We start from the raw sequence: 68,965 nt of genomic DNA, 5'->3' as shown, positions 1-68,965 counted from the left end.
CTTGATTTGTGTCACACAAGACTAGGATGATATCCGTCTTAAAAAAGCAACACAAATTTAGGGAGATAAAAACAAAGCAAAAATCTACAACGATCGCCGTTTCAAGTCAGCAGCACAGAATGGCGTCTTGCGGTTACCGCAGGTAGGTCTCAATTGATAAATACTCACATACCAACCAGAAGCTTGGGAGGCATGCCAGTAATTTTTATTTTTAACTTTTCCGTGTTTTCATGTTGTGAAAAGGCTAACAGGACTTTCCCTGTGACCTTAAGCTTTAATTAGCTAAAAAGATAGGCACTTTTTTTTTGTTTTTGAATGTACAACGCACCAGGTAGGCTTGGTGTAAAAACAAAACTCAGTGATAATCCTGAAAATGAAGCTTTCGGCAAGACAATAATCCATCATCACATGCAGCCAAACCAACGCCAGACAACACTTCACCTTCGTCCAAAGCCGCCTTGGTCCTGTAGGAGCTAAATCTTTAGAAAAGCTGCAACGTGAGCTGAATATATATTGACAGTTTGTCAATGACAGGTAATTTTGTAAATTATTATTACTATTCATGGCATATTCCCCCTTTCCACTGACTACATGTACAAAATTTGTATTTCTTTGTCTGAAATTACGCTATGATCGCAAAAGTGAAATTTATTTTCCAAGGTTTTTTTATTTGTGTATTTATTTAAAAAGAAAAAAAAACAATAAAACATTATCTACACCACCAGTATCAGTAAGTTTTAAATCTTCTGTAACCCTTTTAAAATTGTAATAATAATGCCATTATGTTGTTGAAGTGCAAAAATATTAATGTTATTTATTTTGATTAGTTCAACCAAATGAGTTTTTGCTATTCAGATATTACATAGAAAATATGTAAACAAAACCAAGGATAAATGAAACGGTAAAAGGCGGAATGCTTTGCTTTATCAGCTGCACCCTGCAGAAAATAAGTCATAAATAAAATATATGTTCAAACTTTAATTGTGCACATGGATTTAGAGAGGCAATATTCTTTTGCCTATGTTTTTCGCTCATAAAAACTTTAATTTCTCCAAATGCAGCTCTATTTACATTAGATGATATTATCTATTTAAAGGCATTTTTGCATGAAGAGCTGGTTACCAAAAAAAATGTTATCAATGAGGAAGAGACTCACATGACTCATCAGAAGACACACTGGGGTAACCGTCACACTCCGAGTCAGGTGATGTGATCCACACCTGCAGCTCCAACAGGTCCGTGGGACCTGCTCTCGCGTTTCGATTCACCTTCTGCTTTTTAGCGCCCCCAAATATGTATTCATAGTACCTGTGGAGAGAGATACAGCAGGTAAGAGTCAAAACAGGTCCGTGAATGCATCATGAACGTAACTAACTGAAAGAAAACTTCCCCCCTCCTCCCCCACACACACACTCCCCGCAATACTCCGGCCAGAAAAAAACCCAAACTTTCCAGACCTCTTGTAGGCCAGTTGAAGGAGGCCGCAGCTGGCCCCGGCTCCAGACTCTTTGGCATCAGTAATACTGAAGCTGGAGGAGCTCAGCTTTAAGGAAACATCCGAAATTTGCACGTTCTGCGGCAGGGGCCACAGAGAGCCGTATTTGGAGGGCTGGAAGACGAGCTCGGGCTCCTCGTCGACGTCGTTGTCCTGAAGCCCCCGGCAGGAACCGAGAGCCAGTAAGATGAACGTAAACCCCAGTAGGTTGTTCATGTTTACTGCAGAGCTGTAAAGTCACAAGACCTGGACGAGACTGACAAGAGATTTGTATGGGGAACGAGAGGGCGGGATTTCCCACACGGAAGTAACAATTTAAAGGGACCGTGTGTAGATGCAGCATCCTTCACTTTTTTTATTTGGCTCTAATAAAAAATAATTTTAATCTTAAATACTTCTACTCTATTCTCATAATTTAATTACTCTTAGTCTGGCCCTAATACTAGGTCGTACCGTCGTACTAGTACTTCGTCGTAGTTAAAAATGATTTCTTAAAGCAATACCACAGTGTAACAGCATTTTTCATTTTATCGGAGTTTTAAGAGTGCTTTTTCACGTTCGAGTTCTCATAACGACTTCAGTCTGGTAATTATGACTTCATTCTCGTATTCCGTCGTAAAATACGGTGCCACTTTAAATGATCTTTTATTATACTTGCACAGTGTTACGGTGACAAAATTTTTATTTTACAAAGGTATATTTCCAATGTTACAGAAAACAGATTTAATAATTCCTTCTGTTTGTTCCTGAGTCGGAAAACGTCACATGTTCACTGATTTGAATTAGTTAAGGAAGTAATAGTTTGTTATTACCTCAGTGGTTGCTATGGAGATGTATTTAACTCCAATGTCTGTTACAATATAAAATATTAGCAACGTATATATAACTATAACTGGCTTAGCACAATTTCTGCTTTAGTTTCCGCTTACAATATGAAAGTACACATGCTGAGATCATTAATGATTGTAAAATGACCAGGTGTGAGTGTGAGCATGCATGGTTCTCTGTCTCCCTCAGTCTATTTTCCGGATGTCATGTGATCTCGTCACTATGGGGTCCGAACAACAGCCCAAGGACAAAGCTATTCTCACTTCTAAAATGCTGAGCCTGCGAAACCTGAAGAATTTTTAATAAAAGAATTAAACGCTTAGTGGTTTTCATAAGAATTTGATGATTCAAACAGAAATTTGTAGCTAAATTTCTCTAAAATAGCAAAACGTTTTTCCCCCTTTTTTGATCTTGTTTAAAGTGTGAACTTTTGTGCATAGTTTTTCTTTTTTTTTCTTTTTTTTTAATCCGGTGTTTATTTATTTAACACAGTGCTTGTGGAATATTAAAAGAAAGTCAGAACTAAGAAGTAAAGTGTGGTGACATATTTCTTAAACACAACCATCTGGTTGTCACTCATGATCAGATGTTTTTCTTTTGTAAACTTTGACATGCAGCTGAGTAAGTAGGTCAGAGCAGATGTAGGTGTTGATTAAAAGTTACACATTAATCTTTGTTGTTGCGTGTATACATGGTTACATTTAGGCTCCATTCATGTACAGAGGTACAGAGCCTGAATGCAGGTTTACAGAATCTGCTGCAGCACCAGTTTCCTGTAGAACAGGGTGGACTGCAGTGAGGCCGTCAGAACAGGCCTGTTTGCTTTGTTGTCACGGTACAGTTCACTTTAAAAAACTTTAATAATTTAATAGTCATTATACTACTTTTCCTGAGGACAGCATGAGGGAAAAAAACAACTATTCTTTGACTGTTTTTACAGTGGAGTTGCAAAGGATTCCAAACCCTTGAAATTCTAAGGTTGGATTTTATGGGATGAACCAGAGGTCAGCAACTTTTACAACCCAAAGAATCATTTTTGCCTTCGCTCTAGCTTGGCAAAGTTGTTTGGAGCCACAAATGCTGTAGGACTCGTTTATAATGTCTATTATAAGATTTTTTTTTTTTTTACATTTTTAAATTTTTTTTGAGGGGGATAATCAGTTTTCCTTAAAAGGGAATGAAACTTGTAGTTCGCAACCAAAGGCAAAACACTGACTTCACAAAAAATATTTGTAAAACTGCTATGCTAGATTAAAAAACTGCTGAGGTATTTGTTTATTACCACTGTGTTTCAAGCGATTTCTTAGTTCTTTATTACTTTTGGCCAACATTATTATTATTATTATTATTATTATTATTATTATTATTATTATTATTATTATTATTATTATTATTATATTTTGTTTTATAAAATTCTGTACAATGCAGTGGACAAATTTGTTCAGTAACCTTATTATTTTGTAGGCCCACTTTCTTATTATTATATGATGGGTAATAAGAAGAATAATCACAAATAAATTCTGATGTTTGGTTATTTAAGAGTTCAAATGTGTACAAATCCAATACTGTTTACTTCTTTTGGCACACGGAGCTAAGAGAAGTGATGGCTGAAGTCAACCAATGGCCACTAGGCGGCTGACAGTAACATTACAGCTGAGAATAATCCGCATGTTGTAAACCAGCAGCTTAAAACATGCAGCTCTTACTGAGAACATTTTGGTTCAGTCTTTCCGAGAATAAAACGCTGTGTGGTTTTCAGCTAAAGTTCAAAACAGGACACATACGGCTTTCCGTATAATAACACAAAGGGCGCCTGACTTCCTCTCAGAACAAAGCCCAGGCAGTGCACTCCTCCTCTTCTGTTTACATCACAGTCTTTAATGGCTGTATCTATAAAGGCAGTTGCCACATTGATTGTCCCACATTTTATCTTTGAAAAAGAATGAAATAAAATAAAAGCAACAGCTGAAACATACATTCGGATATCGTGATGAGTTTATACTGCTTTAATGCACTTCGACACAGTGTGTGAAGAAGCTGCTGGAAATCCTTTCCCGCAGGTCAGATATAAGTTCTGGAGGCCAGCACGCCCTTCAGGCAGGTCTTTCCTCCAGAAATGACAAAGGGACATCGTGGCTCCCGCTTACCGCCGACCTCTGACTACGCCAGATGAGGAATAATCGCTTACTCCTGAGTGATCTGTGGAAACAATGCTGACAGCATAAGTGGTACCAGCTGTCGGGTGGGCTCAGACCGACTGCCCTCTAACAGATCCGATGTGGTGCACGGTCTATACCAGCAGAAATTAAAGCTATTCTGAGAAAGAAAGATGCCAACTAAAGAACTGCGGCGTTCCCATACCTCCTAATCAGGGAAGAAGCCAGTCTCGCTTTACTGCAAACGCTTTCAACACGTCCAACTGGTTTTTACATTTTTATCTTTCAGCATCAAGGTGAGGCAACACCAGCTCCCTTCTGTTTTGAGTCAAGCATCTCGGCCATGACTGCTTACCCACTCTTCACTCATTATTCATCTCTGGCATCTCTCATAAGACAGGTAACAGTGTGTTTGTTTGTCATGGTCACACAAAAGAGCTTAGTCAAATCAGCTTAGTCCAGTTACGAGGGCTAATGTATAAGACTATTGACGGGGGTTTTTTATTACTTCATTCAGATACAAGCTGCGGTTTGACATCCAATAGCGTAAAGCGTATAAGACCCAGGATTCCTGACAAGGTGGCTGTGTTTATTGTGTAGTTATTGTCATGCCCCCCCCCCCTCACAAAAACTCTAAAAATGTCATTTTGTATCATCATAACATATTTTTCTTCTGTTTTGGTTACTTTTTTCACTACTTTCTGCCACTCTATGCAGTACTAAACATCTAATATCTCTTCATAACTGTTGCAATGTGGATTGTTCTGCATGTTGTTCTATGTTCTACCTTTGACTGTCATCATGTCACGACTTTTAAGGGTACAAGACTGCAAGATACCTCCATTCTGATTCCATGGCAAGTAATTCAGACTTTGGCACAAAATGCCCTTTGACATTTGAGTCTGGACTTTGAATAGGCCATTCCAAAACATGAATACACAGCCTCTAATTCATCTTTCTATCATCTCTGCCCTGCTTCCCCCGACCCTTTTGAAGAAAAGTGTCCCCGCAGCGTAGTGAAAAACTTTTTCATTTAATATATTGATTTGGCCAACATATATACCCTCCCTACTTGGGCTATTTCTGTGATTAGGCCCCTTATAGGATCACCAGTAATAACCCGCTGAATTTTACACATTTATTTTGTAACATTTACGCTTTATCATTGACTTTTTTTTTTTGACAAAGCACATCAGTTTAAAGATGATAAACAAATAAAACACCACTAGTTGTTGTTTTCTAAAACACTGTGAGCAGGTTGGACAAAGTAAAAGAGGAGAATTTGGTAGGAAAACCAAACGTTTTTCATTTACCTCCTTCATTTTTATTATTTTTATTATTATTTTTTTACTATTTCGTCCACTAGGTGTCCCTCTTGCTACATGTAAATGCTTAGGGTTTAACGGCACATTATGGTCCTGTTTACAGCACTTTCAACGGTGCTCCTAATGAAGCTGGAGTCGTCATTTAACGTGTTGTTTGCAGTAATGGGGCACCGGTGACGTCACACACGGCTGATGGGAAGGGAAGGCCCTGCGATCACCACATCACAAGCTCAGAGCAGATGAAAGCAAACAAAATAGTGGCATCACTGCCTTAAGGGTCCAACGAAGAGTTTGGTCACAGCCAGCGAAGACCACAGACATGACTCACGTTAAGACGACGCAAGGGATAAAATTGGACCCTGCGTTTCCGGGAGCCCCGGTGAAGAAACCATAATGATTTTATAATCCTATGGGATTGAACTTTGCACTCGGAGTCACCTAGAGATTATAAGTTCTGAAAATATGTCCCTGTAGTTAACGTCGACACTGGATTCTCATGTCTGGGATCTATTCTGAGTGCTGGACCTTACGGGGAACTATTCCGATGTTACAGATACCTGAATCGCAAAGTAGTTTCAAGATGAAACACCTATGTCACCAGTGAGGAGCAGCTTATTGATGCATATGAGTTTTGGTCCCCCCAGGTCTAACTTCACCAATGAATGATTGTTTCCCAAGAGTTCCTCTGTGCTTATAAATTGAAAAAAAGGCCCTAAAGAGGGTAAACCTGACAAAAAACGGGGTTAATCTGTTGACCCAGTGGCAGGGGGTCACTCCATCCCCAAAAGTCCAGGGGTGCCACCAGCGAGCCTTGAATGGTCTGCCCAGAAGGGGGCCATGAATAATTTTGGGGTGTTGCTCCAAATTTAAAAGCCATGACAGACTGTCAGGAATGTGTTAAGTAAAGTGGGACATTTGAAATTTAAGTCTAATTAAAAGAAGAACAAGAAGACGAAGAAAAAATATGAAAGATCCTGATGTTCTTCTAATGTTTACACGCACCTCTGCAACAAAATTCGGGTATATTTGTTGTCTTTCTTCTCTAAATGAAAGGTATTGGATGATGTTATGCATTTTTCATATATGTTCTGGAGCAAACACCGTTTTAAACTGGTATTTTTTACTCGATATTAGGTTACCATGGTGAGCTGCTTTTAGTTTGAAACTCTAATCATTTTCTCCACTAACATTGGATGCATTGGATCTAAAAAGTGAGATATTTAATTTAATTACTTTCTGTTTCTTGTTGCTGTCGCCTTGTGAGACAACCTCTCCGTCCCATCTATATGCATGCGAGCTCCTCTCTCTTTGTCTCTCTCTTCTCTCCGTTTCGTGCGCTGAGACCGACGAGCTGATCCTCCCCTCACCGTCTCTCATGTATGGCAAGCCAATTTTAGATTTACTAGGTGGCGCTGGCAATGGAGCAGTCATCAACAAACCAATTATTTCGGTAAAAGTGAACGTTTCAGATATTCGTAGCACTCTACGTATTCACAATTAACATTTTTGATAACTAAATAAAAACTATTTCTTGAATATCTACAGCTTAATACAGATCTCTGTTGCATTGTGTCATTTTCAAAATGAAATGACGATAACATTGTCGTTGTGGAAAACTTTGATCCATTCTGGTTATAATTTTGAGTAGGAGAATTTTTTTTATTGATCTCTCAAATATGAAAATGTATAATAAGTTGAAATTACTTGAAATTAGAAAAGTATTAAATAAGATATTAATGAATTTCTTTGTTAATATCCATAAATACAGCCATTATTTTAATTATTGATTTCTAAAAGTGCTTTTTAACTTCCAAACTCCATTCTTTAGACAAACAGACAACAAAGTCAGTAAAATATCATATTAACGATTATGTAACGGGTTGTTTTCTCACACACAGTTACAAAAAATCCCAAACAAGATCTAGGTTTGAGTTAATTTTTCGAGGACATTAAAAGCTTTCTGAATTTATAAATTAGTAATATGAGACAACTTATACAAGAAACAAATTGAAAGACATTTCTGTTTTAACATTATACTTGTTGGAGGCCTGAAAGCATATATGTTTATATATTTTGGAGATTCGTGAACATCATCTAGAATAACAACATATTATGACTCGATTTAAAGGCCCAACAAGGATAAATTGAAAGCAGTTCTTGTAGGTCAAAGGTCACATTTGATATGTTGCAGTGCAACACACTAATAGGACTGGGGTTACATTCAAACCTCATATTTTTTAATTTGAAGTAGCGTAGCGCTATAACGTAACAAGGTGTCATCTTTAGTAAGAGTGTTATTCTGAAAAATGGCAATTGTATTACTGCTCTGTATAACCTGGCAAGAAACAGTCGCGGTTCTTCGATTAAATATGGAAACGGCTTGCCATAGCCACCCCGGTCCTCTAGCTGTAAACACACCCATTGATTTCAGTGGAAGCGCAGGCGGAGGAGCGACGAAGAGGAGCGGAGCAGAGCTGGAGCTGGAGGAACGCCTCCAAACAGCTTCTCCTCTTATTATTCACCTCTTCTCCACCGCATACAACCAGACCCAAGGACCAGTCCGCGTATTAGCCAGAGAGCGGCTCTTCTTGCGACCTATTTGCTCGGAGATAACCAAAGGAGTCCCCCCATCCACTCCGCGCGAGCGCATACGGCTTTGCATCGTGGCTCTCTCACGAGTGGCATGCTCGAGCGACCCGTCGGGCACGACTGAAGTCCTTCTTTCACCCAAAGAGGTAAAAACGACAAACAATTTCTCCACATACGCTTTATTTTCCCCCCACTGACTTACGAATTTAAAGTTGCACAGTGAAAGGGGAGCGGTCCGGGTCGAGCGCATCAGGGTCAATGGAAGCGAATTGTTGATATTCTCATTATGTCAATATTGCTTTTATTGTTTGCATTTTGCGTTTCCCCCTTTTTTCCCCCCTCTGGATTTCTTCCTCTTTGCTGGTGGCGTAAGGTGTTTTACGCTCCTTTGTCATTTTTCTTTAATTATTATTATATGTATCGCAGCAGCTTGGACGAGGCTGTATGTATATGCAGCCAATGAATCTGAGTCTGTTTGAGGGTTTTTAGATCGTTCCCTGCTGCCGCTGCACGTCTGCGGTCTTTGTTGTGCGTCTCGCTCGGCAGATGCTCGGAGCTAAGTCCACATAAGCCTGGTGTTTACTTTTGAAGTTGTCTCCCTCCCCATCCCTCTCTCTTCCCGTGTCCATGGTTGACTGTGAGCACCTGGCAATGATTTCCACCAGACTGCAGCCAGACCTTTTTTTTCTCCTCTCTCTCTCTCTCTCTCTCTCTCTCTCTCTCTCTCTCTCTCTCTCTCTCTCTCTTCCCCTTCCCATTCTTGTATTTCTTTCTGCATGTGGCACATAGTCTGGCTGTGCGTCTGTTGGATCTGGTTTCTTTTGAAAAGGATGAGGATAGCATTTTGCCTCACATCCGTCTCATAGCCCAGCGAGCTACTTTCATTGTGTACGAATCCTGGAAATGTGTGTTATGTTAAATTCAAAAGGGAGAAAACAAAACAAAACAATAGAAAACAGGGTAAAAAATGCTCATCAAAACTCCTCAAGTATTGAAAAGACTGCATTCCGGATGCGGACTCTCACATTTTAAAGCATGAACAATAAGAAATGTTGGTGCTTTTTCCCAGGTAGAGGCACACACAAGAGATGATTCACAAACTCAGTCATGCAGTCAAAATGAAAGGACTCATTACATTGCAGAATGAAATAACAATGGAAAAGCATCACTTCCTCATACTTGCAAACGCACACCTAACGTTTTAGAGGAATTTTCCTCCTTCCACAGCGGTCTCGTTATACCTCCCTAAACAACAACAGAGAGACAAGTCAGCGGAGATGCTGCTGCTCAGATTACAGTAGTTGGTTCTTGTTAGAGAAGTCTGTCAGGCTGAGCCTAACTTCTGCGTAGTACGTACAGCATGTTCCTAACAAGGTGAGCTTTGGCCGGTGAAGGTGATGGGATCCTAATAACATGCCATGTAAGCAGAGCAAATCCTGTAAATCTTCATCTGGCAACGACCTCAAATTTCAATGTATTTCAGCAAGATATCATGGTGATGCATCAGGACAGTGTGGCACAGTGGGGTTTTTGCAATATTTTTTTCAATTGTCCATAAAGTTTGCCTTTTATTTGTACGCACCCCCTTTGTGTCTACCCACTGTCAACATTCAGAGTTTTCCCTGTATCCACTGAAGAAAAGCATCCCCACAGCATGACACTGCCACCGCTGCTATGTTTTACGGTGCGGACAGTCTGTGTAGGGCTAAATTTCTACTGTTGCACCTACGAATCACTTTTCAAGTCAGCGCATGGTTCGCAGATCGTTTGATACAAAACATGTCCTCTGGATCTTACACAGAACTGGACGTCATGCATAGAGATTACAGTAGGAATATTAAAACAAGAACATTTTGAAATTCTTTGACTCGAACAAACAAACAAACATTTGGACAGCAGATTAGATTGCTAGCATTTCTGAGAAAAAGGCCATGTCGCATTTTGTCGTTGTGAAGATGTTCTAAAGTTTTAAGCCGCGATGAGGTCAGCTCGTAGAGAAATTTACTGCGCAGTGGAAATTAAAAGCGAGATACTGAAGCTAAAGGTCATTTAGTCAAAATGCCACGATGCTGACATTTAGATTTTACCACTGCGTCTGTTTGGGTTTATTAGTGATGCAGATTCTCAGTTGTTTTTTTTCTCACTTTCAGTGTGATCACTAGCTCTACTTTCATTTGACATGTGATATATTGGGGGCATATAAAGCTAAATATATCTGCTATACTAGAAAAAAGACACATCAAGGATAACATTAAAGAAAATTTAAATATGCTCAAATAGACATAAATATATGCAAAATTAAAGTTTATGTCAAGTCATTTTTATTTGCATAGTACATTTCAGCCACAAGACAATTCAGATTGCTTTAGATGATAAAAACATATCACAATAAATTACCCCAAGATCATCCCATAGAAGCCCTTTGTGGCCTGAATAAGGAAAATTATAAAATATAGCAGAAAATGATCAGAAATGGAAAACATAGCCATAAAGCGTATCAAAAAGATTCAAAATGACAATGAGACAAACCTAGCTTTCATAACTACGGCACCAATTTAAAGCAAATAAAAAAGTTACATGAAGAGTGATCGTAATAGGACAGAAAACCATAAAACACTGGCCTAAAACACAAATCAATGTTTGCACTGGGACCGAAAAGATGAACAAAATAATAAGAAAAGCCCGAACACCAAAGTGACAGCTTTTATGACTAGATAGAGGGAAAAATTATAATCTACTGCAGAATTTCTGGTATAGTTTAAGATGTTCATACTGGAATATTTTACCTTTATCGTCATTAAACATGTTCATCATTGTTCAGTTAATCATATGAGCTGCAGCTGTGTTCCTGCTGAAGTCATTTCTCTGCTTCCGACGGGAACTATAGATGGCTGCATTTATTAAAATGCTAATTAATAGCATAAGCAGAACCTCTCTAATTAAGTCCCGGACTTATTAGGTTCACTTACTCAAATCAAGCTACTTACAACTTCCAATTAGAGAAGCAGAGACGGAGTGTGCACATGTATGCGTGTGTGTGTGAGTGTGTGTGTGTGTGTGTGTGTGTGTGTGCGTGTGTGTGTGTGTGTGTGTAGGAGGTGGCACCTGCACTTGAGAGACCAGGCGAGGATATTCCAATAATCGCTGATTCCAGGAGATGACGTGTGCCCCGGTCATGTCTCTGCTGGAATGCAATAAAGCCTGTTGAGCGAAGTTAGCAGTTGGTTTTATGTTTCATAAACTGCTGACAAATAATGCTGGTGCTCCCTGTACGAGACGCACACAAACACACACCAAAGCGAGTCGGTTTACCAAGCCGTTGGGAAGGCTCCCTAATTTGGTTTCACAAGTCATTTGAGTTCAGCATGAAACCAAAGGTTTGTTAGGTAAATCGACCCGATGAAAATCACGGAGCGAGCGTGTGAGGCCAGCACACGACCGTGATCTGAAAAGTTCAGAAAGTGCTTCACGCGTTAATGAAAAGAGCGACAGGATGAATATAAAGAAACTGATGAGCTGCGGCTAAGGAATAACGCTTGCAGCCAAACGCTAAGAATTACTTCTTTGTGCGTCATGAACATCAAAGCTGGAGTTCAAAGCGATTCCTTCAGAATTCACAGAGACCTAAAGTCAAAGGTAGAAGTGACAGTGCTCTTCAAAAATCCTCGCTGCTCTTGCATTTGCACCTACAGGCTTCACACTTGATTTCCCTCCTCACAAGACTGCATTCTGAGGATTCTTAAGCGCATGATGCAACTTATGGAAATTGGAAACTGTCCCCTCGCCTCTCTGTACTTCAGTTCGGCAGGAATCTCTTTTGACAAACGAGGTCTTTTGAACTCAAATCTTTTTCGAATGTAAAGTCCCTCACCACCGACAGGTTGGTAAAACATCTGCCCTCTAACAGAACTTAAAGGGATAGTTCAGGATTTTTCCAGTCAAGGATCTGTTAAAAAATGCTATAGACAGTAAAATATTAGACATTACAAAGGTTTGCCTGTTAGCATCTTCATTCAGTGTAAATCCAGTTTAACTGGTCCTGGAGGCTAAAGCTAACTGCAAGGTGGAAAGGAGCCAAAATTAAAGCAAATATTTGCCACATTTATTAAGCTCCAATCTCAAAACAGTCATAGTAAGCTATACAAACATGGTTTTATCTTCATGATTGCACTATTTTTCATAAAATAGAATGATTGTTTTCAAGACAAATGAAGGTAGGTTTTGGTTCACCACCAATAGTCTTCTGTGGTGAAACGTGCAAGTATTTTGGTCAGAGTAAAGCCAACTGTTGCATATATGTCCATTCATACCTACCAGCATTACATTCTGTGCCCCTCTAATTAAAGATTTTCTGTTATTTTTTAGTATTTTATCACCTTTTTATCTCAACAATTCATTAAAATTCTTAATTAACATGGAAGGTAAAAAATAATTTAGGTAAAAAATGGAGGAACATGTTGGCAAAAAGTTGAACCTGGAGAACTTCAGTCGGACATCCGTGTCATTATTTTGATGTTTCATTCTCAGTAAGCGTTGCATTTTGGAAGATTTTTGGTGGCACACTACCTCCAACATCCATTTCCTGTGTAAATAATCATTTTCTTTGGTGTAAACAACTGTCATTGCAAGCAACACTACGGTTTAAAGGCTCATAGATATGTATTACCTTCCATAACCTTATTAATATTTGGCATGTTTTGAGATGGTAGAAGGGCTTTCACATGGCTATCCATTAGCTTTTTAGCTTGCAGGATCAACAAATATGGATTTATTCTAAATGAAGATGCCAGGAGAGATAGTAACTTCTTATGAACCTTCAACAAAACCTTGTTTCAAAAATCCTGAATCATTCCTTTAACTCTTTATTTACATATGATGGACTACACCTGTAACTGAACAAGGAAACATATCAAAATCATCATAGCGCTGGTTAATATGTAAATACTGTCATGTTAAAAATAAAGGCTCTATGTTTGTATTAAATATAAAGCATCCTTATTCTTATTGTATGACTTATGCAAAGTGAAAAATTGTAATGTCATCTTAATGCGTTAAAAAAATAACACTACATATTTTGCACAGTAAAACTGAATTTTTAAAAAAGGGTTCAGAGGGCATTCACATTTTCAGTCAAGTAAACAGAAAACTGGAGCGCAGAGGGAGAAATGCATCATGCCTCACAGGTGTTTAGAAAAGGTTTTTATGGATGTTTGCAAGGGCCTTTTGCCTCCAATGTTTGGAATCCTTGGAATTCCCGGTAACTGGAAGGTTGGGAGCCGACCGCACACTGCAGCTGCTTGCTGCCAATAAGGAAACAACAAGCAAGCTGGATCCACTTGAAGCTCGGCAAGGACGACTTTAGAGCTTATGTATTACATGCAATAGTGTGCATAAGATTGTGTGAAATTTATTGAGGAGTGTGGATTTTAGGGCAGACACGGAATGTGGATGTTTTTTTTTTTATGTGGATTTACAAGCTCACACTGGGACTTGGTTGCCATGCAGAGAGACCACAAGGCAGGAGGCAGTTGCCATTGCTAAATAATTGGAGGGAATGAAAGCGTGCTGTGAGTGAGGGTGATCACGATGAAGATGTAAGCTCACATTTTTCTTTGAAAAACAAACTTGCATGCTATAAAGTTTTCTCTTAAGAAATGCTCAGAGATAAAGGTCTAATATTTTCTAGAGAATACAGTTGCTATGTCCTTGGCCAAGGACACACTGTGTACATGATGCTGTCTCTATTCCTGATGGAGTTTTGTTTTCCCTTTTCCAGAACGTGCATGTTTTCTCATCCTTTTATGGACACTAGCAGTGAACGATTCAATACTGAAACATCAACCTTCTAGTGTTTGCATGTGCAGCATTCACTGCTGAGAATTATATTTGTGAGGCAAATTAGGCCTATTTTACTAGCTGATTAATCTGTTTTTTTATGACTAACTTTGAAGAGAATCTTCTCTAGTAATATTTTTCCTAAGTTTATAGCCACAAGAAATATAAATACATGATTTAAAAGATTAAGACTTGCCTAAAATGTATTATAGTAAAGAGAATGTGTTTTATATCTGTTCTTATAGATTTTAAATATGTTGCATTCATGGGAGATTTTCTTTTTTTTCAGGATTCAATGAAAATGTCAGTGTGTGTCCATGAGAACCGGAAATCCCGAGCCAGCACCGGCTCCATGAACATCTACCTTTTCCACAAATCCTCCTATGCCGACAGTGTCCTCATGCACCTCAACTCTCTACGGCAGCAGAGGCTCTTTACAGACGTCCTCCTCCACGCGGGCAGCCGCTCCTTCCCCTGCCACCGCGCTGTGCTGGCCGCATGCAGCCGCTACTTCGAGGCCATGTTCAGTGGCGGTCTGAGGGAGAGCCAGGCCAGCGAGGTCGACTTCCGAGACTCGATCCACCCGGAGGTTTTAGAGCTGCTGCTCGACTACGCATACTCATCACGGGTGGTGATCAACGAGGAGAATGCAGAGTCGCTGCTGGAGGCTGGGGACATGTTGGAGTTTCAGGACATCCGTGATGCCTGCGCCGAATTCCTGGAGAGAAACCTTCATCCGTCCAACTGTCTTGGCATGCTGTTGCTGTCTGACGCCCACCAGTGTACGAAGCTGTCAGAGCTCTCCTGGGGCATGTGTCTAAGCAACTTCCCTGCCATTTGCAAGACAGAGGACTTTCTCCAATTGCCCAAAGATATGGTAGTGCAGCTTTTGTCACACGAGGAGCTGGAGACAGAAGATGAGAGACTGGTGTATGAAGCTGCCCTTAATTGGATTAACTATGACCTAGAAAAGAGGCACTGCTACCTCCCAGAACTTCTGAGAACGGTTCGTCTCGCCTTACTGCCTGCCATCTTTCTAATGGAGAATGTTTCAACAGAAGAGCTGATTAATGATCAGGCCAAAAGCAAAGAACTGGTTGATGAAGCTATTCGTTGCAAGCTGAAGATCCTCCAGAATGATGGCGTGGTCAACAGCCCGTGTGCTCGACCTAGAAAAACCAGCCATGCCCTTTTCCTGCTTGGCGGACAGACATTCATGTGTGACAAATTGTACCTAGTAGACCAGAAAGCCAAAGAGATAATCCCGAAGGCCGACATCCCCAGTCCCAGGAAGGAGTTCAGCGCCTGTGCCATTGGCTGTAAGGTGTACATCACAGGCGGGAGAGGATCAGAGAATGGCGTTTCCAAAGACGTATGGGTCTACGACACTGTGCACGAGGAATGGTCCAAAGCAGCACCTATGCTCATTGCCAGGTTTGGCCATGGCTCCGCGGAGCTGAAACACTGCCTATATGTTGTCGGAGGACACACCGCGGCGACGGGCTGTCTCCCGGCCTCGCCGTCCGTGTCGCTCAAACAAGTGGAACAGTTTGACCCAGTGGCAAACAAGTGGACCATGGTGGCACCTCTCAGAGAGGGTGTGAGCAACGCGGCAGTGGTCAGCGTGAAACTCAAGTTGTTTGCCTTCGGCGGAACCAGCGTCACCCACGACAAACTGCCCAAGGTGCAGTGCTACGATCCGCAGGAAAACCGATGGACTGTCCCGGCATCCTGCCCACAGCCGTGGCGTTACACCGCTGCTGCCGTGCTGGGGAACCAAATATTTGTCATGGGCGGGGACACCGAATTCTCAGCCTGCTCAGCTTACAAGTTCAGCAGCGAGAACTACCAGTGGACTAAAGTGGGGGACGTGACGGCCAAGCGGATGAGCTGCCAGGCTGTGGCATCGGGAAACAAACTGTACGTGGTGGGCGGGTACTTTGGTACACAGCGGTGTAAAACTCTGGACTGCTACGACCCCACACTCGATGCATGGAACAGCATCACAACTGTTCCGTACTCGCTCATCCCTACTGCCTTTGTCAGCACCTGGAAACATCTACCAGCTTGAATCCTGAACCGTTGACCTGTACCTTCTCCATTAGGTAAGAGCCATGTCTTAGACTCTACTAAGCATTTTAACCCCCTGAGATTTAATTTAGGATCCCTAGACAACCAGCAAGTTTAATTAATACTAACAAGAGTTACAATAAGAAAGGGCCTTTCAATCCTCATGTTTCAAAATGTTGAGTTGATGCCAATGCTTTAGGTCGGACCCTTTTCCTTGTGCCTGTTTCAGAATGTGCAAGAGGCTGGGGTTGTGTTAGTAAAACAAGATCAAGAGTAAAGTTGGTAGACCTGTTAAGTGCTTCGGTGCTTCAGTTAAGTGAGGTATGTGACTGTTTGGAAAGGCCGAAGGACAGAAAGGGTAACTGAAAGAGAATTGGATACCTTTATAGCTCCCGTGGGGGAGAAACTCTCAGAAGAAAAAAAGGATCCGCAAATTAGCTGTACCACACATCACCGAGCTTCAAAACCCTGCTGTCGCTAATCCAATCTCAGTTCCCCCACACCCCTCCAGGCCCCGCACCTTTGATAGGGGCGGCGGGGGAAGCTGTGGTCTTTACATTGCAAAAGAGGGAGGTAGCTTGCAGCTCGCATCGGAAGCCGTTTATCATCAGCTACAAGAATAGGTGACTGAGAGAGGTGACAGCAGGGGAAGCGAGGAAGGGGAGCTGGAGAGCTTGCAGGCATAAACCCCATCCTTCACAACTCAATCACACACACACACATCATCCTTGATAGTAGTTATTTTACTCTGAAGATTTACCGTTTTGTCTGCTCTTTAGATGACCTCATTCTAACCCAAGCACTCCGGCTCTGACGATAAGCAGGCCAGACGTATGTGGAGCATGGGTAGTGAGCTCACATTCCTCATCTTTATGTTTGCACAATTCCCAGACCAATGCCCCCACACAGTAAGAAGCTGTGCAAGCAATTTTTCTTCATATTTTTTAATTTTTCCTAATGCCTTGACAGGCCTCGGCTCCTGAGAGTTAAACAAGAAGAAAGTGGAGAGACTCCTCATTCTTGTAACTCTGCGCGCCTTCCCTCTGATAATGTTCGGAGACAGCTCAGAACAGCTCCGCCGCTCCTGCGTTGTAATGTTCCTTCCCTTCTTGGGATGAAACATTTTCTAGAACTCATTATCCCCCCCTTATTTTGAGTGACTCATCTTCGAAAAGGACAGATGAGATGGGAGGTTCAAGCTAACTGTAAGCCAGAGCAACACAGCGTCCAGTGAAGTGAAAGATCCTGCTGCTAATTTCATTGAGAACTTGTTTCTCTGTGAGCCTTCCTGTCATGGCAACTGACAAAGTCCGCTCACTGAACGTGGTGAATAGAAGAAGCAAGGAGGAATGGAAAAAAAGGCTGAGTGCTTAGGAATGAAAGGAAAAAGGAAGTATGTTTGGACCTCACAGAAGGAGATTGTAGCTAGGAGAGAGAAAGAAAGAAATGCTCTGAGTTTTTTCCCAGGAGAACAATAACAAACTGTGTGAGTTTCTCCTTTCTAGATTTGTCTCTTAGAAATCGTGTAGTGGAGACAGATGGAATCATGAAATCCAGGAAAATAATAGTGTTCTACTACCTTATATAACTGAGGACAGGGCAAATAAATAAAATTAATGCTCATTATAAAACAAAACAAAAAACTATGACATGTTAAGTGAAGGTAGGATATAAACTGGCTGCCAATATCAATCTATGGTTATGATTTCTACAGAAAGTACTCTGAAGCTGTAAAAGTCAGAAGTTTCTCCCTAACCTCAACCTATAAATCCAACATGGCTACTGTTGTTATAAATTGTTTTTAGTTCAATTTGCGTCTCTCATTTGTTGGAATTGCATCCCAACATTTTCTTTCTGTTTATCCGAGACGTGCAGGTGAAACTAGTTCTTTACTTTCTTCTGTAGCTATTGTTTATTCAAGTTTTAGGCTAAGGAAATGTTATATATAACATACTCAGTCAATCTTAATTTATATTTTTTAAGTGCCACTATTAGAGAGATTTATACAAATACATTTTAGCCACGATGGCCATCAAGATGAGCTGTCAATATAAGGTGCATAATAAATAAATTCTTTAAAAATGGAAAGAGCAAAATGAAACCAACGGTAAAACACGGTTAGCGTGAAGTGATGTTGGCTCAGAAGGAGATGAGGAGCTGGATGCCAGCCAGATGATTCACAGGAAACAGAGTTGGTGGAAGTTTGGCAGAAAATAATGCTAGACACACTACAATGTATTGTAATGTAACATGCACTAAAATTAATCACTTCCCTTGGGTTTTATCTCCTGTAAAACCACAGTGCACATCAAGGCTGCTGTTTCAACCGCTGTAGATCAGAGGATGTGAATAAAAAGACACTTTCTGTGTCTCGCAGCACAAATTAAGTCAAAGAGATACTCTTTGCCCCACTGCAGTTCTTTGAAAAGACATATTTTCAGGTTATCTGTAAATCTGATCCTTTTACTTTTTGTTGCTTTTACTATACTTTTCCTCCTCCTCGTTTGTTTTATTGGCCTCTTTAATGAGTCTTTCTTCTCTCTCTTCAGATCTCCCCGGTTTCGCGTCATCTGCCGGTCTCCTAACCACGAAGAAGCACACATTCTCTTTCTCCAAAAAGAGACGCCAAGCAGCGATGTACAAATGCCCCGCATTCATCTTGGTGTTGCAAAAAATGTAAAAACAAAAACAAAACAAAAAAACAGAGAAAGAAGCTAAACAAAAAAGACAAACACGCAGGAGCAGAGAACCCAAAGGTTCGTTGAGGAAGGCGGACATCTTGCTCCGAGACACCGCACTGGCCGACGCTTGCTCTGCGAGGCACAGACTCTGACCTGTGTGCACATTGTGCTTTCATGCTGCCATAGGAGTGCTGCAAACATATCATGAAAAGCTGCATTCTTCATATGTAGTCATAACAGGCTTGTGACGATCTGTGAAGTTTTCTCTATGACAAAAAAATTATAGATATATACACACACACACATGCACGCACACACACACACACACACACACACACATATATATATAAATATATATATAAATAGCATGACAAATGCTTTGGTTTGACTGAAAAAGAACAAAATCAATGGATTTTGACTGAATATCTGACTCATACAAGAAAAAATGAAGGAGCAAATCTTCCCCGTTTTTGATTTTTTTGTTTGTTTTCAAACTGTTAACAGCTTCTAATTTATGCTTCAGACCCAGAAAAAAAAAAAGAACATTTGCGCTTTTCTCTTACAAAAACTTTCCTGTCGCTGCCACTCATGAGGCGGATCGGTGGGATTTGCGTGTGCCTGGAGGTCGCGGCCTTACGTGTCCGGCGTTTGTCGCCGACGCGTTAACGCCCGTGTTTGGATTCTGCAGCGACTCTGTAAAACATCGTTTTCTCCCGACGGACCTGCCGGCTCGCCTGCTGATTCGCCGCCGGAGCCCTTTTTTCGAGCATGTTCTCTCACAGTGGTTCAGTGAAAACTGGCATGTACTCCTCAAAAAGTCTTGTCACCTAACACGAAAAGCTGAATTTATTATCCTTTTTCGAAAAAAATCAGTTTCTTCTTGAACTTGCTGCAGTGTAGTCTTAATTTATATGGTACTGGTATACTGTGTCATGTTAATATGTTTAATCCTATTTATTTCTGTTCTGCCTGCATTCAGATGTGAATGTACGTTTGGGTTATGTCGTGCATGGCCAAGTGTTGTGTTTTATTTGGTCTCAGTGAGCTGCCTTTTGCACACTTCAGTCTTTGCCAGGAGAAACTTGCTTTTTTCCAAGACGTAGCTTCGCTGTTCACTTCTTTTCAAGTGGCTTAAAAAGAAAGAGACTTAAATCATAGAAAGAGTTGCTAACCGTAAGATGGAGCATTCACTAGGGAATATGCTGGAAACTGGGATCAACTTCCAACATACGAAGGTTTTGATTAGAAAACCGCAAAAAAACAAAACAAAGAAATCCCAATTTTTTTCTCCCTTTCTTTGTTTTAAAGGCCCTATAATAAAATCCCAGCGTATCGCACCAGCTGCAGCGCACGCTGAAGGTCAGCTTGCTCGAAAAGGCTAATACCCACCTCCACCTACCTGCTAACACAAAGACAAATTTGGCAGTTTTGAATTTTTTTGTCTCGCCTGTCGAAATGTTAAAATTATCATTTGAAAGCTGCGATTGGCGTCTCTGCTAAGCAGCGGGCTGCAGGCTAGCCTCCTGCCCTTCAGTCACAGGGAAAACAGTGACTCTTATGTATTTAACGTACATTTTTCAACGAGTACACAAGAATCTGCATATCAGTAAATTAAAATTATAGACGGCATTCTTATTCTTTAATCGTATTGTTTAGCAGCACTTTCTAACGTTGCTATTCCTTTAAATATCAAAGCAACTAGATAGTCTGATACCTTTTCTGAAATTGTGGGTAGAAGCTCGCACCAGCTCAAATCTAGACCAATACAGGGCTAAATTGAAGAAAGAAAAAAAAAACCCCCAACCTTCATATCTTGCTAATAATGAAAGCCCAAAAGAAAAGATAGGATGGCACGATGACAGATTGACCTCGACATGGTTGAGAATTTGGCAGTGTTTGCAGCTGTCCCAAGGACAGCAGAGGCTGTGTGACACGTGCCAACTTGGCTCCCTGAGAGTGAACCTGTGGTCCCGTTAGCTGTTTGAATTTGGCTCTGAATGCTGTGTAATGTTAAGGGCAGACACCGCAGTGCTTTTCACCATTTAAAAAAAAAAAACCAAAACAAAAAAAAAACACATTCAGCGAAGCAAGTTTCTGCAAACCAAAAAAAACAAAACAAACAAAAACAGCAGCAACAAAAGTCTTAACATATCCGCTAACATCTTCTCAATGTTTTTGTCTGTCTGTCTAGGTGACCTGAACATGTTGCAGTTGCATTGTCAAATTCATTCACATTGTAAAAGGTTCTGTCTTGGTGGAATTGGTGTATTTTGTTTCAGATCTTCTTCCTTTAAGACCCCCACACATCTCACTTTCCATTCACATCCAGTGGAAACCAGCCCCCTGTAAAGTGCCGCTCAGCCCTCCTTCGGCCATTCACAAAATTCCTCCCATTGTGAATTTGAAGACTTGTGTGGGGACCATTGTGGCTCTGTAACGTCCACCACATCCAGCCACTGAATTAAGAGACTCCAACCCAACCAATCAGATAAGGACATTTCTCTCCCTATCCCCACCACACACAAGTCTCCCTGGCAACAGGGAGCAATGAATGCCCCTTCAATTTGCACCTAATTGCTGAGCGGCATTTCCACCAATTTTTTTTTTTTTTTTCCCTCTCGTCGTCTTGAGCTTTCACAAAAAGTCGTAAACGAGACGGGACGATTCTGTCAGAGTGCATCGGATTTCTCTTATTTGATCAAGTAAAAGTTTCATTACTATTTTTTACGGTGTTATTTTGCTACATTTGAATCTTTTTTTCTTTTCTTTTTCACAATGTGAAATTCATGGCTAATAAACATAAAGAGTTTTTTCCTCTTGACTGTAACATTCTGCCTCGGTTTCTTCATTTCGGAGGCGATTTGTCTGTCTGCGCATGTTAATGTCACCGCGCCGATTTAGCGGGCGAAAGCAGCTTCCAACTCGCTCATTACCGCATGTCTCGCATATTTAGGCAGCTTTCAAATGAACTGAAGTGTCCTGAGGTATTTAGGGTACTATATCATGCGTACAGGTTTTGTTCCGCCGAAAAGGGAGGGATTGAACTAGTCTTATCTATGCCTCTGGCTTCTAAGCTTCCCCTGCACAAGGACGGGTTAAAAAACAGCCAGATACTTTCCCTTTCTCTGTCAAGTCACCTTGGCAACGGCAACCTTTATCTGCAAGGAGGTGGGGGGTTGAGGACGACATGAAATCTTAAAAAGCACCTCTCCCTGTTCTCCCTCACCCCCTCCAATGGAAAGCCTTCCCTATCAGTCTAACGCGTTGCAAGGCATGGAGTCTGCGTCTCTAGCAGGTCCACCATCATCCTGTTAGTCGGTGAGCGACTCCACTTGCCACATTCCTCCAGCTGTAGAGGAGCCCGTTCGCTTGTTGACATTCTTCGCCAGGACTCGACTCCTGACCGACAAGACGTGTTCGAGAAGCACCAGTTTTAGTCGTCCGTGACCCTCGAGCAAACGAGATCCACTCTTTTTTTTTTTTTTTTTTTGCTGTCAGGAGTGTCGGCGGATTGGGAAATCTGTTTTCGTTCCTGACGATCACAGTGCCTTTCAAGATGGTGCAATAAGCTGCTGAAATCCAAGCTTGGGCTATTTTAGTCCTGCTTTTCTCAAGCACCGTGAGAGCCGGAGAGAATTTAAAAAAAAGAGGGGGTTGACACTCAAGGTGAAATGTGGACGGCTCTGTGTGTGGGAGGCCCCTCTCTCTGTAGCTCTGTGTGATCCCTCAGTCCCCTCCATTAATCAAGACAGGAAGTTGGACTTCCTGTCAGCCAGGAAGTAGGTCTTAAACCCCCCTCGTTCCCTCTTTCCACTCCCAACATCCAGAACATACTGCGGACGGCCTGACCCTTCAGCACTGTGAATCCTCCGGGCGCTCTTAGCTTATGCGGAGTTTGGCCGAACACACTCAACTCTTAGCGTTTTGTGTGGGCAGCATGTGTGGCCCGGAGTGATGAAAACAAAGTACCTTATAATGTCAATGTTGCTAGGCAACACAAGAAGTGGCCCTGACTCAGTCACACATGAAAACACTGGCAGCTTAAAACCCACCTTTGATGAAAATTTAAAACCTGATACTCTAATTTCTCACAAATGGACGTAGATATGTTTTTAATTTTCACCAAAGTGCTCAAAATGATAGCAGACCAGCATCACTGCTTTGGTAGACATTTTATTTCTTTGTGGCAAGCAATTTGCTAACAGATGCAGCAAACGCAATTCACTCTGACTTTTTCATTGTGTTCTTTGTGAAAAACAGGTCGTTTTTTTAATGACAAAGGCAAAAGGAACATGACGTCATTGAACAGAAAAGAAAAGAATTGATTAGAAATATCCTATATTGTAAAATTTTGGCACACCAGCAGCAAAGTGACAGGCAAAATGGAAGCAGGCAGATTCACATAAAGGTAAAAACATAAAGGAATAGAAAAAAAAAATACAGTAAGAAAATGTAAAGCGTTAGAAAAAAAATACTGTTTAATTATTAAACATTCAGATAAAAAAAGCAAAACAGTTTGTTTTTTTAAACAAAAAACAAAATATGATGTGTTTGAGCATTAAAAATACACAAATGAAAAAAACTGCAAATAATCTAAAAGCTGCTGAGAGTAAAGATCTGCAATAAAGCTACTTTGTGCAGCTGGGATGCAGCGGTCTGTCTCTGAAGGAGCTCAGTGACAGATTAACAAATAACAACAGTGATGTTATTTTCTGCCTGGGTTCTTCTGTCCCCCAACAACTGCGGTGGGACAGGGCTGGTTTTCCTCATGAGCTTAACTAACCACTTCCTCTGAGCTGTCGACAAACTGCTGCTTCACCAGAAAACACCACAGGAAACGGCTGATGCAGCCACAGAGTCAAAGAAGCTGTTCAGGGTTGCTGTCCAGGTGAACGTACAGATGTAAGAGTCCACTCCATATTGGTAACAAGGTTATTATAATAAACAAAAACTAAGAAAATAACAGAAACTGAAATCATTTTTCCTAACTGAAGTAAATAAAAATGGTAACTAATGGAAAAAACTAACTGGAACTATAGTGTGCCTTTATAAAACTAAGACTGAAATTACAGATATAATATCCTTTGTTTTTGTGTTTATGAATCTATTTACCAACCTTTCAAACTGTTGTAAACAAATTACGCTAGTCTGCAAAATGGCGAGAGCAAAACTTGAAAGAAAACGCCTGTTAGTTGTTATTCAACAATAATTGAATACATTTTTTGAAAATGGTATCTTCTGTTGTCTACATAATCACATAATTGACCTTTTTTGAATTCTACAACTAAAATTCACCCAAAGCATGAAAAGTATGAAAACTACTTCTAAGACTAAAAACCATTTAACGAAGAATAAGCAATAAAAACTAACAAACACACTCTACAAACTAACTGAATTAGAAAAACAAAAAGTCACAGTGAAATAAAACTGAACTATGACCAAAAAAACCCCAAACTATAATAATCCTGATTGGTAACAGTGCATTCTTCTTTTTAAATCTGAGTGGAGCGTGTTTTTCCCAATATTCCGATATAAATTGAGAGAGTTTGTCGTTATTTCTTGATCAATTACAGGTTTTTAGTCCCTACGGCCTTACATTGCACTTCCAGATGTGGCGGTAAACAAACAGCCATGACCGAGTGGAAAGAGTCGTCATCTGGATGGCAGCTTCCCTTCGTCCAGATCCTGAAGTGTCCCTGGTCAAGGAAACTGTATGGATGTGTAAGCAATAGCGATAAAAAAAATCCAGCTGTGAAAATGTAGCTAATCTGTGCTCGGATTTAAAAAATAGAAATAAAAAAAAAGCAACTACTTAGTCACTGTTTAGAGAACAAAGATGCGAGTCAAACTTTCTAATTAAGACAATTTTATTTCAACTTAGACATGCTGTAGAACGAAAATAACAAAAAAAGATTAAAAGCTAACCCACAATGGCCGTGCAAGACGCCCGACTCAAAACATAACCCTATTGTTTTTGTATCATCCAACCCACAGCTGCAGTTCACATCCAGAGTGCCAGTTGGCACGCCGCGATAGCCAACATGCGCCACAGGCTCTCCGGGTGTGTGTTCTCCTTTAGTTTATTATTATTTAGTCGTTTTTGTGGCGTCACATATCACCGCTGCCAATGAAAATGTCAAGGGGATCCACAAATGGCCTACTCTATTCATGCTTATTTCCTACTCTAAACATGTAATCATTTAGTTAAAAAAAAAAAAGCTTTTTGAGTGATTACATTTGCAAAATAAAGTCAGCCACAAAGGAGATATTTCACACATTAAGACATCCAGACAACACTTCAGGATCATAATAGCATCCATGCAGTTTGAAGATTAAAGAGCGCCATCTGTGCAGGATGAGAGGTTTTATGGGTAATATTATGGGCTGCCAGCTCCGGTCCTCAAGAATCCCCGGCCCGCATGTTTTAGACGTGTCCCTCGCTTCAAGACAGGTGATTTAAAAAAAACAAAAAAAACCCTAATTACTTTCTCAGCATGTCACCAGGTTCTGAAGTAGCTCGCTAATGAGCCATTTATTTGATTCAGGTGTGTCGGAGCGGGAAACACCTAAAATATGCAGAGACCGGCTCTGGAGGATTGGCTAATATAATTTAAAAAGCCCGTCAAGGACCTTTGAGGTTCTCATAGGGAAGGAAGTTGAAATAAAATTTAATGAGGTAAGTGGTCATAATGTGAGAAAGTATTAAAAAGGGGGTATGAATACTTTTGCGAGGCACTGAAAGTGTCATTAAAAACATTTTTGTATGTCAGCCAGGCTCTAAAGACCATATAATGTTTACACAAATAAATGAACACATTTGTAAATGCTGTCAGTTTTATTTAACGTTATATAAATATACAGATATAAGTATATGTATACTTCATTTATACTTGGTTGCTCCTAAACGTATTACATTCTAATGAAAAGAAAACATAGTTGGCATGTTTTTTGTGGCCCTTGCAAGTTCATCACTGTTGATTCGGGGCCACTGCCAGCAGATTTTACACCAATTTCTTACTAAATTAGAGGTGTTGTAAAGTCCTGCTTCTGTCATTTAAGCCATTCCCTCCCCATGCAGTCAGCTCTTTAAACTGTAATCCAAGCTTTTATTTCACACCACTCGGGTTGCTGTAATGGACACTTAACGTTGGGGTGAGTCAGTCCTGTTTCGAAACACTGCTGCCTGTGTTTTTCACTCCTACTTGTGTTCTTGGCCCCTCTGGTTGGCCGAACAGCTGCTGCTAGCTAGGTCTAGGAGGAAGCTCAGGAAGCTTCTCCCTAGTTGTAGAATAACCCACCCTTGCATGTTTGAGAGGCTTTTTCCCTGCCTATATTTAAGCTTGTTTTTAACCTTTTGCTTTTGACTTCATGAGTTTTAGTTTCACTTGATTCTTGATTGTTCTTGTGCCATACTTTTACATTGTTTTCTTCTGCATGCCGTTATGAGCTGCATTTGGTTTCAGCCGTTTCACTTTCTAAATAAAGTTGATTTTGGCCAGTAAAGCTGATTTCGATTGCTTATATTTGACGCTACAAGTCAAATACAAACGATCTACAGTCCTTCCAAACAACACCTGGACTCAGGTTTGCATTCACACCAGCCCCACTTGGTCCGCTTCAAACTCTAGTTCGTTTGTGTACAAACTCTGTTTTGCTTTAGTAAGGCATGGATTTGCAATCGAACTCTGACGTTGACCAATAAAGCAAACTCTCATCTGCCTACAAACCTACGTTTCAGTTCGATTAAAATGAACTTCGGCACGGTTTGAATGTGTATGTGCACACAAGCAGACTGGAGGCTGCTCGAAGGCAGGAACTGGACTGTACCGTAGTTGGGCTTTTTGAGTGAATGGAACCCCAACTCATCCAAAATAGGAAGAAATGGCTCCTGGTGTTTTACCAAAGTCAAAAGAGAAATCCTACAAACTGATGAAATCCGACACCACTCCATTTCTGTTTACATTTTGTGAAGAAGGAAGTTGCGTCATTTCCTTCAGTAGTTCTTGGTGCAGCGACACCACAGGCGAAGAGGAGAACAGGTTTTTTTAATTAGTTGGGATCGTTTCACTTTGGTCCCTAATCAAACTGAGTCTACCGGTCTATCAAATGTGAAAACGCCACGTTTCACTTGAATTTTATCCATATGACAAATTTCTACTTTTTATTTTTTCTTTAACTGTACGTTTTTGGTATGCTGCTATGAGCTGAACTTTGCTTCCGATGTTTCAAAGTTACGGTACGGTATGACGTGGTGAAACTGAAATCAAATTCATTTCGGTCGAACATGCTTTCCCAACGAAACTGATTCCGATTGTGATGGCGGGAACGCTACAGGCCGAGTGCAGGTGACCTAAAGTCCTTCCAAGCAACGCCTTCGCTCAAAGTTCCGACCTGACCTGACCTGACTTGACCTGACCGTGCCTTTTGGAGGTTGCTGGGAATTTCATCAGCCAAGTGAAAGTGCGAGTTAGCCGGACACAAAGCCGCGGCGAACTCTTGTACTTTGCGGCACCGACAGAAGGTTTCCACGCCGTCCGGAGAGGAGTTGGGTTTGTAACGCTTCCAGACACACGGAGGCAATACAATGGCGTCAGGGATGCTTTCAGAGTGAGAGTTCTGTCTGCTGGGTTGTGCTCACTCCTGACCTCGGGTTACATCAGCAGTCAGGCAGACAGCGGAAGACCAGCCCGCCTCAGGCAAAGCAGTGTGTCAGGGGCCAGAACTTTTCCAATCACAATCCCCGAGACGGACTCTTTCACAACACTTCTTTATTGTAAAGCTCTATTCGTCTAAAGACAGCAGAACCAAAAATATTCCATTTAAAGACACATAAATTCATCTTCGCGAACGCGTTTTATGCCGGCCACACCTTCGAGCAGCGCCATATTCTCCTCATTTATTTAAAGCGACTCTATATTTGTGTTTCAGTCGGGAATCTGATGTGACTTTCATGTTGTTGGGTAAAGATTTCTCCGCTTATCAGCACCAAAAAGGCAGACTTTGGAGATAACATACCGGGGGATAAACAGCCACTGCTGGGCTGCTAAAGAAAAGGACATGTGAGGTTTTCAAAAGCGTCCCTTATCTCTGCTCCCCTCTATCTCACAGGACAACACAGGGAGAGAGAAAGAGATGCCTGCGGAAAGACTTCCTGGATTTTTCAATGTGGATTTTCTTCAGTTTTGTCTCCAGCAGCTCGCATTTCTGTTGTTATCTCCTAATGTTTTTCAAATACGTTTCTTTCAGCTCATTTGGTCCATGACTAGCGCATCTTTGTTAGCCCTCTGTTTACCCTCCGCGGGATGCCCCCTTTTGCCCCGCGTTATCGTGAGACGGCTGAAAGAAAATGGAGGGGAGGTAATTAACTCAGAGGAGGTCTGCTCACATGCACAATGGGTTCTGCACTTCTTTCCCCTTTCCATTTTTCTCCCCCACCTCCTCCCCTGCCTGTGCCTTTTGTCTCCCACTTGAGTCATTACTGTAGCCTTCTCCCTGGAAAATCCACTGACCCCGTCCCCTCACCCCCTCAACCGCCCACCTTGGGATTTATGGAGAGAGACCCCGCTGATTGAGGTGCTCTCCTTGCAAAAGCTAATTTACAGCTTTAACATCGGCCTAAGTGATTTCTAATCAGGTGAGGACATTTTGAAAAGAGCCATAATTAATGGAACACAAGGGAGCAACAAATACGTGACTGACCTTGACGCCGCCGACTTCTACACGGGTTCTGCCAAAACTTAAAAGGAGTTTCGCAAGCGGTAAACATTCAAAAGAAAAAGTTTGATTTATTCAAAAACGATCCTTTTCTTTGACATTTAATTATGAAAAACTGATTACAAAAGCAAACTAATTATTCTGTTTACCTTTTTTTTCTAGTTTGTAACCTTGGCTTTGACAAAAAACATAAACATAATTCTTGAAAACAGGAGATAAGCATAATGAGAGATCTGTAACCACACAACTTTATTCACATATTTACCTCTTCTTCTTTTTTTTTTTTTTTTAAATCGGTACAACCTCAACACAGACTAAACAAAATTTGCACAAAGCAGCAATGGAATGTAAAAGGCATCCAGTTGGATACACTGAGCTCACCCTCCAATTTGAAGCAAAGAAACATGAAAGGCCCTCCTGAGTTTTGTTTGCCCACTCCTGTCTCTGCTTTTGAAAAATATCCGTATCTTTTGAACCTTTGAGTGTGTTTTTTTTCACGTCAAAAGCATAAACTTCGGCGCGTTCGGTGGGGATTTTATGTGATAAATCAACACAAAAGTAGTAAACTGTTGAAGAGGCAGGGAAGTAACGGGTAGTTTTCAGGATATTTCAGAAGCAAGGCTCCGACAGGCTTCATTGTGTCAGACAATAGACCAGATATCGTTCTGCAGGACGAACAAAGCTCGTCAAGATATTGTTTTAAAAACATTTAGTTATTTCTAAATCCCAGTTGAAGCACATAGTTCAAATACATGGAAACAAGAATAAGTCTTATGTTATATACATATTTCCCATGTTGTTCGGACGTCTTTGTGCACATCCCTGGCTTCGGGAGAAGTACGTATTGTATGTTTGTTTGTGGTTCCATGGAGATGAGCATAACCTTTTGATGTATGCAAGATAAGAGCTTGTTGCTGAGAAAGAGCTGCATGGGAGGAAGGCCACCAACTGATTGAGCTAACCCAGTAAGAATGCACAGAAGACATTACTGGGAGCCGGGTATGGTTGACCTGCTGGAAACAACTTCCTTCCTGCCCTGCACCCGTTCCCTCGATAACAGGATGGGTTATTTACAGTTGCCAGTCTACAGAAAGCATCAATATTTAGCAAGTGTTGTTTTGTTTTCGACCGTTTCTGTGGCAACCTCTCTGAGTCAACCTGGACGTACTGCAGCAGTCTGACATCTCACACGCCATCTTCCAGATGACTGCAGCAGTAGATCTGCTATGAACCCCGTCATCAGATTACATTGTGATTTTAAACCCAATGCTGCAATGAAAGGCGGCGAAAGTAGTAATGATGCAATCCAGGTTGCAAGAGGATGAATTGTATCATGTTCGGTATCAGGGGTGTCACGAATGTCGTCAAAGGGCCTGTGGTGGCAGAACGTACTGATTACCATAAACCAGTGGTGCCCAAAGTCGGTCCCTGAGGTTCGGCATCCTGCGTGTTTTAGTTCTCTCCCTGGTGGCAGTAACAACCTTTTCGGCATGTCAATGTTCTATTTAGGCCTTTTAATAAGCCACCATTTTATCCAGGTGCATTAAACCAGGGAGAGAACTAAAACATGCAGGATGCCGGCCCTCGAGGACCCACTTTGGACACCCCTATCCCAAACTATACCCATTAACAAACTGTTAAAATATCAATAAATATCTCTCTGCATTTGAAATTACATGATGTTGAACATCTTTACGCCTTGATTGAATTTGCTTTTATTTGAATGAGAAAACAAAGTTTAAGTCCACAACTGTCATCTTAAAATCTCTATTTATGTGGGGGGTTTTTTTGAGGGTATAGATGGCCACTTAAATACTTGTGATTTCCCACCACAAACCACTTTAGGTTTGACACTTGCAAAGGAGGAAACCGGACATAATCAGGGTCCCTAAATTATTCAAGTCTTTTCCGAGCGGAAGTAAAACACCTTATCTTCTGACAGAACATCGGGAATCAGGAATCCTTCCTGACCCTCCTCTGTCCGATCACGTTACTCCACTTCAAACCCTCGCACCGAGCGTGGGACGAACCCAATTTTAGACAGAAAACAAAAGTAGATTTAAGTAGTGAGGGTGGGCTTGAAAGATGAAGTTGGGCTGCAGTAAGACCTAAGTTACAGCTCACTGAACAACTGTCTCAGCGACCTGAGACAGTTGTTGCAACTGTCCTGCAAACCCCGTTCTCTCTCTGCCTCTCTCTCTCTCTCTCTGTCTCTCTCTCATTTCTTCTGCCTCTAGATTTACGAGCCAGCGACGTCAAACAGCACTTCAGCCCTTGGATGTGCTGGAGCTCCATCAAGGACTTCATGTTGATAAGACATGTTTGGGAGTCATTAGTACATACTTATTAACCGCTCAGGGATGCTTTTAAGGCCACTTAGCCTACCTCAGCTATCTAAGGCTTATCTTACGGGCTGGAAAACCACAGAGAGATGGAATGCACCGCTTCATAAGCTGTAATAACAGTTTTCGGGTGAGTCACGGCAGGCGAGCGTGCTCGTGATATTGTTTAGGCTCTCTTTGAAATGCAGTTGGCGGGGTCTTTTAATCAGCACGGCTCAAAGGCATTTGCCCTGCAATTTCTGTCGTCGTATGGATTTTGGGCCGGGTGTGGTTTGAGGTGCGGGTGAGCGGCGGGGCAGTCGGAGGAGGGGCGCCGTGGTTTTCAGGTGGGCGGACGGGGTAAACTCACTTTGCTTTAATGCAGCGCTGGCTTAGATGGAGCCTGGACACAATAAACATCATTCAGATGTGAACGGGAAGCCAAAACAATCAGTTAACGTCTGCCTTCTAATTAAGGCGAGGAATTCACAGGTGGCGGGTTTAAGTGGTACCCTCTACCGTAACCTGTCAGCCTGACATCATGAGAAACTGGCTCTCAGCGGTGACCTATGGTATGGTATTGTTCCACATGCCATCAAAAATGAAACTACCAAGCAAATACAAACTCCTCTCCCCCTCTGCTCCTTCAGATTACAAGCAGAGGCTTCAGGACACTTACTGTATTAATTTAATACATTAATGTCAAAGTTTGAATCACTGGCGTCCAAACTTTTTGCACTAAAGTTCAGACAAAAAGGCAACAGCCTTATTAAGAGAAAAACAATTTCCACAATTTTTGGGGTGACTTGTTTTCTGCTTTGTGGGCCAAATTTTTTTTTTACCACTTTTGAGTTGTGGTTGTGGGGCCAAATAAAATCATTCCAAGATCCACAAATGGCCCCCGGGCCACACCTTAGACACCCCTAGTCTGAATGACATTACATTTTTGAAAATAAAAATCTGAAAATTGTTTGCAAGAGATTAATCCTGTACTAACACCAAGAAACACAGCAGACGGGTCAGGGAGGGGGTTGAGGAGAAGCTTGAAGTAGCGTCGGGTTAGGTCATGATGAACTGTTCAATCCATCTTCCAGGAATAGAAACAGAATGGCACAGCTGCAGACCTACCGGGACAAAGCTGTCCATCTACACCGACAGGTTTCACAGGGGGAAACAGAAGAGGGAAGTCAGAAAGACCCCCAGCTTCTGAGAAAATCTGTGGATTAGACGACTATTGGTGGAGCACTCCACGAATCCGACTAGTGAGAACAAAAACATGTTGTTGAAAGAAAACTTTAAAGATTAAAACTGTTCTAGCAGTTTTAGACCTGTGTGTAAAGTGCAATGTGTTGAAGAAAAGTAGAGTTTGCAGATATTTTCTATCCAACCCAAGTGAACTCGAGCTGTTCAGCAAGCAGAGTGAAATAGTTTCTCCCCTGACGCTTCAATGGTAGCAAAAGGTGATTCAACACTGCTAGCTTGGGAGGCTCGCAACGTCGTTCAGGTTTTTATTATCATTTAGGTTTTTATGCGCGTGCCCTGCGCTCTTCGTAAAACTAAATGAACCTAAATCAGTTTGTGACACCTCAAGCTGCTCTTTGGAACAGGACGCAACTTACTAAAAACGGCGCTCTGCTGCTTGGTTTCTTCCTCTGTTTGACTGAAAGCAAACATCTGCAAGTGCTATGCAAGCTACAAACTGCAGAGCAGGGACAGGAGTCTTTTTTTAAATTTTTAATCTTCCTGAAAGACAACAACCTACAGCTCGATGTCCCCGGCAAGCCAAAGGAAATCTTTGAAAGCTTCTCGTTTCAGCTCCGTCACAGACAAGAGCAAATAAGAAATCATCCCGCTCTTTCATGTGAAAGTAAGCTCTGGTTTAGGAAGCTCTCTTTGACTCCTCCATTTATGCTGCCTTGCTGTTTCCCACAGGAAGTCCCCATCGTCTCAGTTTGTTCCTGAATCCAGATGGAAGTGAGATGTTTACCCGTTTGCTCACAATATTTGCTCGCTGTGATGGACTGCTGACCTATCCGGGGTGAACCTGTGGATATTACCTTTGCAATTTTTAGTGTTGTTCTTTTATCAAAGTGTATATATATATATATTTCCTACATTAAATAGGTTTTTCACAAAAGTGGCCTCAAAATGAGAGTTTAGTCACTAAGGGTTAATAAGCTACAGCAGGACTATTTCCATATTTGGACTTGTAATGAAATCTATCAAAGTCAACACAGACAAAAGATGCTTTCAGAGTGAAAACAGCTCTGCAACCCATTCATTCATTTTGAATAAATAATGTCAGACTTGCACTTTGCTTGATAGGGCTTGTGCTGAGCTGTGATGTCTAATTGTGCTGCCAATAAACCCAAAATAATAATATAAAATAAAAAGAAACTGCAACCTTAAGCCAAACAGAGCTGGTTATTGTAGAATTAAAGCTGATTCACACTTTTTATGCATCGCCCCTCTGGATAACAGGGTTCGGTCTAAATCATGTCTTTGACCTCTGTTTTACTATCCAGACCGATGCTGCTGTCAGCATATTGTACTCTAGCTTTCCACTTTTTAAAAATAACCATTATTCTACGCAATATGTATCAAATCTGTATTGAGTTTTAGTCCACCAAACCCCACTGTGCACTAAAAATGCTGCTGTAAATAAACTACCCATCTAAAATGTTTAAAAATGAAAACCATTATACCATGTGACTTTATGTGAGACATAGGGAGCAGTTTACAGTTTTTGGGCTTTTAATCCTAAGAGCACACTGATGGAAAACCACAAACCTTTAACGCCAGTCGGTCCATGTTTGTGACGACCTCAGTTAAAGGATGCTTCTTTATTCTTTCTTTTTGTTCATTTTCTTCCTTTCCTCATCTGAGAAAGGGGTGGAGTGAAAACTTTGTGCCTCCGAGTGAAGCGTGCTTTTTTTACGAGGTCAAAGCGGCTCATATAGACGGACACTTAATGGTACGTCAAGCCCTTTACCTCAGTGATTGGGGAAACCCCTTTAGTTTCTACATCAACACCACCCGTAGCCTTCTTTCAGTCAAATGGCTAGTGACTGACAGAAAAAGGTAGAGGATGGGCAGTACTTTATACTTCCTAAAGATTCTCTGCTCACTCTGTTGGTTTCTCTGGGATCAACTTGGAATACCCTGATCCTGGTCACTGGCCCATTCTGCCCTACCAGTACTGGGCCATCACCTTCCCAGGCAATCCCACTCGATTTTAAATTCTCTTCACCGCACCATCTGGGATTTCTCCCACTGAGCAGGATTTCTTTGAAAGATTCCCAACCAGACCAATCAGCAAACAGAAGGAGAAGCTGTGAACGACGACATCAAATTGTAGTCTGGCTGTAGTTTTAGCAACGGCAGCGGAGGAAGTGAACGAAGCCGTTCAGTCCGTTTGAGCCACGCTTCCAAATATTGAATTAGCATCAGCAGCTACCTCGTTCGGCTCTGCACTTCTCTCTTCTCAGTGGAGGATGGTTGTTTACACCAAACCCAATTTATGGTAAACTTCATAGCATCAAACTGGTGCATTATAAACATCATGAGCAAACGTTAGCGATTGGGAAAAATTTCAACAATGCTTTCAGAAAGCAACAGTTTCTCAATAACCAAGGGCTCAGACCCTCTGGTTTTTACCTGGCTAGCCTACTAGTTACAACTGTATATAAATATTTACTTTCAGGTAACAAAAGCCCCAAACGCCTAATTTCCTTCCAACCCCAACATTCCCAAACTCCCTTCATCTCCCAAAACTGTCTCCCAGGTAAAAGTCGGTCTAGGCTCAGACCTTCATCACTACCAAACCCAAACCACCCACAACTGAGAGAAAAGTCCAGACAACAACAAAAATCCCCCCTCCCCCCCTTCATCACTTAGGAAAAGGAATGTTTATGTTTACAGAGGCACGCTACAGGATAATGCTGATAAATGACTGTTTGTGGGTGTGAGGTGGCCCTGCCACAGCGGCTAATGAATGAGTCTGAGGGCTGAGCAGAACGCCAATTTCTCAGGCATTTTCATAAGCACTTGCAGTCAGACTGTGGTCTGAAGTTGCATTTCTCACTCTCATCAATTAGGAGAGTCTCCTTAATTAAACGGCAGACTAACAGATGGGGCAGAGGTGAAGCTGGGAGAGGGGAAGAAGGGGCTCGTGAAGCCCACTGAGTTTGTAATTAGGAGAGTAATGCCAAAACCCCTTCGCAGCTGGTTAGTGTTTTGGCTGTTTTATTTGTTGCTCGCCTTCCCTCTGCCCCAGCGTGGCAGGTTGTTATCTGTACCTCAGAGAGATTTCATTGGCTACGACTAACTCCCCCGCCGATGGGGGGCTCTTCAGTGTCATCAGAGGGTCTGACGGCGGGTGGGGGAACCCCCTAAACCTTCAGCGTTAATCACACAAAAGGTTTCCTCGCCTGACTCGGGCCTGCGGTCCCCCGCTGGGGCCCTCGGCAAGGCGGAGAGAAGATGAAAGCCTGCCTCTCCTTCCTGATCCGAATGTGCTCCGCGCACGCCAGCCCCGCCGATGAGTGTCCACTTTTGTTCTGCACCGGACCACACACGCGTCCATAAACACTGGAAACCGCACATGCGCTCGCACACACTTTGTGAACACCCACAGACGCGCTCAGCCAGCCACAGTCACTCACACACCAGGTCTCTAACGTCCTGTGAAGAGTTTTACAAAACATCCAGAGCTCAAGTGTCAAAGACGACAACCGGATGGTGGGTGGCGGGGGTGGGGGGGCTTCATGACACAGAGTTACCGACAGCTTTTAAGACTTGGCTGAGTTTTTTTGGGGGGGATGTTTCTGTCTCTGTGACATATGGTTTCATTCGGATGAGTAATGAAGGTGGAGTACTGGTGAAAAATGGCTTTAGAGGAGGTTGAGGATTGGGGGGGGGCGAGGAATCAAAGCAGGAATTTAAATCCCTATAAGCGGCGGTAAGACTTACATTTCCTTTATTCATTAGAATTTCCTAATGCAGGAAAGAGAGCAATAAAACATGCTTGTGGATTGTCTGAATGAATCACAGTGACAGAGCAGATGTGTGTTTGAGCAGAGTGGATCCACACATGGAATGCATTAGGGGAAATGAGTGGCTCAGGAACGCTTTGCGCGCAACCTGTGTACAATCTGGTGGGACCACAACGCAAGAATGCAGGAACTGGACCGCAAGGGCCAAAACAATATCACGTTTTCATCAGTTTAAATGAGCTTTGCTGAAAAGCTGAACTACAAAATGTGAGGGGAAGTCTGCAGAGAACGCTTGAGGTTTGTATTTGAAAAAAATGAAATAACAAAACTCCCCAATGAGTTTGTGAATTTTTGGGACGCATTTAGAGCGAGACAACGCTTTGCTTTCTTTCAGATTAATAATTTATCTTTAGGTATATTTTCATGTCTGTGCAAACTCCTGGTAAAGTGTCTGTTTTTAGCAGATGGTAAATAATTCTCGAACCGTTTTTCCCTTCTTTTATATGACGTGAAAATTAGCTTTAAAACAAGCAAATCTGCTCAAGATAAAGAAAAACAACATTACAAAGCTACAACAACACAGTTATAAGTGCACCCTTAAACACCCTTAAACTGCAAACTTTATTGAGTCTCCTCTTGATTCAATCCGTGCATTTAGTTTTCTTCACCAGAGGAACACCCTTTGTTCCTGGGGTGTTCCTTTGAGTACAAATACTCTAAAGTGGCCCAGCGGTGCGCAGTCGGATGAAATGACTACAGAGAACAGAAGGAGACTATCAGTCGACTGAATACACAAAGCGGTGCAAATGTGAACTGTAGAAGTGGTGTTGCAGTAACCATTTGGCATCCGCAGAGGTAAATTAATCTTCAACAGCGTAGACGGAGTGTCTGCGTACCACAGCACGAGCCTAAGTAACATTATTGCTGAAGTGTAACACTCACACCTGCAAATTTCTTTGACATGTCCAGAAAATCCATGACATTCCGACCTAAGTTGATGGAACTTCACCGTTTTGCTGCACCGGTGACGCTCTCAGACGCCCCGTAAGTATTTTTCTTACACGAAGCGTCATCTGCTGCATGTATGTTGCTGAATTCCACAAGTGTTTTACATAAACCTCCTTAATAAAAGAGGAGCTGTGGCATTTAAATGACGATTTGGGGTCAGAGTGGATCCAAACACAACCCTCGGCTGGATTAGCCGTAGTCCATTCTTTTTTACTTAGAGCCTTAATCGTAATTGGCCCGTGCCAGCTACTTCTCCATCCTTAAAACTTGTCATCTTAATCTTTGCTAATCCGTCTTTGTGTTTGCAGAAATTAGTTTGTGAACCGACCTCGATCTAGGTCAATCCTTCGGGTGCTTTGACAGGATCGCGCGTACGGCCCCGGCGGCAGATCCGACGGGGACGACGCACACGAGGGACGGACGGAGCGAGGGACCAGCGATGGGCACAGAGCCGGGTCAACACCTATTATCGGCATTTTAATTGAAGATTAGTGGGAGGATTTAGCCACAGAGACCGCAGGGAGGCAGCTAGCTGCGGGTGCTGGCTGAGGTCTTTGTGGGCACGACTTAGTGTTTCTCTGCAGAAGCTTTCGAATCTCGCTTCCTTACTCAGTGCAGAAGAAATGAAACGTCAAAACAAAACACTGTCAGGGTGATCCTGGGAAGATTTTTCTCATTCTCTCCCTGACTCTTTGTGAAAACAAAAACTTTGAAATGACAAAGTGAGCGATATGACAGACAATTTCAGTTACTGCTCAAGATGAGTTTGCCCTCTGACAAAGTGACAGGTAATATTCTTACAGAGGATTCCCTCAGCAGAGACGGAAATGGGTCACAGAGTACAGAGAGAAAATAACACCGACGGTAGCAGACAGTATGGGGACCTTGGGGCCAATATCCTTTATAGACCGGGGGTGACATGAAAAAAAATCTCCAGACCACAGATCCTACACCCAGACATGAGCTTCCAATGAACTTGTACATGGTGAATGTAGCAAGAGGGTCATTTCACAACATTATCCTAAAAGTATCTACAGGGACTCACAAATCGTTTTTTTTTTTTTTACATTAATGACATTTTAATAAAAGTTGAATGTGTGTTAACTGCATAGTAGTGTGCAGCAATAAGAGGTTGACAGCAGATTTCTGAAGAAAGCATAAAAAATCATATCTATTTAAAACCAGATGAAATCAATAAACATAAACCAGATACATGTTGATGTATGATTATGTGTTGATACATTATTTCTTGGCTTTGGCTGGTATATAAAGGGTGACATCTTATTTTTTGGTAGACAAAATCTAAGCAAATCTTCTATAGTAGGCATTGCAAAATCAAGCCAGTTTGTTGGCAAAATCATTCTCTGAGTTTAGGTGGACTTTAAAGACAACCTCAGACGATGAACATAAGAGACCACCAGCTGCAGTGTGATCATGGTGACGTGTAGTGTTCGTATTCCACCAAGAGTCTGAAGTTTGTGTGGAAAACGCAGGATCTTCCACTGGCAAAGATAACTCTATCCCTATCAAAACAACTTAGGTCTCCTAACATTTGATTAAGTACGGCTAGTTTGGATTATGCATAGCATTTATACTAATCATTTCAGGGTTTTGTAGAAGGACTGGTGCCTGTTTACAGTGGTCAATAAACTAGAGGTGGAGTGGACCCAGGCCAGATAGCAACACAGAGATAAACAGGATAAGCAACGATACATGCTCACATTCACACCCTTGTGCAAAGTATAGAGGCCAGTTGACCTATCATGCATGTCTTTGGACTGTAAGACCAAAGCTGTGCTTGTTATACTTTATAGGAAACAAAGATAGTTTGAAACCACAAACAGCTAGTCTCCAATCAGCACCATCATTCATTGGGACAAAGTGCTGGGTCACATGGCAACAACTGCACAGGAAGGGGCTCCAGGGGAACAATAAAGGCAGTCACCCAACTTTAAACTGTGAAATGGACCTCAACAAACTTCATGCATTATTAACCCAATGTGACCCCGAGGCATCGGGTAAATTACACTGAACTGAATTAAACTAAACTGGGTCGAATTCAACAAAACTGAGTAGAATCAAAAAGTAAGCGAGTTTAAACTGTGTTTCGATTTTGATGAACAAAGGTCAGAGGAACTGTTTCTATTGAAGGGTGAAGCTTTACTTTTACCTCCAGATGCTCATCTTTCTATGATGGAGGGATGTTGACTATTTTTTGTTCCACAATCATAAAGTAAAGCTCACAATCCTGGTTATTGTTCTTTTTAGGAAAAAACATTTAAAGTTAAGTCTTCTGTCATTTTAATACGTTATCAGTGGAGCATATCTGTTGTCAACAACAACAAAGACAGGCAAAAAAAAGAGACAACAATAACTGGATAAATGTATCCAGCTAGTGCTCATCTGTGCTTGGTCTATCATGAGGTTAAATTACTTAAAACCAACTTATGGAGCTAAATTTGAGTCAGAGTTTGCTCTTTTTTTCAAACTAAGAGAAACTTAAAAAAAAATTAAACAGAAAAGTAATTTTGAAACTTTAAAAAAACTGATACAGAAAAAGACTTGGAACTGAAAAAAACAAAACTGGAAAAACAAAAAATACTTCAGACTGAAAAAAGTTCACAATTACTTTTTAGATTAAAATTTTTCAATTTCAGTTTCCGATATTTGTTGTTGTTTCCCCCCCCCTCCCCCCACTTTTTTGAGTTAATTTTTTTTACTTCAAAATCTTTTTTTTTCTTTTCATTTTCATGGTTTTTTGTTTCAAATCTTTCCTTTTGTGCAAACTTCGTGGCCCCAATTTTGCTCCATACAAACTGCAATGAAAACATGCTACAAGGGGCACGGATATTTTAAACCTTATTAGCAGACAGTTCAGCAGAAACTCAGAAAAAAACCTTGCGATATAAGGGGGATAATTTGTTGACCATTAAACCTGACACTTAGTTAAGGCGCTATCTTCGGTTTCAGGCTTACTGCTGGCCTTGGAACTGCGTAGACCTCATGTTATCCAATCCCCGTACAGGAACTGTCAACGGCTTATCATATAAATCATTCAGATTAGGCCACAGGTTTGCAAATTGAGAAACTGCCGGCGCTATTTTTTTTTTTTTCACTACATCTTAAATTCCAGCAAACTGCAGATGAAACCCTGAACAGTCACTGCCCATCTAAAGGCTCCATTAGCTGATATTGTGCAGGCACCAGCTGATAAAGGTGTTTTATTACTGCTATCTCATAACCACAGCACCCTCAGGTGTTTCCGTATGAATCCCGTCCCATGGCCCCGAGTGAGGGAAGTGGACTCGGCTCTGTCGCAGGAGTGGAACCGTGGCCGGGGTGTGTTGGCGTGTGATAACGCCCAGCGCTCCATGCTAATCGGTGGCGGGGGGGGGGGGGTGCTGTGGAGGATTTAGCCTGATGCATTACAGCTTTACAAGGTTAATGTGCTTCAAAGCTTTTATCTCTTCTTTTTTTATTATTATTTAAGAGTTTTCCAAGATTCCTCTTCTCCAGAGCTCTTTCCACCTTCCTCGCTCTCATTTCTCACTGTCCTCCCAACCGCATATGACTCAACTCTGAGATTTTTCTTTTTCAAATCTATGATATATCTAAAGCTGCTGGTACATGTAATGAATGCCGCCTCTGTGCAGCGAATCTCTGCTGAAGGAAGAATTTACTCCGAAGATGGATTATTGATGGCGCTCTCAGATTTGTTGGGCATTTAGGAAGCTTCTGTGAGCCACGGATTATAAATATAAAAAAATAAAAATCCCGTAGCCACTCATGAATTTGTACACTGTTGTTTTGAAGTTCTGAGTTCATAATTTTGGGAGTCACCAATTCAGATTTTCAATCAGGCACATTAACAAGGAGCAACAATTTTGGAGCATTTTTTTTTTTTGCAGCACAGCATGGAAAAGCCAAAAATGGAATAATAACAATAATATTAATATAATATATCATGATTATATTCCCCATTTTGTGTTTCTCCTTTTTCATACCCAAATACAAATTGTAGTCAATTTCATTTTTTATTCATGTTTAAGTATTTTTTTGACAAAATATGGACATAGTCATAAAACCCATCAAATTTCATGTCTGGTTTAAATAATTTGTGTATTGTTTTGTGTGAGTGTGTGTTTTTCACCATTTCTATAGCTCTAATCTCAAACAGGGTCTGTGTAGTCAGCAGATAATTTGCCAATTTTAGCATTAAGGGTTTAAAATTGGGAAACAACACCTGACTTGGACCTGTCAGCACAACCTTAAATCCAGCAACAATGCTCAAATCCCCACTAATTATCATTTTTTGACTCATTTAAAAGCTGCAAAAACAAACAAAACACTAGAAGTGCCGATATTGATTGAAGTAGAAAATAAGTGCCTCCACAATCTGAAATTCATAAACTATTCGACTCTGCTTGACGCGTCTTTCATCACAAGGCCCCTGATCTTCACCTAAAAAGGACTGTCTCCTCCATCCTCGTGTTTTTTTTTTTTCAGGCACAGGGAGAATTAAGGGCATTAAAGTATTTTTGCAGGTGGTTGCTGGATGAAGAAACACTGCAGTTCTCATCCCACCCAAAAGCTTCACACCCAGTAATCCTCACAAACGAGAGCATCCCATAAAAGGGGGCCAGGAGGCAAAGAGGAGTTTGTAAGGCTTATGTGAAGATCTCCTCACTGAAAGTGTTAGTTCATCAGTAAATCTTCCCACCCTCGGTTTATGGTCTGTTCTACCATCTCGGATACGCGCCGGCGAATCAACTCCGTTTTCTCCCTGACGACCGAATGCCTCGACCGTTCTACGCAGTTTCTCCTGCTTCCTGCTTTTGTGCCTGAGGAGACCCTGACCTGCTTTTCAACTTTCAGCTCTCGCCAACTTTAGCGTGAGGAGAAATTCCCCATCTATCAGATGACATGCAGGGAGCAGGCACAAGGCCACCCCTCCTACATGACTAATCATCGGCTGGAGCAGTCATGCCTCCCAGGTCGCAGCCCACCACCCTCTCCCACAAGAAAACCCCTCATTTAATAATCACTAAACCCAGTTTCCCTGTCAGATGATAATAAAACTTCTAATTAGAGCATGTTGAATCCAAGGCCTGATGCATTTTTCTGCGTGGAGTTTGCATGTTCAGCTTCCTTCCAAAAACATGACGTTTATGTTTGATGGTTAATCTAAATTGTCCCAAGGTTTGCTTTGTGTGTCGCAGACAGTGTTGCCCTTCAAGCGCTAAAGTGGAAACTTATACAGTCCGTTGTACAGGCTGAGCTCAAAACGTGATAATCATGACTTACAAATACCAAAGACCCATAGTACAGCCTTTCAGAAAAAATGCTAATAAAATAAAATAAAAACAAAAAAATGCTTTTTAATGCACAAACGTTGGCCGAGTGTTACCTATACCAATGCAGTGTACATAAAAGTTGTAAAAATAATTTAGGAAAATAATAATTCTACATGTCAAACGTCAAAAATATAAGTGACTAAGCTGCTTGTAAGACTTTACTGGTCTGGTAAAGAGTTAGACTTTGAAACTCAAAAGTGTGTGTTTGGACTCATTTCAGAGAATGCCAGTAAACAACGTCCTGGTGTAAAGGAGAGTTATTGAAACTGACCGAGCCAAAGGCAGCTTTTGACATTGGCCATATTGGCAGTTTCCCAGGGTGGCATGAACAAGAGGACTGCATGAACTCCTGATAACAAAATACAACTTATCTGTCCCAAGTTGTATTTATTTTAATTGAGTGACATTGATTCGTTTCTGATTAAATGGGATGTTAAATGTGCAACAGGATACAAAATGTACACTTTCATGTGGGACACACCTCTCTGTTAAATGGGTTGAAGCTTTTTCATGAGTGCCCGCTTACCAGGTATTGATTTTTGTTGTCCTAATTGAGACACTGAAAACATCATCATTTCGTTTGTTAGTCGAAATTTTTGTTCTCCTTGCAAAACGGTTGCTGCGATATCGTGAATATGTGATTTTTTCCCCCTAGCATCTTAAACATTTCTTGTTTTATAAACATGTGCTCTACTAATAAACTTATTATTTCAGCATTTTTTCCTCCCATCCTCACATTCTTAATCAATTAGCCACCTTAAAGCGAAGAGCTCATTTACTGGCTGGATCATCAGTCTGGCTGAGGTCGTGGGCGCCTGTTCCAGTCAGTGTGACTCTGGTCTGGCATCGGTCCATCCTGTCCCATACGTCCCCTCAGAGAACAATTCAATAGTTGGATTTTTTTATGTCCCTCAGGCAGGTGGTGGGAAGCGCTGCTGCGCCCGAGCATAAGGTTTATGACACCTTCTCTTATCGGTGTCATTAAACATCCTGGAGCGAAAAAAAAAAAATTCCTGACAGCTGAAATTATTGTTGGTTTTATCTGCAGGTTGTGAGGCCAGTTTAATACGGGGCGGCTTTGCGCCGCGGGGGTTGGACATCGCTTAAAGAGTCACCGGGGTTTACAGACGCTTTCTGGAAAATTATAGCCGAGTTAAACCTTAACTTTTTGCATCATCAATTCAGTTTTAAGGTCAGTCACAGCGAAATTCCACACAGAAATCCACTCAAAGAATTTTTCTTTTTCATAAAATATTTGTCTTAATTCTTTTGGGAGTTATACATTTTCCAAATTGTTTAACTCATAAAATATTTTTTAGTTAGTCACAGTAGAGTTTGGACATAAATTGGAACAAGCGTCTTGTGATAGACAATAACAGTGTTTTAGTTGCAGGTAAGGACACTTACACTAAGCTAGGAATATTTTCTATTAAACAGAAAAACTGAAAACACAAAACATTTTTGCAGCATTTTGACCATAAGAACTGGAGTGTTTTATTATAACTTTGTTTTATTTTATTTTTTTTTCTGGCTCTTCTTGGTGAGAGCTGCCAGTGTGAAGGCCAAAACAGGGTCATTGATTCTGCAGCTGTGTCGATCAATATTCTGTATAGAAGCTTCTGCTGCAGCCATGAGTGAAGACAATAAATCTGCAAATGTAATCATTTTCATAGTTGTGCTGCAAATTTTATGGAAATATCCAGCAGGAGCACATTTTGAAGGGGATTCTGTCAAAGTAGATCTCTTGCTTTTAAAGCAACAGGAGAGGAAAAACGGCAACGCTCGGCGTTCCAGTCGTTGACGCAGGGCCACTTTATACAATTCATACTTTGAATTATAAACAATCCAAAATCAGACAAAGTTTGTCACATTTACAGACATAAAACAAGCCTTCCTGAAGGAGCCTATCCCACAAAGGTGATAGGTAATGGCAACACCTCGTCTCCTAACGCTAACTCTAATAACAATCCGGGAGGCTTGTGGTTGTGTTTACTTTCGACTCAGAACGCAAAGCGTAAAACATTGAAATATTACTTTAACTGAAAATATCCGGTCCGTCTTTTACCATCGATGGCTGAAATCAAATGTCATTTATTTAAATTCCATCACAGTAAATAGAATTTTTCAGGACAGAACTATAGAAAGAATCGAACAAACAAACAAAAAATGAGCAAGTTTAACAATTCCCCTCTACAAAACTCCTAAATGAGAAAGCCCCTGCCTCCCTAGCAGGCCCTGCTTCTGGAGTCAATCTCTCGGCCGGGGTGGGGCGGATCACGATTCTGGTTGGTTCTGGTTCCTGAAAGCTTTGTCGCCGACTCTGTCCGCCGAATCTCAATTAGACACAGAATCCTTCTCGGATGTAGTTTCGTGCTTCAAGCTGCAGGTTCTCCCTCGGTATCGTCTGGATTTTCTCTTCGCCGACTCTAAATCGGCATTGTTAAACCTATAGCTGCTCATTAGGTGCATCTCTGTTGACCTTTTCTAGTCTACCCAGGATGTTCTTATGCGCTCGAGTAGTTCTTTTTAATTTTTTTTTTTTATGAGCCACTTTGCGTTTTACTTGATCCTGTGGTAGTTTTTTTTTTGTGTGTGCTCTCTATAAAACTGTAACATGAGCTGAGCCGAATGTAAAAGGCTGTTAGGGAAGGAGAACATGCAGTATGCTAACGCAGAAACACGTAAATACAATCCAGTCCACTGAGACGTCCAGGTGTTTTCATGCGTCTCGTGTTTCTGCTGCTGAGAGGGTCGCAGGTTAAACGTTAACCCCACTTGTTAGCACAGGCAGGTAGCCTCACAACGGTTCCCAATCCCTTGTTTTCCTCTCTTTCCCTCGCCGCTTTTCCCACACGCACACACACACAACCCCTAACAAGCCTATTGCGATTCAGGAGAAGGCGTTTAATTTGCCCTGGAGCCAAGATCTTTTTTTTCCCCCCTTTTTTCTTTCCAGCTTGTGTACACCGTAATGAGATTTCCACTGCATTTCCCCAAGCTTTGAAACCATTCTCACCGCATTTGAATACAGAGAAATTGCTGCAATTCCCCCAGAAACGCATCTTTACGGTGAATAACAATAAGCGCTGTTGGTTTTGCATCATTCTGCTGCGCCGGGGACTCGAGGCTTTGAGGAAAGAGACTCGGTATAACACTGAGTCTTGTTTTCTCATTACTGCCAGTCCTCTTCTGGGAAGGAATAATGGGACGAAATGAGTCACACCGCAGCACTGTGGTCGGGCCGGCTTATTGTCGTTTGTTGTTTATTCGGCTTGTTTTGGGGTTGAAATTATTACTAATCCCAGCTGAGGCTGAAAAACAGTGACACTACATAAAAATTCAACAAAACAGCCATAAACTTTTGCGATATATAACAAGCAGAGCTAATTTGGAGGGGCACTGGTGGCAGTAGACGTTAAAACTCCGAATGTTTTTGCACATCATCATCCGGCCGCAGCATCCCATCATTCGTCAAACCGACAGCAAAGGCGCAGCGATGGGGTCGAAGGTCAGCATGACGGTGTAGACAAATAATCAGTGTTTTCCCCCAAACATGGAGTCACGAGTGGGTGTTTGTAAGAGTGTGAACCTATCGGCTGTCACACCGAGCCGAACCAAAACAATCAGTTTAAAAAAAACATTGTTACGGCACCAACCCGACAAGGATAATGTGACGTGCAATTTTTTTTTCTTGTTCTACAAGTAGTCTGAGTGCCAAGTCGGCCATGGACAACTTGTGTTGAAATACGACAAACTTATTGATGAACCAACGAAAAAGTAGACTCGTGATATCTACTTTACATGGAGAGGAAAGCAGAGGTGGGGACTCGAGTCACATGATTTGGACTCATTAAAATCAAGACTTGAGTCTTGACTTGAAAAAAATGCTCAAAGACTCGGACTTGACTTTGACTGTCACACCATTGACTTGAACCCGTTTACTTGAAAAGACTTGATATATTACTCAAAGTCTTAAAATTTAAAACACATTATTTATAAAGTGGCCCCATTAATTCATTGCACTCATTCCGTTTTAACAGGCGCATACCGTCCCTCTGTCTTTCCACACTCAGTACATATGTGTGCGTAAGCTGCAGCACAACCAATCAAATTAACAGGATTTAAAAATAACGGGGCGGGGAAAAATCGAGAGACGAAAAAACGGTCACAGCAGATATTCTCCTGTGAGTAATTTCTTTTGGGTACGTCAATCATAAAATATCCAACTGAAAACGGAGTGAACCATGTAAAACCTGCAAGTCCAGGAACTCAGATGGAGATACAACTTCCAACTGTTCGGCATTTGAAGTTGTACAAAGAGGTAAACGGTACTTTTCTTTTTCTATGAGACAACTGACTAGCTAACGTCGTGTTAGCAACTCTGGGTTACGTTGGTGATACCGCTTATCTTTCACTTGTATGATGTGTTTAGTCATGCTATATAAGTCCGGTGATTCAAACGTATCCACAAATAATGTGCACCGTGTTGTTAGTTCAGGAAGCCGGTGGGTAGTGAGCAGGGTCCGGATCAGAAAGCAGGTTCTGTACCTGAACTCAGGGAAGAGAGTTTCTCTCTGTCCCATCATAATGATGAACTGGGTCCAGTTCCATCACAGGATGGATGGTCATTCACAAGGGAAACTACGGTTTCTTACAGCCCTTTCCCACCCTGCTCCCATATTAATATTTTCCCATAAATATCCACTCCTCCCCCCACGGCTCTTAACGTTAGATTTACCCCCCCCCCTCCTCTGACAGTAGCACCAGACAGAGACATTTCCCATATTCTCAAATCCAAAATTTGACAGGTACGGGTGTATTTGAAGACATCTATGTTGAGAAATTATATTGACAATAAATATTTACTGCAGTCAGTGCATTAACTCTTCTGTTTTTTTCAGTTATAACTCTTCAAATGTGTGATGGTTGTTGAAATACCATCTCCAAGTGCTATAATTTCCAAGTGGTAGAATTTTGCTAGAAAAACAAATCAAAATCCAGTAATTTTGCTATCCTTCAGAAATTTGGTAAAAGCAAAAAAAAAAGGACAATTGTAAGGATCCTGAACATAACGCTATGGGGTAGTTCTGAGAGTTTCTGGATGTTAATGCAGCACATTATTTGGCCTATTTAGTAAGAACGAGAAACTGTAAAAATGGTTTAAGGGGTCCAAATACCTTTTTTTAAGGCACTTTATCTGTACATAAAGTACTAAACATGCTAAACATATCAGAAACTAAAAGTACAAGAAAAAAGGAACTATGTGTAGAATTGTTCCTGGTACCTTAAATGAGTGTGATTTCACATGTTGTTAGCATCTTATTTTTTACTTCCGTTCATTATCTTGAATATTTTGGGGATGCACTCTGGGAAATGTGCAACTTTACAAAGCGAAGTGTAGGAAAAGGAAAATCTTTACAGTATGATAGGCCATATTGATGACATTACAATTGAAGCCATTCAATGTCATCTATACAGCATGTGTGCCAATACCACAGTCTATTTTAAAGTCTCTGTTGAAGCTTAAACCCTCACTTCAACCAGGCATAGCCATTAGTAGCAAATGCTTGCTATTCTGTTTTTCACTGGTTAATGAGACAAATTAAAGATCCGGTTGATAGTATTTTATACTGATGATCTGTTCTTGATGTGGCAATCCACACATTAGATTGGATTTTGTCACAGAGGAGAGCAGATGTAATGCTTCAAAGAGGCCCGGACAGGAAGCCGAGTGCGCCTCAGTGGGTTTCCATGTTTGTTTTCTGCAATCTCAACTCGGCTAGCTCAGTTAGCAGGTAGCATTTCTGCGTGTTTAGTTGACGTGAAATAGAAGTTAAATCAATTAAATGAAAGCAGTTCAAGTTTAAGGCATTGGTTGCCTAGTCTGAGAGTAGCCCAGTCAGATTCTGATGGAGGTTTATTTTTCGTCAAAGGGTGAACTACGCCCACTCAGAATGAGGAAAAAAAATGGCAGATTCTGTTTTTTTAATTGTCATTATATCACTGGCTGACTTTTGATTACACTCAACAATAATTAGGATTGATCTGAATGTGGCTATATGACTGGATTGAAATAAACCAAACTCACTTGAATTTAGATTCTAACTTCCTTGAGGAAAAAAAAAAAAAACATGTTGTAAATTGGTATAGTATTATTATACTGAATTGAATTTAGTTGAAATGGGCTGAGCTAAAACGAGTCTGTAGTTTGAGGCACAAATTCGTTTTGAGGCTATAACATTTGTAGCATTGCCAAATGAGGACACCATACTGCAGCATAATTCAAAAGACATAATTCAGACATAAGGAAAAGACATAATTCAAACTTATAAAATCAATCAACTAGCGCCGCCAGATTTTTTGTTTTTAGTGATGGAGTGAAGGAAGTAGCTTCAGTCTCCAAGTCATTATCTATATTATGCTAATAGTTTATTGGCACAGAACTACACTCCTTTTCCCATCATCAAACTAAAGTCAAGACCGAGGTCAAATGGGTTGTTCGTGATGAGCTCATCCGTTGTGGTTGCTACGTTTTGCCAAGCTAATCAACGAGGATGGAAAAAAGGAACAAGTAGCAATCATGTGTACAAAGTGTTGGCAATCTCTTTTAAAGATTACATTTTCTTGCTGATATATAAATGGGAAGAAATAATTTAAGGGTAATCCACAAGAGAAAAAAATAGTTTGCATACATGTGTAATATGTAAAAAAAAAAAAAAAAAAACTCCACAAAATCTGAAGAATTGTCATAAATCAGCTGATGTATTATGAATACGACAGACAGTCTCAGCTGAATCGGTCACACATCAGTCACTTCTTTCCATTGATCTGAGAGAACTAAATATGTCAGCCTTGTGACTGAATGAGAACCCTCGTACTTTTAAGTGACTGTCTTACTAGGTCAGACAACGCAGTCTTCCTGGGCCAGCACGGGATTGACTGAACTGCCGCAGTCACATTAACAAACACAAATTACACACAAATGACTGTCTTTCAAAGGAAAAACATGTAAATGTTAAATAAAATGCGCACTATTGAAAAAATCTTCACTCTTCCTTTACAATGGCACTGAAACTGTTTTAGTCAGGCTGAGGATGTGTGCAACATGTCCCAATGAAAAATCTTAATGTATTATAAGTATATTGTATGGGCAACTCAATGTTGTGACTGAAGAAAAATGATACAAGTTTTTAATTTTCTTTATGGCTGAAGTTCTGAGTTATCGCTCTTGTATTTGTGTTTGGCCTTCTTGAGTCAAGCCATTGTCAAAAGAGAATGATTCTTGATTCTTTTATAGTATGTTCAGTGAAGACAATCTGTGTATTTACATCTACTTAAACTCTGTGTTTCAGCAACGTTTCAGTTTTCTGGAAGTTCTCTGGAAGTTTCCGATTAGAGGAACCTAAAAACCTGAAAGCTTGGATTTTTGGAAAATGTTGCAAAAACTTAAGGGGTGATACTGTACACTGAACGATTTGGTCTTCCATGAACCCAGTGTCACACATATAGATTGACCACTTCCATTTCTATTGAGTCTAGATCTAAATAAGGCAGTAATGCCAATAACCGATGTCTAAATGACTTTGCTTTAACAGATTTCTTGAAGTCATTAATGTCATGCTTCACATGACTCATGCCTCCAACACCTGATTTCACAGCACTGCATCACCCACCACCCCATTTCCACAGCTCCATCTGGCAAAGTCTGTCACATATGTTTAGGGAAACAGCCTGTGGTCGTCCTGTGGAGTTACGGGAGCCTACTTAACCTCTGCCGATTAATCCCCCAAACAGACAGGCTGCTTGATGCTAAATATACAATCTGCCGTGTCATTTCTGACAGCTCATTCGCTAAGGTTAACAGCAGAGAAAATGCACCTTCACATGTAAACAAGTCGAAGTGTCTGTTTTATTATGTTGGCTAAGCATGTGTAGTTTTCCAAGGTTACAGAAACCTTTGTAAATGAGCATCCAACACAACTGCTGACTTCATTTATGGGTGAAACTTCATTTATCACTTCCCGACACCAGAGGTAAGTTATTCTGATGAGTTTTGTTTTGCTTTTGCTTTCCTGCGCTCAGACTCCACAGTTCTCTCACCTCTTTTTTCTCACCAATGCACCTCCTTCCCCCTCACCTTGGCTCTGCCGTTACTGGTGTCACCTGCTGGGACAGACTGTCATCCGCTTGTTAGCTCCCTGCTGGCCGTCCATTTGGAGGACCGGAGGAGGGACAGGGGTTTGATAAGGACAAGCAAATATTTTCTATATTAACTGACTCCTGAAAACAGGCAAACTGGAGTCACTTCAAGTTCAGGTCTTTTGGATTAATTCTACATTTGAATGCAATTATTTTGATTTGGGCATTATAAAGCTGGATTAACCCAACCACTGTTACACATTTTATTAGTGTGGTCATTTAAAATGAAGATTACTGAAAATTTCTAAATAAAAAAAATAAAAGCCTCAATATCCCCCTCAGTGCACTGCGGTGCACTTCAGGAATTTTCTAGCTGTAGTTTAATTCCTTCAGAACTTGGTTTTGTGACGGTCTCCTGCCTTGATCTTTGGTACTCATATTTCCTATATGTCACTGAATGTGACTTTTTACGTGCGTTCCTCGAACGTGCCTTTTAGCAAGGCAGTGTACTGTTTTCGTTCTGCAGAGTAGCGTTAGTGACAAGCTGAGTTTTTGTATTAAGGTAAATAAAACTTTTTTTTATTCGCAAAGACAACTCCGGATGTCATCTGTGCCTTAGCCAGCAATACAACCTAGATCAACTGCCAACCTAGATGATAATTTATTAAAAAAAATAAAACTATTTTAAACACATGGCTACAAGGAGACCTTTCAATATTTGGAAGAATTTTACTCTCAAAAATGGAAAGTCTTATCAAGACTCATTTATCCGTCTTACTCCTTAGAAATTTCCAATAACATAATTTAAAAAGTTAATCAAAATCATTACACTACATTAGAAAAGATGATATAAAATCACTGGAAGAAGGATCACCTCAGTGGACTTGATTTTGACTGTTAAACAGTTGCTTAAAACTTTGATGGTTACAAAACTTTCTGAAACATTATGGGAGCTTTTGGTTTGGCCTCCCTGCTAAAATCTTTTTAGACTTTGGTGGGGTATACTTCCTTTTAAAATGTGACTTTGAAATTAATAAACTTCCAGTTGAACTTCACCAACAATTCAATCTGGAGAGACTCAGACAGAAAGAAACCGATTAAAGAAAGTTTAATGACAACATTAAAGTCCTTTGGCGTTCAGGCCCCGGCCGGGAATGTCAAGCTGGAACTTTGATAAGCTCGATAAACATTCCTGATGCTGCATAGGAATGTAATCCCCCCAGGGCCTGTATTGGTGGCGGCAGTGGAAGAAGGATGTGGCCTGAGAGTCAGGAGCAGAAGGTGGAGATGGGGCGGAGGTGGGTTGATCGCAGCTGGTAAGCGGAGGACGTCGTGGCCAGGAGGTCCTTTTCAACTGGAGCTTGAACGATGATTGGCTGAAGCGAGGCTTGATCCAATGCTGATAAGTCCAAGGTAAAGAGAGGGAGGCGTTGATTGATGAGGCAGGTGAGGCTAAAGAGTCTTCCAGATTGAATTTGCGCCGAAGCTTCATGTCCTTCAATGTTGGAAATTTATCTTTAAGCATAACCTTTCCCCCATAACACTCCAATTTGGAATAACAGATGTATCTTAAAGAAAAAATCATTTTATTTTGAAGAATGGATGGCAAAAGGCATTTGGTCTGTTCAACATCTCATGGATGACAGAGGGAAAATTTTGAACTTTGAAGAATTCCAGCATAAATATAATTTTACCTGCACTAAAAAATAATTTCGAGCTGTAATTCAAGCTATCCCTCAGGTTTTAATTAACACAATACAAGGTTCATTATTTTATACAGCTTAAGCACCATGGCTTTACCCACTGTTTATCCAAGACTACATTTTTATAGACAAAAACTGCAACAGTAAATTTTAAGATCAGACATCATCCAAAAGACTTTTTGAGTTATCTTGTATTATGTGGTTTATTTTGCAGACAATTTCATTATTTAGGAGTTTGTAAATTAGGTTAATAATTTTATTGTTTCTCTGTTTAGATTTTGTTTGTTTGACCTGTTTCATTGTGGGTTAGTCCAATCAAGCACAGGTGCATTGCCAATTGGCTATAAAAACAGTGAGTTTTTGGAAGCTCGGTGGAGATGTCAGTCTAAAGGAAGAATGAAAGTCATCAGAAGAAGCTGAAAACTGTGGCTGATGCTGATTTTTATGTTCACCTTCTGACCCTTGTGCCTACACTACCTTACAGTATGCAAAAAAATCTGAAGAATCTATTTAAAATTCCCTTTACCCCCCAAAACAAAATAAATTAATTTTAAAATATTAGATCATATTTATCCATGTAAAGAATATTTAAGATAAAATTTAATATTCAGGCAAATGATTGTACCTTTTGATGTAGAAACTTGGCAACATTTATTCTTGTAATGCATCTAAATTTTGGAAGGATCTTCATAATTGCTTGCTGACTAATAATTTAAATATTCCAACTTTAACTTACAACAATAATAAATTTGGCATTTACATTTTGGACACAAAATTGGAATATATAATTAATAACCTGATCATTATGGCCAAGTATTACTACACAAATGTAAATTTAAAAAAATTTACAGTCAAAATGTCGCAAATTGACCCCGATTCGTTAACAAAGTTCCAAATTAGACAAATGACTAAAGATGAATCGGTTATTGTGGTTATAGATTTTTTACAAAGGCTTAGAGAAAAATCTGCGTTACTGATTAAGGAGAACACACTGCAGGAGGATTTGGAAAAGCTCATGAACAAATTGAGCTTTTAAATGAGAAAATCGATTCAGTCACCAAAGAGCTAACCTGGTCTCTCAAGAAAAACAAACACCTGGAATCTCAGCAAATCTCAATGTTAAAACATGAGGTAGAGAACAGGAGTACCCACAGGACTCAGTTGTTGTCTGAGGTAAAAAGCTACAAAAATAAATTCAAAGAGCTTCAAACCTCTGCAGGTTGAGAAGATTGAGGCAGAAAAAAGGCAAATGATGACTGAAATCAAAGCATACCAAGTGAAGGTCGAAAAGCATCAAAGTGAAGTGAAGAAACTTGAGGTTGAGGTGTCCCGAAAGATTGACGAAATCAGCAAGAAGAAAAGTGAGATTTTGAGAGAAAAAGCCAAGTACAGACTTCTTGAGGCCAAGGTAAACGCTCTGGAAAAGCAGTTGGAAGAGGCAGAGAAGGAAAATAAAATTCTTGAGAAGAAACTTCCAAAAACTTCAATGGAGGAAGCCATAGATGGACCTAAGCAAGAGTTTAAAACAATGATCAATTTATCTTCAGGCGTATTAGCTGTGAAAAAACAGTGAAACAGGAGATTAAATGAGCGTCTGATAAAAAAAAAACACAAGGTGAGTAAACTCATGGAGCAGCAGGCCGAGACCTCCAAGCTCTTAGCCTTACAGTAACAGAGAGGCTGCGGTTGTAACAAATAGTTTTGCCAACACAGAATCTGATTGGAAAAACCTGAAGAGAGAAAATAGATACTTAAATAATCAGTTAAAGTTACTACTCGAAAACAGGGACAGGTATCTAATTGACATTAAAGAAGCCACCGACCAAGTGTGTAAGGTGACGGATTTGTACATGAGTGAGAAGAAGGAACAAGCGAATTCGAAAGAATTCATAAAGAGCAAAGAGGCTAAGGTTGAAGATGGCATTGCTTTAAAAGGACCAAAAGATTAAATCAAAGTTGAAACATAAATGAACCCTAAACAAGTCAGACCTCTACCACCGATCCAGGGAAAAAAACTCCAGCTACCCAAAACAAAATCGATATGCAACCAAAGAATTCTGCGTGATGGCAAGATAGAGCCAGCGTTTAAAGAAAACCTCATAACACAAGCAAAGAAACAGCTGAAGCCAACACCCCCAACCAAAAGGAAGCCTGAAATGTGGCCTTTTACATCGGCAGTCAGGAGGGTTTTTCCCACAGAAACGGAACAGAGAAAAATTAGCGGGCAACCTGGCAGGAGTTCCACAGTGGATGAGAACGGCAAAGTTCCCTCATTAGGGGTTAGACGCAGCAAGACATTATGAGGTGTGTTTGTGAGTGTAACAAACAAGAGGCTGGTTATGGATTGGTTACAAAGACTTAGAGAAAGATCTGCGTTACTGATGAACCGTCAGATGTTCCAGCTAAATCCTGAATATACCCAATTTGGGTTGTCTTGGCCTTTTTATTGCAGCCTGTGGGGTTTACCCTGACTGGGAATGAGAATACAACCTGCTGAATGTGGCAGGTAGTCAATCAGAGAGCGTGGTGACGTAAGAACAGAGGGGAATCCCAAACAGCTGACATATCGTGCAACTGTGAGTCCGGTGGATATCGGAGATGGAAATGTTTATCATTATATGTAAAGGTCGTTATTATATATGTTTATGTTTATTCAGTTAAAAATGAAAAAACATAGTCGCTTCCAAATCATAGTGCAGCAAATAGAGCGAATGTTCCCGTCGTCATTTATCCACCGCCTTTTCTTTCTGTTACGTCTTTTATCTCTTAAAACGAGTCCACAAACTATCACTATTGCTTCTACATCGTCATCCGTGTTTGGTCATTCTAAATTCCCGTATGCTATGTTGGGGGTTTTGTGGATTTTCTCCTGGAATCACGAGCATTTTACTTTCGTGAAAATTTTAACTCACGATAATGACTAACGGGAGCCCCGAGCTTGTTTCTCTGCAACGGGACAGTTCCATCTGGGAGTGATGGGAGACAATAACACCCGAAGTGTTGCTTATATCCACAGCCTGCTTGGTCTCTACGTGGCGAAGCAGTTTGAAGCTTCATTGCCTCATTAGCAGCCGGTCGCTGCATGTTACACAGAGCGGCTTGAAATGTTTGACTCACCTACCTATCTACAGCTCTCACTGCAGCGATTCGCAGTCGAGTGCGAAGTGGCCAGGATGAGGATCAGTGCCTCCAATCCCAGGCCATGTTCTTGTTTTTTGAACAACTGGCATTTTGGCTAATTTTAGCTTATACACTAATTTTAAGATGTTGAATGGAGTAAGTCCATGTTATTCAATATGCTTGTGACTCTCCACATGCTATCGAGTACATTGTAGCTTACTTTAGCATTGATGTTAATTTTTAGTATCATAACGCTGGGCTCAGCCAATAGGCACACTTTGGCAGGCTCCGATTAAATTTCTTCAGAAATTTTCTAGTTTTCTTTAATGCTGCTTGTGTGAAGCTACTTGGGAGTTGTGGTGTTGCATATTTGAGCAACCACAAGTTTAAAGAGGCAGTATTGCATAAAAATGACTTTCTTAGCTTTACATTATGTTGTGATGTTATGCAGTCATTAAAAACAGACCTGGAGTGCTGCTTTGATTCTGTCACGCAAGTTTGAGAAATATTTTAATCTCCAGTAGCAACTATTCAGCTGTGCAAAATGCCTGCATGAGTCTAGCCCCGCCTTGGAGGCACAGCTCCTCCTCCTCAGAGCTGCAGTTTCTGAGCTTCTGCATTACAGAGAAACCCTCCTCTAAGGCTCCCTCACTCAGCTCCTTCAGACTAGCCAGCAGCAATTAGCAAACTCCTGATGGAACTGTGTGTGGCTGAGCTCATTATATGAGCTACTTCTCAGTGAAATGCTTGTAAAACAAAAAAACTTTGTCAAAGGGTTAATAGAGGAGCTATTTTGTGATGACTTCCTGAAGGCAGTGTCAAGGAGTTTCTTAAAGAGACAGAGGCCCAATTTCAAGCTGCTGAACCATGTCATGTCTTATTTGATATATACATTATTTTTACAACAACTTAAGCTAATGTATACATAAAAAAACACCATGTGGCTGTAAAATACATAATACTGCCCCTTTAAACTGTCAATCTACTCCAAAAACAAATAGAGGACAGATCAGAAAAATATTCCACACACAAGCTGAACGTCTCACTTCACTATTTAAGACCATTATACGAGATGGATTCTCGAGCGGATGAAAGTATGACTACATCTGCGATTACGCAACCCATCCATCCTCCGCTGAGGGAGTACATCAGTGATTTGAGATATACGGCTGCTGAGGAGTTTCAATAATTCACCGTTTTCAAAGTTGTGTTGCACACGGGGAGAAGTTGTGGGCGTCGATATCTGACGTCCTCTTTTCTGGCGCGGCGCTGATGGATGACCCTCGGTGTCGGTGCGTGTCAGCGTTATTCATCAAACTAATGTGGGAGAGGGAGAGAAAAGAGACGGGAGACTCATTCACACACGGCGTCTCCAGGTCAGAGATGTTTTTTCCTGCCTTTTTCTTTTACTTTCCTGCCAAAGTGATCAATTCTTAACAGACTCCTCCCACAGACAAATCGTGAATTATTTATTGGAAACGTATCCCCGCGCGCAGCGACGGGGTTTCTGTCAGGTCATGCAAATTATGTCTAACGGCAAAACTCAACGCGTGAATACTGAGAGGAAAATAACGGCGCATCCTCTGGATACAGGGTCACTATTCGCACCAAACTGCTTTAACGATGCTTTCACTGCAGCTGAATCCGATCTAAACTTGTAAGCACTCACTCAACTCCCCCGTCCTGTGATCCGTCTCTGAAGTGAGGCGCTGGTATCAGATGATGAGAGTCGTGTTTCGTCCTGATTGGACTGAACTCCTGATGTGCTCTGGGGTGACCCAGCTGCTAACCCAGTTAAGGTTTCCCCCTGCAGTCGATTCAAACAGGAGAGCAGCGTCTCTTCCTTGGGCCTGTGCCGGACAGTAATTACCGCTTCCTGACAGTGACTGAGGCGGGACGAAATCTGACCAGAAGGAGAAACGTCCATGTTGTATTTCTGAAAACCTGTACTGTCTTTGAGCAACATGTGTTCACAAGATATTGATATGTAAATATGAAATGTAAAAACATGTATAAGATCTCAGGAGCATATTTAGAGGCTAAATATTATGATTGAAAAATTATAATAGCAGGCAGCAGTAAGAAAAGAGCTTGAGCTTGTATATGTCTGACATTTTTTAATAAAAAAAAATTCATTCATATGAAGTGTAATGAAGTTACTATAAAGTCATATGCAATAAGTGAGAATATTATTTAAGAGTTAATTTATTTCCATATCTGCAGTTCACCAAGTGAAACACATTATAGAATAATTACACTGATTTTTTCAAGCCATTATTTCTGCTACTTATGATTTTTTTTTTCTACTTTTTTCCCCATTAACGGCTGATGAAAAAAATCACACTTAAAGGAAAAATATTACATCAGACCAATAAAAAAAACTGTTCTAATAAAGAAATGTGGGCTTAAGGAAAAGTTTGCTTAACTCCTGTGCGGTAACCTGAGCCGTTTGGAGACCACAGAGGTGTCTCATTCAGGTGGTGCTCCAACAGACCACAAAAAGCACTTGTTCTTCTAAATTAAAAGTTGTGTACTTTGGCATAACTTGTAGAGACATTTTCTGGTGATTTCCTTTTTCTTTAAATTCTTACATGGACTCTGGGAATTTCCCATGTACTCCTAATTTGCCACTCCAAGCCTTATATGATGTATTTAGACCTACAACCCTTCCCTTAATCATTTCCAAGTAATATTTCTTTCAGAAGGTAGTAAGTTCATCTGATAGCAGACTTTATGTGGCCATTAAAGTCTAAACTTCTGACTACAACCAAGGTTTCTGGGATTCTCTGTCATTTTTGTCTCTTTTATTGACTAATTAGGACCAAAAACAGAGACTTTCTGCACTGAACTGCAAGAAATGCTTGCCCAGCCGCTGGTCACTGATATGATGGAAACATTCGCACAGTCAGTGTAAGGTACTGTGGTCATACAGTTACTCAGTAAGAAATGTTGCAACACTGTAAAATTGAAGCCAAGGGCATCATGTAGATGTTAAATAAAGATGGTGCGAGAATACAGCCTTGAGGAACCCCACATGTAATTAAATATGTTGCAGCAAAAAAAAACAACAAAAAAGAAAACACTCAATTAGCCTCAAATGTAAGTTCATCAATCAGCTCACTAAGGAAGGTAAGCTGAAGACAGATGACTCCTTTGACAAAACCAGATTATTGCACTAAGAAATTTTAAGCGACACTAAATGGACAGAAAAGTAGTTAAATTTCCCTCCGTCGTTTCTCAGCGTACCATCTTCATTCCTCTCTGCAAGCCTGGCAGCAAGTGAAGCAGAGCTTTATCAAACTAATCAGGGCGACTGAGGAATGAGGTCAGATGCTTGTCAAAGCGAGAGAACCGCAGGCAAAAAGTTATGATGAGGACCTGAGATTGTGGTGGGGGGGAAAAACACTTTTCTTGTAACTTTGAAGTTGCTCCGCATCCTTCAGATGCTTCGCCAACTAGAGAGGCGTTATGAGCCGTGTGCGCAATTTGAACTCGAGATGGTTCGGACTTTCAGCTAAATCAGATGGCAGTTTCAAAAGAAGGGAACTATAACGACGCGCCGCGTCTGACTGCACGATTCATCTCGAAGCGAAGGGCCAGGTGTGTCTCTGTGTCCTACTTTCTCCGACCATATAGGGCCGTGTCGATTATTTGGTCTGTAAAAGAGGAAGCAAAAGTCGAAAGAGTAACTAGAAAAAGTTTTCATAGTGAAAATCACTTTTCTTGGGATTTGCCAAAATGCAGCACATAACTGCAATGTGAAGGGATTTTTTTTCTAAGTTTGAAAAGTGTGCCATGCATTTATATTTAGCCTCCTTTCCTTTGACATCTCTAAATAAAATCCAGTGCAACCACCTGTCCTCTTAAATCTCCCAAACAGTAGAGACCTCATATGTCTAATTTAATCTCGGTATAAATGTAGTAAACATGTGAAAAGATTTGAGATATGGAAGAAAGATCTAGAAGTTCTAGAATGGCCCATCCAGATCTAGATGTTATCCATTGAGAACATATGGCAAAACTTATACATTGCTGTTTACATAATGTTTTTTTTTCTAGCCAGACTGATTGAACTGATTGCAAGGAAGAAGGGGCAATATTTTTTTTCATTTCTAAAATAAATGTTGCTGTAAGAGATATAGTTTTTTTTTTTTCTTTTGGGGGCGTGGGGAGCGTTTGCACAAAATATAAACACTGTGTGTAATTCTTACACATTTTCTTGCAGGACTTTTGCTCTGTTATGTCAAACTTGTTTCAAATTTAGCAGATACACAAAGCAAATCGCTCAAACCATATCTTTCCACTGAACCATGCTGGTTTGGATAGCTTTTTCTCTTCACAAATGGAAATCATTTGAATTTGCTTGATGGGGCAAAAAAAAAAAAAAAAAGCAACAACACATTTCTACATTTTCACCGCACCGTAATCTAATCGGCAGGGACAAAATAAAAAGTTGTGGTAAATGTGGGTTGAAATGATCTTCACCACAAGCACTCTGGGAGACGGTGCAATCACAGAGCCGGTGTGTTGAAGGGAAGAAGGAAATGAGGCTGGGAATGAAAAAGAGCGCCAGCTTCAAGGTGAAGGGTGGTCAGATTGATGGCAGCCTGGACAGGTATAATAGACTCAGCCTGTATTATAGCAAGATGAGGTCAAGATCACAGACCCCATGCTCTACCCGGACACACACACACACACACACACTTCTCCCAATCACATCAGTTCAGTCGGCATCAAAAAACGTCTTGCTTTGCAGAATTACGACCGATGTTTGAACCCATGTTGGAAAAGACACGCTGTAGACAACCATTTGTTCACATTTCCAGCATAAATAACAAGTAAATTATCATCAGAGCTAACAAACTCGTTGCCAGAGCTATTAAACTCAGAAAGGGATTTAAAAATGTTTTCGTTTCATTTCCATTTGCTTCAGGTTTGCCGTACCTGCTGGAGGTCGAGGGATCATTTGTCTGAAAAATAACACATAAGCAGCTTGCCGCTGCCTGAGTAAATGCTATCCATCACTGCAAATGAGATCATTACATTTTTCTTCCCTCAATCCCCTTCACCCCGATTCTTTTTTTTTTTTTCCTTTGGTCAAACTCAACAACATAATTCTACAGTCGGTGCAGCTGCAGTTCGTCAGTTCTCCCGCCACCCTGTGTTTAACGTCTCAAAGTGAACTTCGCCGTTCTCGTTGCAACGACAATCAACAGATGGCGCTGGGACTCGCGAGCATGTTCTCATGAAGGCGCTACGAAACGTCCGATTATATTTTCTGAATCGGTTCGTCACGACGTTCCACCTCCCTGGACTTCCTGCGTGATCTCTTTGCTTGTTCAAAGTGTGCGTGTTGGGAATGTTTGTGATTATTTGCACCTGTGGAATTAAGGCCATAGAGAGGAAAAGAAAAGCTTTTCTTCCATGCCTAATAAACCGAGATGAAGGGCAACTCGTGCAACGGTAAATTTTTTTATTGGAAAACAAAAAACCAAAAAATGCAGCACTTATTGGAGTTTAAAAGTTTGAACTTTCTCCTGGGCTGTTTATATCCTGACACTCACCCAACATGCCTGCGCTAATGAGAGCAAAGACGGCCAAAGTAAACGTGCAACAGAAAACATTGCGAGTCCAACGCAAAATGAAAAGCTTAAACTTTCAAAATCTGCTTTTGCACAGTTTTTGCTTTATTGCTTTTTTCCTCCCCCCTGCTTCTGGGCGCCGCAGGAGGTTTATTTACCCGTGTTTACTCTGGTTTTATGCAGCCAGTCTGAGATAACTCGCTGTAATTAAGCTTTGCTAATTCATCATTTAAACCAAAACCCTTCACACAGAGTAAAGATTCATTCTGGAATATCGTGTGCTCTTTTTCGGGTCTCGCTCAGAGAGAGGTGGAAGGAGAGCTGAAGTCAAAGTGAAACATGGGAAGTATTTTTGTGAAACCCTTATCTGCACTGATCCATCCTTTGTGTCCATTTGTTTCAGTGTTAAATACATAGTATCTGCAGTCACAAATGGAGCCATGCAGCAAAGGTGTTAAACCACAGCAAGAGCAATGCGACTAGATGATGCCCAATGTTTGCACAGTCATAGTACAGTAAAAAAAAAAGACATATTTGTGCTTCTATGAGAAACAAATGTATCCTTTGAATGTATCTCCTTGAATTTACAAAAAAAAAAACAATCATGTCAGTGAGTTGCAAACTAAACACTACATATACAATTTGTAATAGTTTATGATTAAGATAACGCCTAATCAATGCCTTGCTGCCTAAACATACTACAGCCTAACTTTAGATCAGTCTTCAATCTTCTGTTTTCCAATTAGCACAGCGATAATAACAGCATCCTTAAAGCATAAACAAAAGGTCAGGACTTGGTTATGAGCAGCAGTAGTCAACTCTCTTTGTGTTTTCATTTAGTATAAATCCAGGTTAGCTAAGTTTGCACTGACAGTAAAGTTGACAAGGAAAATAGAACATGCAGTGTTTCTGGTATGCTATACACACATGAGCTAACTTTGGCCAATGTTAGAAATTAGATTACATTAAGCACACGAAAAATAAGATAAAATATTAGACAAGGTGTCAAAATAGATTTGTTGGCATTTAATAGTATGGTAAATAAAAGCTGAAAATTACTTTTTTGTCTTTTACAGTCAGTGTGGCTGTAAAGTAAAATTGTATTTTCACACTATTACATATACATAAAAAAAAAACTACCAGTAACATAAACTGGAACAGAAATTTATCCATTTATCAGTATGATTTTCAGCAGAATAAAATACAACACACAACATATGCTACTAAAAGATTAGTTGGAAAATACCTGGAAAATAAAACGGCTTGAGAGGAAAGTGATCCTAAACAAGAGAGATTTTCCCGGATCACAACACACACACCTGAGGACAAAAAGCAAAACATGACGTCTTCATTAATGTGGAAAATCTGAACTGAATGTGTGTGTCACATCTTTGAGTCATTAGAGTACAATCAGATTGAGCAAATAAAAATTCAATTTGAGGGCAACCGGCAACATTCAAATTCATAGTCTGTGACCGGGTCGGGGAGAATCATTTTAATTAACTTAAAACAATCCAAAACTCTCAAACTCTCACCGACACGTAAACCAGTCGTAGGGACAGCATGTCCAGGCGATTTTCCCCACATCCAATCATCCTCCATGATTCACACTCGGAGGCTGTGTGAGCTCCGTGTTGCCCGTTGCCAACGGTGACCATGACAGGCAGCTCCACATAATGAGAGCAGCCCTCTCCAAATCCCAATCCTTTCAGCAAACCAGGGTTTCCCCTCCACTGCCCCCACATTCATTACGTTTCCACTGAAGCGAGAAGCTCATCAGATTCGGAGGAAGCACGGTGGCTTGTGTTTTTTGGTGAACCTCTCTGGCCTCTTCTCCTGTATTTGTCTCAATTCTCTTGTTGGAGGACAAGCCAGGCAGCTGATTTAGTGAGCTGCCCTGGCGCTCCAGGCTTTAGGGAATTGATTGCGGGGATTGAGGCCTAATGGTGACACGCTGCACACATCAAAAGTATCCTGATGGAGAATCACAGGGATTCGGAGGATGTCTGACATTTTGTTATCCGGTGTAATGCTCCCCAGAGAATGAACCGACTCCTGGAAAGGGTAATTCTGACAAAAAGATGCTTCTTCGTCACTCAGGTATTGCTGCAGGTGTCAAATGTCTTTTTTTAAATGGATTACCAGCACTGGTGTTTAAAAATAAATGCTATTTTTGTTCCCCCAGACCTGTAAGTAGAGATAAACATGGATAAAGCAGAGGTTAGCAGTGAACACAACAAGAAAACAAGAACAGTGAGTGGCGTGATAACTATGGGGTGGACATTTACTGAATCATTTACTGTTTATCGTGATAAATTCCTGTTGACGTTTTTCAAAAATTGTATTGTCAGGATTGTCATCTTTTGTTATTTTCTCCACTGTTGGGTCAAAATATGATTAAGTGAAGTTACTGTGTGCAGTTTAGTGACACAAATAATTTTCTTAAATGTTTTGTGTTCATTTATTGTGATAAATTTCTTATGATTTGATGCATCATTGTCATGATAAATTCCTGTTGATGTTTTTCTAAAACTGTATTGCCAGGATTGTCATTTTCTCGATTGTCTGTTCAAAATATGATTAAATGAAGTTACTGTGATCAGTTTAGAGAAACAAATCAAAGGTTGTTTTTTGTTTGTTTGTTTTTTTCCCCCCTAACTCCTGTCCTAATGAAGCATACTACAAATGGGAATGTTTTTTTCTTTCCAGAGCTGTATTTGTGTTTGTCTGACAGTGATTTCTGTCTCAGGAATACAGCTGCCTAGAAAAGAAGCAATAAATTGTTCTTATCATCACTTTTATAGTTTTCGCAATAAAACCACCATATGTCACGGTGAGACATTAAGTCCATGTTGCCCATCCTTAGTGACAAACGCTGCTGAGCTTCTTCTTCTCTGTGTCCCGCTGGATCATAAAACTAATAAACTAAAAGACGAACATCTAATCCGCCATTGTTGTTGTTATGTGTGATGTGTTCGGGGTTATAGGTCAGGCTGGAGGTTGGGCTAATGCGTCAGAGTTTTCACTAAAAGAAAGTTTTTGCTGTCCGCATGAACACGCTCTGGCAAAAAACTTTTACTTAACTCGTTTTTGGAGAAAAACATTTCTGTGCGGACGGACACGGACAAACGTGAAGAGGTACGAAACATTTCAAAAGCCTCTATGCGTTTCCCAGACTATGAGCTATCTATATTCTAAATGTGAGAGTCTCCATGTTCCAACTTTCGCAAGACATCATCTGCCAGAACATGTTTATTAAAAGCAGACAAAAGCTCTCGGCTCATTGCAGAAGGTGTTATGTCCCTGTGTTAACACATCGCAAGATGTGAATGGGGGAGAAGAAAAAGGAAGAACACATGATAAAGAAAAATAAATAATAACTCCAAGGAGTACATTACCGCCTCTAGAGAGAGCATTGTCAGGAGACATGATGACAAAGGAAGGACATCGACTCCGAGCTCCGATCAAGGAAGAAAGATTTCATTGTCATTCTACAAGAAAAGGAAGAACGGGAGAAGAAAAAAACGAAAAAAATCCCCTAAAGAAAAAAAATAATCTTGTTCTACAATAGACAATTTACTTTTTATCGCATAGCTGGATGTGACAGCGTAATTCTATATCTTAAACAAGGTGACATGCTGACACAGATGAAAAGGAAATGGGGACGACCAGGGCATCAGGGTGCTGCTGAAATATCATCCCAGAGATCACTAACACATCAGAGGGCAAAATACAGGGAGACTTTCACAAACAAAACAAAACAACAAAAAAAAACATTCAATCGGTTTACAAGAACCGACACCTGGAGGTAAAATACAGAGCACTGGAAAATAATTAATACATCGTATATTTTGTAGCGCGTAACGTATTTCAGATTGAATCCTTCACACAGGATCTGCATGTATGACGACATTAAATGACATGCATATGACCTCTGTTTGATCACGTTTTTAAATTTAGGGTTATCAGAGTAAAGAGGGCATTTTTCAGATTTTTATTTGAAAAACAAAATCTAATTATATGCATAGCTGGAAGTCCAAACCTGGCAGAGCTCAGAGTTACAAATTACAAGTCAGAAAACAAGCAGATCTACCATTTTTATACCAACTACTGTTAGCACAGTAAGTCAATAATAATGTCACTCAGCTGTTTTCAATCACACCCTAAAAGGAAAAATGTTCACATTACGTTACAGCACGGTGTGTTCCACTGGTTTAGTGACATGCAACCCATGAGAACGGCTGTAAAAATGCTTCATATGTGCAGCTTTTTTATGCCCAGAGGCCAAACTGGGAACTGAACTCTGGGGTGCTCTGAGACCAGCTGGAGTTTCTCCTCCAGGGTTCAGGGTTCCTGTTGTTTTCCTGATCTGGCATTCAGAAGTTATGACTCCCAAGTTCAAAGAGATTCTGCAAATACACCAAAGTTTGTGGTTGTAATGTCACAAAATGTGGAAACGGTTAAAGGGGCATTAACGCGTTTGTCATTTGAGTTCCACTGCGATCGTTTTCAAACCCCAGACCCCGAAAGGCGATTCGACCTCCATGTTTGAAATAGGAGCCGTGCATCCCCGGAGGCAAAAATGAATCAGTTTGATGAATTTGGGATAACCAGTTAACCAAACATGCATGTTATAGGGAGGAAGCTGAATTATACAGAAAAACCCACACAGCTAGGGGAAAGCTCAATCCATGAGTCAGAAAAAAACAATTACAGACTTGTGTTTTGTTTTTTTATTTCAGCTTAAGAAATGCACTATATATACATAATGTGCCACGGATGATGTATTTAGTATGTATTAAAGTCCAGTGCAAATATTGGGAGTAAAACATGTAGGGCACTTATGTGTCAAACTCAAGGCCCTGGGGCCAAATCTGGCCCGCCGTAGCTCTTTATGTGGCCCATCTAGACTCCAAATTACATTCTTCCAGTTTTTTACAAATCTGTAAAATCCACACATCAACAAATCTCCACATTTTTTCTAACTTTACTGCAAATTTTCTCAAAATTGGTCAAAAACATGGAGTTACTTGATGTTAAATTATCGTCTGTAATTGATATGACCAAGTCATAAAAAGTCACATTTAATATCAAGTCGTAAAAAAATCCTTACAAATGTTTCTAAATCGGCACCACAAAATCTGTGATTTTAATTATAAAAAAAAACTAAAACAATCACAGAATCCTGGAGGAACCGCTATTCATTGATATTTTAACAGTTTAATTTGTTTTATCGATATATTCTGGCACAACCGGCCCTTTAATATCATTCACATTTTTGATATGGCCCAAAATGAAAATGAGTTTTGACGCCCCTGGTCTGGGGGAACTGAACCTCGGAAATGCAACACTTCCAAACCATCTCCAACCTGAATCAGAAACTTTTTAATCCAAAAGCTCTTAAGAGAGAGAAACCAGTCAGGTTTCCCTTCCTGACATTCAGAAAACTTACTAAAAGTTTCCTCACTAAATTGCGACCGATTGCTACGATCCAGCCCATTTCAGTGACCTTAAGCCAGTGACAAGAGATCGCTGTGTCCTCCGTTTCAAGAGAACATCGGAGATGTGTGGAGCCACTCCGGCAAACACAGTTTGCCTGAAACTTACTAGACGGTGGAAGGAAAGCAAAGACGGCTCAGCATGTTCTGCAATTTGTTGTTTGGTAGTCATGATGAAAAGTAATTGCTGCCCAACAAACATCCCTGTCGCGGTGAGCAGACTGATTACAGTAATCAGCAAAGCTGACGGACTCGCAATACTTCCATGAAGCTCGGTGGGATGAATTTTTCTTAAAACTAGGAAGCAGCTGGTTTTAACATGATGCTGGACATATACACAAACTTATATTTCAACGCCAAACGGCTTTCCTCAGAAATTGCCGTTTCGAAAAAGGGGCAGGAGAAATTGTCCCACAAAATAAATCTAAAGTTTTTCAAAAAATAGTCCAAATATTTTTGGTGTTGATTCGTTTCCTCAAAGGGTAGACGGGGGGGCCGGGTGGGAATTATTCTTCCCATGTCATCTCAGGTTCCTTTCAGAGCGCTATCACAGTGTGACGGGAATGACTGACTGGAGTACACAACCTGAATCAAAGTGGAGTCGGGAAATGGAGAGAGGACAAGGTGATAGACGAGGGATGGAGGAGGTAGAAAAGACAAAAGAGAAAGAGGGAACTGCGGCGTAACACAGAGAGCAAAAATGGAAATGTGAGAGAAAGCGAGTCGGTGAAGTTGCCTCCAACCGTTGGCTGAATTCTTCGAAAAGAGGCATCCGAGAAGGATTACGCTGTAAAAATGATACAGAGTTGGGACTTTGGTCATGGCCGGGGTAATAGACTTTATACATACCCCTGCTTTCATTAGACTGCAGACCACACACACAGCAGCGTCCTCCTCTCATCTACTTCACTTTTATTGCCTCCATTTCTCACACAGAGAATTCATTAGGAATTGACTGTGTGACAAGAGTGCAGGGCTTAAACCACTTAAGAGATGCCGAAGATAATGGACATCGCTCTTTGTGTGAAGGTGTGAAAGACGGTAGGGTGCCTGAGCAAACACTCTTGATTTGAGTTTTTTTTTTTTCCTTTCTTCTAAAACCTCAGTTCAGTTGTTTAAAGTTCACTTTCTGCACACACTGAAGGCGCTCACCTGCCCGCAATGGAAATTTGGAGAGATAAGAACTTTTTTCCTCTCTTGCAGAGCTTATCATGAGACTGCCAGGGCAACCGTGTGTGTGTGTGTGTGTGTGTGTGTGTGTGTGTGTGTGTGTGTGTGTGTGTGCGTGTGGGGGTGTGTGTGCGCGCGTGTTTACCCATCACACCAACACTCGGCGCCCTCCGCATCGCCTTTTGACTGTGGAAAAAGTGATCTTGAGTTGCAGATGGCAAGCTGTGTTTATTTTATAACTGCCGGCTTGAATGGAACGATTGTTGTGCGGAGGAAACTTTGCCCTCCTCCCCGCGCGCTGCTCCGCATTAAAGGGAACACGACTTAAACAGGAAACAAGGCGATGTCGGAAAGGTTACGACCGAATGCGTTTGGGAGGTAAATAAGGGCCCTCTCCAAAAGCTTCTTTTATAACCCTTCAGCAATTGTGAAAAGTCTAGCAGGCAGATGACAATCAGAGATCCGATGGTAGCGCATATGAATTTTCCTGTAAAAAAAAAAAAAAAAAAAAAGAAAGAAAAGGAAAACTCAAGATGAATGTCTTCTCACTTAACCGTCAAGCTTGAGATAAAGTGTGAGAAAGTCTCTTTGTTCCCTATGAACAGCAGGATTGGAGAAAAAAAGAATCCAAGATGTAGGGTGATAACGCAGGAGAATCCAAAATTACTTCCTGTGTAAGGCATTTCTGTCAATGACTTGGATTTGCAGATTGCAGATTCGTAAAAAGTCCTCATGTACGTTCAACACTCGGTTGGGCCTATGTGTAATTTTCCAGCAATAGTTACTAGAGTTTAGATTTATGGCCAGAACCCAGGCCAGGTCAGGCCAAAATTATTTGCTTAATAGTCGGGTCAGGCTCAGGCTTAGGACAAGCAAAGAGAACATCAACGTAAATGTGTGACATACAGTCGTGTTAATCTACTTATTACAGTCTAAATAGATGATTAGGTCGTTTGCTGCATTGAGGAAAGAATGAAAGAGAATGTAAAAGGTAAGACTGTACATCTCCGCTCCTTTGAATCACACATCCCAGACAAATTGCACTTGACTCACCCTGTGATTTACAACAAGCACCAAAATGGAGCCGGACTATGTTAAAAGCTGAAAACTGCAGAAGATATACACTGTTTACTCAAACTATATCATAAAAACAAAATTAGCAGGAGCCTACCTAAAATAATACGTCAGGTTTACTTTGAGCTCAGTCGAGTAGGGGTCGGACACGGCGGCTTTGAACTGTGATTTTAGGCTCCATCTAAACCTTAATAGGGTCTGGATGTGATGTGGGGCTGAAATAGTTCAGGAATACTTCAGTAGAAATTATAGTAAAAGGCTGTAAGCAATATCTTGCCTATAGTAGATAACTCTTCCTTTCACTTAGTA

General features: G+C 40.9%; 2 protein-coding genes across 3 annotated transcripts in view; one reads left to right on the top strand and one right to left on the bottom strand.

Moving 5' to 3' along the window:
- The window catches only part of hexb (hexosaminidase B (beta polypeptide)), a 7,645-nt gene extending 5,886 nt beyond the window's left edge, over positions 1–1,759 (bottom strand). Inside the window, exons 1-2 of one of the 2 annotated variants that reach the window (XM_014974196.2) lie at positions 1,458–1,759; positions 1,157–1,308 (exon numbers count right to left, since the gene is read on the bottom strand). In XM_014974196.2, the coding sequence (XP_014829682.1) occupies positions 1,157–1,308; positions 1,458–1,711 (406 nt within the window). In that variant the 5' untranslated portion in view covers positions 1,712–1,759. The remainder of the gene's footprint in view (positions 1–1,156; positions 1,309–1,457) is intronic. The other variant, XM_014974198.2, reaches the window with a different exon arrangement.
- A 6,474-nt stretch (positions 1,760–8,233) lies between these two features.
- On the top strand, positions 8,234–21,806 carry enc1 (ectodermal-neural cortex 1). The gene is made up of 3 exons (XM_014974192.2): positions 8,234–8,539; positions 14,518–16,333; positions 18,848–21,806. Exon 2 carries the CDS (start codon positions 14,524–14,526, stop codon positions 16,297–16,299), a length of 1,776 nt encoding a protein of 591 aa, XP_014829678.1. The 5' UTR covers positions 8,234–8,539; positions 14,518–14,523; the 3' UTR covers positions 16,300–16,333; positions 18,848–21,806.
- The last annotated feature ends 47,159 nt before the right edge of the window (positions 21,807–68,965 follow it).

Source organism: Poecilia mexicana, unplaced genomic scaffold, assembly GCF_051168715.1.
Source record: "Poecilia mexicana isolate PSO_F unplaced genomic scaffold, ASM5116871v1 scaffold_12, whole genome shotgun sequence".
NCBI classification, from domain to species: domain Eukaryota; kingdom Metazoa; phylum Chordata; class Actinopteri; order Cyprinodontiformes; family Poeciliidae; genus Poecilia; species Poecilia mexicana.
The sequence above is the reverse complement of the archived record's forward strand: the minus strand, read 5'-3'. Positions and strand labels throughout refer to the sequence as shown.

What these genes read in the sequence shown, in the direction of transcription:
- enc1 (XM_014974192.2), top strand. Translation starts at nt 14,524, where the DNA reads ATGAAAATGTCAGTGTGTGTCCATGAGAACCGGAAATCCCGAGCCAGC.